The 70,865-nt window shown below is 52.3% G+C and overlaps 1 protein-coding gene across 3 annotated transcripts; it reads right to left on the bottom strand.

The window, feature by feature from the left end:
* Positions 1-20,792: 20,792 nt before the first annotated feature.
* On the bottom strand, positions 20,793-32,212 carry LOC125917065 (atypical chemokine receptor 3). 3 transcript variants are annotated; one of them, XM_049623323.1, is made up of 3 exons: positions 32,126-32,212; positions 31,785-31,866; positions 20,793-22,697 (listed from the first exon to the last, which is right to left on the bottom strand). In XM_049623323.1, exon 3 carries the CDS (start codon positions 22,669-22,671, stop codon positions 21,583-21,585), a length of 1,089 nt encoding a protein of 362 aa, XP_049479280.1. In that variant the 5' UTR covers positions 22,672-22,697; positions 31,785-31,866; positions 32,126-32,212; the 3' UTR covers positions 20,793-21,582. The 3 variants fall into 3 exon arrangements, with proteins under 3 accessions (XP_049479280.1, XP_049479279.1, XP_049479281.1); XM_049623322.1 differs by lacking the exon at positions 31,785-31,866; XM_049623324.1 differs by lacking the exon at positions 32,126-32,212 and having other exon boundaries at positions 31,785-32,119.
* Positions 32,213-70,865: the final 38,653 nt, after the last annotated feature.

The raw sequence follows: 70,865 nt of genomic DNA, 5'->3' as shown, positions 1-70,865 counted from the left end.
CCTCCAAGGAGGTACTTACAGTTGAATGAGGTTACAAGGCGGGGCCCTAATCTCATAGGGCTGTGGCCTTACAAGCAGAAGAGGCTCCAGAGATAATCTCTCTCCCTCTCTCTCTCTCTTTCTCTCTCTCTCTCCCTCAGCCCCCACCACCCCATGTGCACCAAAGAAGGGCCATGTGAGGAGACACAGAAAGCGGCTGTCCACAAGCCAGGCAGCGGGCTCTCACCAGAAACCACATTTGCCAATACCTTGATCCTGACTCCTGGCTTGAAAAAAATAACTATTGTTTTATCCTTAGAGTTCTTTTTCTTTTTTTTTTTTCATGAACTAGGCTCCACACCCAACGTGGGGCTTGAACTCAGGACCCTGAGATCAAGACTCGCATGTTCTACCAACCGAGCCAGCCAGGCGCCCCTAGAAAAATAACTATTGCTTAAGCCCCTGTGTCTGCCTGTTTTGCTATGACAGCCCAAGCTGACTTGGACGTAAAGGCCTTAGAAGGTCAAGGGCAGGTGTCCAGGAAGCAGGACGAGGGCCCTTTCTTAAGGAGAGCCCACAAGAGTGGAGGCGTGCATGTCACAGGCAGGGGTGGGGTTGTGCGGTCACTGCTCCGTGCAGGTGCCCGCTTTGGGGCCGGACAGCAAGGACATGTGGAAAGCCCGGGCCTGGCGCTCCCCATCTGGGACAGAGTCCACTGCCGGGCCACCCAGCCAGGCTGCAAGGCAGTGGGCCCCACTCCTGCCCAAGGAAAAGTGAGCTGGAGATCCGGACCCTACTCAGCGATGCCTCGAGAGTCTAGCCAGCCCTGCCAGGTCAGAGGCCATCCCAGAAGGGACCCAGAGTCAAGGGCAGAGCCGGCGTCCTAACAGCCTCCTTGGACAGTCAGGCCTGAAAGGTGCCTTTGGTGTCGCAGATGTTGTCCCTCCTCTTCCGGCCAGTGCCAGGAGAGGGCCAGGAGGTACATCTCAATTCCTCAGGCTGGGGGCAGGGGGAGGGAGGGGGTCGGCGTGGGCAGGCTGCTTTGCTTGAATTCCTGAGAAGGCACCATACGTAGTGGCCAGAGAGTGGGTAGGAACACAGCTGTTGGTGTCGGACAGCAGGTCTGGACCGGACACACAGAGCAAGGGGTCCATGGACCCACAGAAGGAACTTGGAACCAACACACGATACCATCACCTGTTACAGGTGAATTGTGCCTCCGCCCAAAGCCGTAAATTGAAGCCCCAGCCCCAGTGTCTCAGCATGTAGCCGTATTTGGGGACAGTTATGTGCCTTCAAAGAGGCATATAACTTAAAAGGGGGCCGTTAGAGTAGGCTCTGCTCCAGTCTGACCGGCATCCTTAGAAGAAGAAAGCTAGACATCCTGAAGGGCACCAGGGACACACAAGCACAGGGGAAAGGCCTGCTGAGGACAGGGCGGGAACACAGGCACCTGTAGGCCGAGGAGAAAGATCTCAGCAGAATCCAATCCAGGCAGCGCCCTGACCTTGGACTTCCAGCTTCCAGAACCAGGAAGTGAGTTTCTGTCAGTCAAGCCCAGTCTGCGGTACTTTGTCACGGGCGGCCCGGGCGGAGTGACACGTCCCCCACGGACGGCCAAGGGATTCTGCAGGAAAGCAGAACGCAGGTGGAGTGTAAATCGAAGCAACGGATGAGGGTCACGGTGAAGCACCACAGAAGCATCAGGAAACCTCCGTGAGGCACCTCGGCAAGCAGATTCTCCCTGGGGAGGCAGGACTGGGGGTGGCCATTCACGGGCAAGAAACAAGCGAGCCTCTGTGAGCTGTAGGGACGCAGCCTGGGTTGGACTGAATGGGGTCAGTGGGAGGGCGGCCCGTGGACACGACAGGAGGAAAAGCCCTACAAGTGGCTTCGGGTGAAGGGCAGAAATGATGGGGACAGCAGTGTCAGAGGGACCGGGTATCCAGGGAAGATTCTAAAATTTTCTTTTGTTTTGAGGTAAGGAGCATGTCTACTCTGTGAGATACTCAAGACTGCTTTGGTGGAAGAGGGGACACAGAGCGTGGCTGAAATATGACATCTCCTACAAGATCCACCTCACCCAGCTGGGACTGTAGACAGAACTTAAGGAGGGAATATACTGAGAGAACTCTGGGCGGCTTCAAGGGAACTAGAAGGGCCCCTGAGACACCCAAGGGCAAAGTCATTAAACACTCAGACCCGAAAGCAAGAGAGCAAGAAACCATGATATCCCCATTGGGCAAGGGTGGGAACCACGGAGGGGCGGGTGCCCAGCAGAAGTCGTGCATTAGGGGACATGGTTTTGCTTCCAGAACCACAGCATCGATGGAGGGAAGGACGGAAAGAAAGGCCTGATGCTGGTCTCCCTTCACTTCCCATCGCCTGGAGGCTCCTGTAGACAAACCCAGCCAAAGACGGAGGGCAAGAATGCGCAGCAAAGGACCCAGGCCACGGGGGTCATGGCCCGGGGCCCAGAGCAGAGGGGATCATGGCTTTGGAGGATGTTGTGGGTGGACTGTGTCTTCCCAAAAAAAGGTACGTTGAGGTCCTTACCCCTTACTTCAAAATGTGACTTTATCTAGAAATAGGGTCCTTGAAGATATAATTAATCGAGGTTGTGCTGGAGGAGGTGGGCCCTCACCTAGCATGACCTGTGTCCTTAGGAAAAAATAGCTGTGTGGAGCCAGAAGCACAGGGAGAACACGGGGGAAAGGCAGGATTAGAAGGATGCTTCCAGAAGCCCAGGAGCGCCAAGGATGGAAGCTAAGAGAAAAGCAGGGGCAGAATCTCCCCTAGAATCTCCAGGGGACGCACAGCACTCCTGGCACCTTGACTTTGGACTTCCAGAACTTTGACACATCAAGGTTCTGTGGTTTTAACGTGCACTTTGTGGTACTTTGTGACAGCAGCCCTGGGAAGCTGCTACAGGGTGATGGACAGGCTAACCAGCATCTTCAGGGAACGTGATGAGCAAAGCCCCTGATGGCACTGGAGGGTCAGGAGCACAGGCATTAAGTGAGCTTCCTGGGAAGAAGGGAGGGAGAGGGCAGAGTGTGGGGTGGATGCTGGGAAGGGAATTAAGGGCACTCCCTTCCTTCCACCCCTGCCTTCTCCAGGGTGTGGTGGGTGAGGTCATCTGCCCTGAGATAGGGGTGGGGGCTGGAGTAGGAGTTTGAGGAGCCAGGGGAGAGCCAGAGGCATCTATCTGGCAGGGAAGGGAGAGGGGGGTTTCTGGAAAAGGACATAATTTCAAGGGTCTGGAGAACCATCCATATGATTGACACCTGTCTATGTAGTCTAGGGATTTTTTTTTAATGTTTATTTATTGTGGAGAGAGAGAGAGAGAGACAGAGCATGAGAGCGGGAGGGGCAGAGAGAGGGAGACACAGAATCCAAAGCAGACTCCAGGCCCTGAGCTGTCAGCATAGAGCCCGATGTGGGGCTGGAACTCACGGACTGTGAGATCATGACCTGAGCCAGAGTCAGACACTGAACCGACTGAGCCACCCAGGCACCCCAGGAGGTTTCTCCACAGCAAATAGCCTGGTACAGGACAGGATGGGGGATGTGTGTACCAATCCCAGGCAGGGGACCTGCAGTGTGGACCCTGGGGGGCAGCACTGCCCAATAGGATTTTCTGTGATCAAGCAAATATTCTCTAAATCTCCACTGTCCAGTGAGAGAGACACCAGCCACAAATGCTTTCATTGGGGCCGGTGCAACCGACCAACCGAATTTGCTTTATTTTCATGAACGGAAATGGAAATAACCACAGGGGCTCTTGGCTACCATATTGGATTCAGCATGCTGCAGAGCAGGTGAGGGAAGGCAAGGTCGGTTTGAACCAACGAGTGCACTCAGGGCGCTGGGGCCACAGGGTCGGAGGCCAAGTTGGAGGCTCATCCAGGCAAAAGAACAGCCTAGAGCCATTCGAGTCTTTCTTTATTAAACTTCTCAAGGAGGAAATTGGCACTGGCCTCGAAGTTGGTGGGCAACCCCTTGGACATGTTTTAAGGGTGACAGTTGTATTGAGGTGTGAATCCTGGAAAGTATGGTTATTCCCTAAAGTCATAGTTCTTTTCTCAATTGACACAGGTCACTGTGCCCTCCAAGTATCCTGGGCTTCTGTTACGTGTGAGCAGCTCTCCAAAATGTTTAAAAGCTCCCCAGATGCGCCAAGGAGATGTGCCCCAGAGAAGTTGTAGGCACATTACTTTCATGGTGCTTTGTTTTATCATTGGATCCTTCTCCCCACGTTTTAAAGAAATCCCTTAGGGGGGATAAGATACCTATTGGTTAATTAAACTGTGTGATAAGTTATTTGCCTTCTCCTGGGCCTTATTAAGCTACAGATATTCCATAAAGGAGTCTCTACAGGAATTGCAAGGTCTGGAGAAACATACTTATCCACACTGTATCATCCACTAAACTTCTCACTGGTTTTCTAGACGCCAAAACGCATTTTTGGAGACGTGGCACTTTCCCTCCATACCTGGGCTCACTCCCCATAAATTCTTGGATCCTTAGTTGGGGGAGCCACGCTCCTCAGGCATATTCCAGAAAAGCAAGCTGGGACGTGGTCTCCGGGCGGAAAGGGCCCAACCCAGGCCTCCAAACTCGCAATTCAGACCCGTTCCACTACATGATGTCACCTCCTAGGCACTCCAATCAAAAGAAAAATACCTTTAATTCACCCCTTGTCTCAAAATTCCATAAAATTTCCACCACGGTATTTGCTCAGACGCAAGGGGGAAAAAAAGAACGTCTTAGAGACGCCACGCGAAAGAATTCTAGGTGCAGAAGAAAAACAAGTGTTGGGAAATCTATACGTGTACCGACAATGGAAATATGTCACACTGATTCGAATGAGAGTGGCTGATAAACGGCCCCTTTAGGAGAGCAGGAAGCGCGGCCACGGGCCCAGCTCCATGGCTCACATGCCCCCGGGGGATGTTCTGCTCCCCAGATGCCAGTGACCGGTCATCATAAATCTCCCCCGGGGCGGGCGGTGGGGGGGGGGGGGGGGGTGCCGGGGGTTTCCGAGGATAAAATTTTCAAGATTAATGAAAACTTCCCTTACCCGATATTTTTTCCGGGATTGAAAAAAAAAAAAAAAAAATACCAGCTGACCCTTTGTTTCGGCCGGCTGTGGACTCTGCCATCACGAGCCCCGGGGCTGCCCATCTCAGAGCCACACGGCTCCAGCAGCTCAGGGACCCCTCTGTGGCTCTTTCCATCCCTCGGTGCTCTAGTTTATTGTTTTTTCCCATTTATTCAAACATAAATGACAAAAAAATAAAATAAAACCCACTCAGAGAACCCTTATTAAGTACTGTCGTCGTTACTCTCATGCAGCGGTGATGAGGTCATTGGGGGACTTTCGGAAAACAGCCTCTTTTTCAAAAGCTGGCCTCACCTCTTGAAATTCGGGTGTTATCTCAGTAAAATGAGTCTCCCCGGGTGATGTTTTCAGAGGGAACGGTCTGGCCGACCGGTACACAGGTGACCAAAACGGCAATATTTCTCTTTAGCCAAACAGCACGTAGGGTGTCTCTTACTAAAGCAACATCCAAAGCTCGCCTTTGGCTCCTGCTGGTAAAAATCCATTTTAGCGCCAGCGTGGACAGCAGGGTTTAGTGATGAGTGGAGTCATTCTAGATAGAGCATTTGGTAGCACAGCTAACACCACCACGAGCTCCAGAGCTAAACAAAAGTCCGTAACTCGGGCTTGTGAGTTTCGCTCTCCGTAGGAAAGAGAAACCACTCAAAATCGTGTTCTGCGTGTCCCTCTCCTTCCGAAAGTTACCTGCCAGGGGCAGGGGTGGAGGTGGGAGTGGGGAACAGCCTGACGTTGGTTTCGAGGCTTCCCCATCATCCGCCTGGAGCAACGTCCCCATCACACGACCTTCCTGGGACGCGGGAGGGCACAGCATCGGCAACGCGGGGTCCGTCGCGATGACTGGTATTATTTACAGGTCTGGCCAACGCTCAGCCCCACCACCCGCCGAGGCTGCTCCCGGCAGAAACACTGCAGGTAATTAGAGAGGAGCCTGCTTCCCCGGGGCTGTCGCTGGTGAGTCCTGGCACGAGTTACGTTGTTTGGTCTTCATTAGGGAACCTACAGAGAGTTGCTTTCAAAACCTCCGCGCGCCCCGAGGACGGATGTGGTTAAGTCTTGGCCAAATTGACGAGATCTTCGTGAAAGCGCATGAATCAATCGGCTGGGGCTGAACGAGTGAAGTCTTTGTTCCCTCAAAGGGCACAGGTCTCATTCATTCATTCCTTGCCCCAGCAGGCATGCAGGGCTCCTCTGTGTTTGGGGCACGTTTGAGGACCCGAAGACACGAAGAGGAGCAGGACAGTGTCCCGTCTAACGGTTCTACCGCCCTCCTCCCCACGCCCTTCAGGGCAAAAAAATATAACAGACGCTGGAGAACGCGGAAGTGAAACGAAACCCAGACCCGTTCTCTTCTGTGTCACGTGCTCACAGGTGGACACAGGTGCCCGATCTTTGCTGTCCCTTCTCTGCCACCCCCGAGATTGCATCGAGACGGAGCATTGGATGTGCTGAGTGCCCGAGGACTCACAGTGTGGACAGCTGCCTCGAAAGAGCAGGTGCTGTAGATTCTGATTAAGGGCCCTCGAGGAATTCTGCCTCCTCCAGGAAGCCCTCGAGGGCCTATCGGGCAAGCTGGGGCCCCATCCCTTTGCCTCGCTGGTGGTGTTCCACAAACCGAACTAGCTGACCTCAGGGAGTTATGTCTGCTGACCATCAATTACTCAGGCCCTGGCTAAGACCGGGGTTTACATGAATTGAGTCATCCTAGGTGGGATCAAGAATTTGTTTTTTATTTTCCCCCATGGTTAGCAAATTTTGGAAATATGTGAATTCCTCAAGTATCATGCACATAACCACAGGGTGGGGTTTCAGAAACTAATCACTAAGGGCTATTAAAATGGAAAAGAACTTGACATTTGAAATGTTAGAACAAATAACCTCTAGTAAATCTATATAGAGTGACGGTATGAAAAGAATTATTCTTCGAGAGGACCAAGAAGACCGCGGTCAATCAGCAAGTTTGCTGATGGGGGAATCCAGCTAATGGATGGATCACCCGATAATCTCCGAGACCCGCCTGCAGGCACAGGTGTCCCCAACATGGTCCAAGCCTGCCTGTCACAGGCTCGCTCACACACTCTCTTAGCTATCCCCTCACGATCACGTTCAACATTGCAGCAAGAATGGAAGAAGAGGCAGAGAGGGGAGGGGAAGGGGAACCAGCGCTGACGGACGAGTGCGAGGGGTAGGGGCAGTCACAGAACGCTCTCTATTATTCTTACCACACACTGTGAATGGATACCAGTGTGGAGCCCATACTCTAGAGGACAGAGTCAAGGCTCAGAAGGACTGTGTCCCTTGTCCAGAGGGAGAATTTGAACCTACGTGTGTCTGATTCCCAAATTCTGATGGATGCCGTCTCTGAACCAGAACATGCCGGAGAGAAAGCAACAAATGCTTGGCGGGCAGAGGACGCCAGCTTTGGGTGATGCTTGCTTCCAGAGCCCAGCTGTGAGCTTGGTGGCCCATCCCAGGAAATCCGAAATGCAAGTCTGACTCGTTGAGTTCCTGGCTTCGAAGACTCGAGCTGGAGGAATCCAGTGAGGACTGGCCCCCGGGGGTCATTTGGCCCGCCCTAAAGCCAGGGACATTTGGAGAGACGCGACCCAAAGTGCCATGAAGCACGCTTCATCTGGCCCAAAGCCAGACCTGACTCCCAGCGATCATTATCTTCTCAATATTGGCCAACTTCTTGGAGCTTGCATTAAAATCCAAATGGGTCCACTCATTCTGCATGTGCCCTAATTGAAGGAAGAGTTGCCAGAAGGAGCAGTCACGCAACTGCCTGTTAAGTCAACGGAGCCTCCCCGAGACCCGCTATGTTGCCAGGCATCGTGTGAGACCCCAGAGCTACAAGGGTACCGAAGCCGCCTCCCCAGCAAGGCCGTCTCTTGGAATATAACCGAATGAGAAGCAGCTAACCACAGAGAAACACGGAAACCTTCTGTGTGCTGACCATTCAAATGTATGGATGTTTTCTAGATCAAGTAACCCAAAGAAGGCACTGCACAGAAGTGAATAGCTCATTAGAGAAATGACTCTCTGTTGAACTGTTGAAGCAAAGCCCTGCTTTAGGATCAAAGATGTGGCAGAAAGCTTGGCCTCCTCTCAATGAAGGATCTTCACAAAGTAGCACAGCCGCTGATTGGCCTCCCCTAAAAAACAATATCAAGTTTCAGACCTTTCAGGCTTTTTACGCCAAAAATACGCCACGCGGTTTGGGGTTTCTGCCTTCCTCGCCGGCCCTACCTTTATGGCAGCGATCCAGCTTCTAAGAATAAGCTTCCCACCCGTACGGCGATCGATATTATTTTTACACACTGTCCGGAAGAAGGATGCATCATCAGTTTTGGCAACCTTAGAGTAACCCTAGAAGACCAAGTCTAACAATCAAAAAGAAAGGAAGGGAAAGTGAGCCTCGAAGTAGAAACTGATGTACTTTGCTTTAGTTTTAAACCTACTTCATCTTTCCTTCCTTTCGAGGGGAACCCCAAAGGCCCAATTTACTATTTTCAAATACTACTCCTGAACTGCAGTCTGGTTCGGCCTTAGGATAACTACTGACTTCGGCCAATTCTGTAAACTAAACCTGGATGTCATCAGGGGATCTGCCCTTGGACACAAAGCATCAAGGACTTATGCTCGAATCCATCGCTCAGAGAGAAGGCAGGAAAAATGAAATTCTTTTGTCAACTGGGTTGGGGTCTCTGGCAGGGCCGGGGCTTGCTCTGGACCACTGGGCTGATGGTCTCGGAATGCCCCTGGGTCCCTGATACAGTCTGCTGGGACTCAGTCCTTCTTCTGGGTGCAGCCTGGTGGTGGGGGGTTGGGGGTGGGGGGCTCGGAGCCGGGCCAGTCTTAGGTTCAGATTCAGGCCTCCTCCATTTACTCTCCTTGTACCAGCGCCTTTGTGCGTGAAACAGGGGTGATAAGGACACCCCCCTCCAAGGCCGAGGTTGGGACCGAGTGAGAGGCTCAGCCCCGCGCTGAACACCTAGACTGGAGTTTGCACCTTTCACCTGCTGCTAAGAGCTCAGACCTCAGACTGTGCCCACCCCACCGCCTGCAGTGGCCGCTCCCGTGGCACTCACTGCCAGAGCCACCCAAACACCCGAAGCTTGAGCAGAACTGCCGGGAACCCCTGCTTTTGTACGCTAAGATCACAGTAGCTTTTTTGTTTTTGTTGTGTGTGTGTGTGGTTTTTTTTTGTTTGTTTTTAGTTGTGTGGGCTTTGTGCTACTGTGTAAGTCAAAACACGTAGAGAAACTTCTCGTGCTGTTGCACAGAGAAAAGGAAATCCAGATACAGCTCAGTATCTTAGGTTTCAGGTCTCTAAGCAGGAAACCATTTGACACTGTGGGAAGATCAAGTCTAAAGGCCCCTCCTGCTAAAACGAGCACCTGTGGACTCCGATGCCCTATCTGCTGTCCCTTCTGAATGTAGCCACGGGCCAGCGTGCGGGAGACCATCCGTTAATCTGTTTAAACCCATCATGTTCCTGCTTTCACTGCCTCTGGGTTTTTTTTAAGTTGACTTATTTATTTTGAGAAAGAGAGAGGGAGAGAGAGAAAGCTCGAGCAGGGGAGGAGCAGAGAGAGAGAGGGAGAGAGAGAACCCCAAGCCGACTCCACACTGCCAGCACAGAGTCGGACGTGGGGCTCGATCCCATGAACCGTGAGATCGTGACCTGAGCCGAGATCAAGACTGAGCCACCCAGGCGCCCCTCAGCGCATCTATCACCTCCCCCCTACAAGCAATACAATGGAGGGCAAAGCTCACAGCGTTGTTCTGCCATTTGGTCACGTGTCTGTTCCACAGCTGTGCACTGAGCAGGCAGCACCGAGCCAGGCCCAGCGAGCAGAGACGATTTCCCGGTCCAGGGCCCTCGCGTCTCGTCGGGGAGACAGGAAGCAAAGGCAGGCGGGTCAAAGCCCAAGGGAAGCACGAGGGACAAATAACTTGTGCTGGTTGCACGTGCCCGAAGGGCATCCAGTTATCAGGCACGGTGCATGCAGTTCATACGCTTTCTCTGATTTAACCCTCGAAACAAGCCCACGAAGAAAATACCTCCAGGATCCCCGTATTGTAGTCATAGAAACTGAAGCTCTGACAAGTTAGGTAACTTTCCCCAAGTCACACGGTGGTGAGTGGGGAGTAAAACCCGGATCAGACCTACTAGAGCAAAGTTCGAGTCTTTGACAATTCTTTCACATGCTATGGGTTTCGCCTCTGACCTCTGAGTTGCCATCCACACCTTTTTCTGGGTTGTCTGCTACCTCAAACCCCCGAGGTGCCTTGATAGTGGGGGGCAGGAGGTAAAAAAAAAAAAATACACACCTGTGAAATATTAGTATACTCCTGAGTTTTTGTGCAAGGCAGTGCTTGGTGAGCTGGGCACGAGCTTGATGCTTTAAGCAACGCTGAAACTTAATCTGAGAATGAGATACGGCCACTTGCTAAACATAACTTATTCAATTGATTTTCAGACTCTTTGGTGCAGCCACGCTTCGCCACATGAGGCTCGTCAGGGGGGGCACGGAGCCCCTCCCAGCCTGGCTCCTGCTCACCGCGGGGTCCCCCCAGTGCAAGGTGCTTGTCCCAGGGCCTTCTGGTTCTACTGAAATCACCGCTCACTGGAGCTCCATTCCATGAGGGTCGGACAGCCCCGATTTTTGCAGGCCGAATCCATCGATATTTGATTTGGCAGCCGGGCCTGGCGCTCAAGCTCCCCCACGCAGAGGGGTTGGCACGGCTAACTGCCTTCCCGCTACTAAGAGGGGGCGCCGGGTTGGGGCCTGGGTGGGGGCGCCTGGGTGGCTCAGTGTCCGACTCTTGATTTCAGCTCAGGTCATGATCTCACAGTTCCTGAGTTTGAGCCCCACGTTGGGCTCCACTCTGACAGTGCAGAGCCTGCTTGGGATTCTCTCTCTCCCTCTCGCTCTACCCCTCCCCACTCATCTCTTTCAATGAATAAGCTTAAAAAAAGGGGGGGGAGGGCGCCTGGGTAGCTCAGTCAGTTGAGCATCCGACTTTGGCTCAGATGATGATCTCACGGTTCATGGGTTCAAGCCCCGCATCTGGCTCTGTGCTGACAGCTCGGAGCCTGGAGCCTGCTTCGGATTCTGTGTCTCCGTCTCTCTCTGCCCCTCCCCCATTCGTGCTGTGTCTCTCTCTGCCTTTCAAAAATGAATAAATGTTAAAAAAAAAAAATTTTTTTTAAATAAATCAAACATTAAAAAAAAAAAGAGGTACTTCGCGGATCACTTGTAACCCATGGCCTTGGGCTCTTCCTAAAGTGGTTTCAAATGGGTCCACACACTACTCAGATGTCCCCATGACGTGATGCTTCCATGTCATGTTGAACACATAACACATTTCCCGGGATGGGTGGAAATGTGCGTGACGCATTTTCCTGGATGCCATACAAGCCGAGGATGAATCAACATTCACGGAGGAGATCGTCTCCTCCTGCTGCTTCCCAAAGGGAGAGCTGCTCATTTAGCAGGGCAGTGCCTCTGGGGGAGACGTTTTCCTGGCACCCTACATCAGGGCTAGCCCCTGGGGTAAAGGGAATCCCCCAGGGCCATCTTTCCCAGCCCTCGAAAGGCACGACTGCTCCACATAGATCTGTCCTGAGACGACATTTTCCAAGACTCACCCACACGATGAGTCTGAGGACGAATTTGTGCCACACTGACTCCTCTCCCCCGTTCGTCCCAGGGATGCTCAGCCTTCAATCAAAACAGAGGAAAAACTCAGCCGCTGGGCTCTGCGTGGCCACTAAAAGGCTTCCGTGGGCCTGCGAGGTCACTGATGATCAGAACCACCTGGAAACTTTTAAAGAGCGTGAATTGCGGGGTTCACCCTGGAGCTCCTAAAGCAAAACACCCACGGGTGGACCCCGGGAACCACTTTTGTTTCAAATCCTTCCCCGGGAGCATCCTTGCAGCCGGGCTTGGAAACACTGCCACGTTCCACATCAGCACTGCAGGCCAGAAGTCCAAGTTCTACAAGGAATGAGCTCCACGACCGACAAAGCCACGGAGATTTCTTCACGCCGGGACTTCTCGAGCCTCGGATTTGCCCAGGTGCAAAGGCAGCGCGTCCTCAACCTGTCTGCCCACAGAAACCTCGTTCTCAGGGAACACCCCGGGACTCCGGCAGGGCTGGGCACCCCTGGGGAAATGCCGCAGGGACACGAAGGAGCAGGCATCCCCTCCAGACATCATCCTCAGTGCTCGTATCTGCGTCCTCGGAGCCCGTGCTGCTCGGCGCAGAACCCGGATTGATCCGTTAGCCCCAAAACCAATCTCGACAATCCCTGGCCTCAACCAGGACACCTGCACTCGCTGTGTCTCTTTCTTCCCCATAAAACAGAGCTGCCTGAAGCCCACAGTCTCACATCTGAGATGGCAGAGCCTGTAACCTGTGAGCAGGGAGCCTGAATGCTCAGGGCTGGTTACGAAACAGGGCGACGACCAGGCAGGGCCCACGGAGCCTAGAGATCCAGAGTTGATGAACTGATTAAGTCAGCCTGGAGGCAGGCCACCGGTGGCCACACCTAATTACTCACTGGCCACTGGGGGCCTGCCTGGTGGGATTCTCCCTTCGTGAATCACTCACCCTGCTCCGGCAGCTGGGGCGTCCTTCCTCCCCCAGCACGCGTGCTAGGCAGCGGCCCCAGATGGCCGGGCCCCTTCTGTTAGCACCACTGCCTCTGGTCCCCACTGAGCAGATGTTAACCCCTGAGTGCTAACTGACAAGGAGGCGTTTGGGGTCGCAGGATTCTGCATGGGCAGCATGAGAAATAAAGTATTAAAAAGAAAACAGACAAGAAAAATACAGAGGGCAAAGGAGGCGGGGGTGCTCCCACACCCGCCCTGCCCTTGGCAGGAGACTTGGTCAGGTTGGAGGAGAGGACTCACTCACTCAGTCTCGCAGAGTTCAGCCAAGAACAAGGAGATCACGCCGGTCACTAAGGGAGAGAATTGAGCGCGTAGACCTTGGTAAAAGGTGCTGACAGCACTGCAAAGCCGTTCGAGGACAATGAGGCAACCCAGCGGTCACCATGAGGGAGGGGACACCGCCCCTAGGGCCCGCGGGACCCTGGTGGAGCAGGAGAAGCTCTGAGGCCAGGCACCACCGGTGAAAACCAGGACCACTGCAGAGATGCTGACCGAAGCAGAGGAAGAGGAGAAGATGCCCACTGTCCCGGGTGCTCGTATGAAGGACGAGTGGGTTGGCCAGAGACAAGGTAAGGGGCCAACCGACAAAGAAAGGAATCCCTAGGAAGGGATGAAACCGAGATGATGGCCCTCATGGGAGAGCGACTGATGGCTGTGTGGCTGCCGACGGGGTGGGGGGCGGCGGGGGGGGGGGCAAACCCAGAAGACGCTCGTCTGACCTCCCCGGTGGAACACAGCAGGCACCTAGACTGCCCTGCCCCCCAGCACTCCGGATCGGTCAAGGCCCCATCAGGAGAGGAAACCTGAACGGCGAAAAGTTTAATATCAAGGGTCATAAACCACAGCAAGCGCTAACCGGCGTAGCTCCCCAAACCCTCCCTACAAAGGCAGTAGAGAGAGTTAAAATAAAACATCGATACATGCACGTGCGTGCGTACTGTCTTTCACTTTCTATCTTCCCAAACCCGTAATGAAATCAGAAGAGAGAGACAGACCAGTAAGAAACAAATTTATTGGAGCCACGAACCCCAGAAAGCCTTAGGAATTTGAGCTACCAGGAGCCACAAGAAATTTGAGCTACCAGGTGCCAGGGAGAGGGCAGGACGTGACTCAGGGGCGCTGTGTGCCAGTCAGCTTATGCCGGTTCGCAAGGGCCGACTGTCACGTTCCAGAACTTCCCTGCGTCGGTTATCCAACACAACTGTGATCAAACCTAAATTATAGGAACTTCAGTTAAACACACTGTATGAAAAACGGAGGTACCGAGGACTCAGAACGCATCACTTCCTGAGTCTTCTGTTACATTTCGCCGCTCCCTGTGCTCTTGAGGTGACCAACGTGACTGTGTCTACCTGCTGGAGGTGCCACGTGAGGACGTGTGCCATGGAGCCTCTCTCCTCAACTCTGCATCCAGGGGCATCAACCCGACGAGCTTGGAACCAGCCACGGTGGGAATACTGACCCTACCAGAGTCAACAGGTTCTAGAAATCGGGACGTCTTTTCTTTCCTCCAGGGAGCCAGCTGCTGACCGTTTACCAAGACGGCAGTGGATGAATCTGAAAACACTGTGATCATCTTAGACCCTCAAACCTGACCCCTACTTCACAATCGGGAGACCACCCTTCCCTATCCAAAGAGGAAACTAGACACATCCCGCAGAGAAACTCCATCAGAGTCTGGGCCCTGGGGCCTCAGGCGTAGCAGCTGGTGGCGAAAGGTAAAGGCTGACTTTGGGGCAATTAAGCAAAAGTCACGTGACTGGGGGGCCCTATCCTCTTCTCTTTCTCCCCTTCCAGAATGCCATAAATCAGGGTCGCACCTCCCAGACAGATAGAAGGATCTGGGAAAAGATGTCACTGTGAACCGTGAGTAGATCGCCAAAGATCTGTAGCTGTTTGAGAAAAACCCCGATGTGAAAGATAGAATCCAAAACCTGCAAACAGGAAAACAGGAGGAGAAAGGCTTGGCTGGAGCCCAGTCGATGCAAGCCTTGTGCGTGCAGGGCTGGGTGGGGAACGACGAGCTGGGCTGACCCTGTGCACACCTGTCTGCCCACCCCGTTCGTGCAGGAACATCCCTGCAGGTGGCGGACAAGTGTCCCCTAAATAACACGTCCACCCAGCACGTGTTATTTGAGAAGGGTCTTTGCAGATATCATTAAGGGTCCTAAATCCAATGACAGGGGTCCTCGTAAGAACAGGAGGAGACCCAGAGTCGCAGAAGAAAGCCCTATGAAGCCAGAGGCCAAGACTGGAGCCATGCAGCCCCAAGCCAATGAAAGCCTGGAGTCCCCAGAAACCAGAAGGGCAGGAACTGATTGTCCTCAGATCCTTCAGGAGGAATGAGCCCTGTCAACAACTTGATTTCAGACTCCCGGCCTCCAGAAGTGTGGGACAGTCAATTTCTAGGGTCCTAATGTCCCCAGTGTGTGATGCTCTGTTACGGCAGCCCTAAGGGGGGACGTGTGCAGGGCTGCGGTGTGCTGAACTGTATTCAGATCCCAGATCCATTGCTGGAGGGCAGGTGGGCGGAGCCCGCACACGCCCCTGCAGCCCCCAGACCCCGGTTCCCTCTCTCCAGAAAGGGGGTGCACACACACCTGCAGGCCGGCCCCGCCTACCTGGGACAGGGCCTGGGGGCCCACGGAGGCGCCTTTCCACTTCTGCAGCTGAATTTTGAGAACGCCCATGAGGGGCCGGGCACACCGTAAGTGCTCAACAAGCATGGTGTTTCATTCATTACACCCTGTCCGTTACGGCCCGAATAATTATTTGTGCCCCTCCACGAAAATTCAGATACTGAAGCTCTGAGCCCCCTGCCCGGTGTAATCACACTGTGTTTGAAGGTGGGAAGTCTAAGGACGTAATTCAGGTTAAATGAGGTCCTGAAGGTGGAGCCCTGGTCTGATGGGATTGGTGTCCTTATAAGGAGAGATGCCAAGAGCTTGCTCCCCCCGCCCCGCCTTGTGCACAAAGAGAAGGTCGCGTGCACACACAGAGCTGGAGCACCCCACAAACCCAGAGAAGCCGGAGGACGAAGCCTCTCCGGCCGCTCCCCCGACTTTCTTGTCCTAAAGCCTCATTTCCTGTCCTCAGGGTGGGGATGGCCATTAAGACCTTCCATTCCCAATTTAGAAAAAATGCTCCTATCACACCGTGACGAGTGCTGTCGGTATTCATGAACGCGTGGCCACCTCTCAGACGCCTTCACTTTTCCTGAACACGTTTACTTTTAACAGTGACAGCGTCCTGAAGACTCTCTGTCCCACACCATGTGCTCTGGACCTGCCTCCTGGAGCCTGGCCGTCCTCAGGCTGGGAGAGGAGGATCCCTTCTTTGTAAGCCTTCCCCGATGCCTTCTCTAAGGGATCACTCCCTCCCATCGGCTCTGCATATTCCCAGAAAAGCCAACCGGGATCCTTCTCACCACGCAGCCTCGTAACCATTTCCCTATGTCTCCATTGTCCATCGATCTCCCCTTCCAGGCTGGGAGGCGATGAAAAGAAGAAACAAAGCCCTGGCCATCTCTGACATTTTTAAAGCCCAGCACAGTGCCCAGCACACAGTGGGCACTCAGCAAACCTCGGCCGAACAGGCGACTGAATGAACCAGTGCACGGCTGGATGAATACATTAACGGAAACAAGCGTGGAATAAATTGCAGAGAAAGACACCCATCGGTGGCACAGCTGGGCAACTGACGACTTTTCATTTACCCTTCAGGCGCCACACGGAATTCAAATTCTCATTACGGTCCCGCATAAAACACAATCCGCACTTTCAACAACGACCCTGAGAAATGCAGCGGTGGGGAAAGCTTTAATGCACTCTTCCCATTGATTACAACTCTGCAAAAAAAAAAAAAAGGGGGGGGGGATGAAAAGATTAGCTTCAAACACTTTCATGTGAACAGCTAAAAGGAAGCAAATCCGGCATGGTAGAGCAAAGCCCTGGGCTCTTTCAGACGTACCGCGGCCACCGACACGACGTGTTTGCGGCTCGCCCCACGACACGTTGCCCTGCCAACATACATTCTGAGTCACCCAAGCAGATGTAATGCCATTGCCACAATGACTCCCTCTTTGCTTTTCCTTCGAAAACTTGTTAAAGGGAAGATTCCGACCTACCTAGGAAATGCTTTTAATCAGTTTAGTTCCGGAAATAACTATGGAAATTCAGATTTTTCCATTCTGTTGCTTCTGAACATCATATTGTGACAAACGGCTGATGATCACCGCTCTTCCCCCAGAGCGTCGGGAGGAATGACGTGACTGGCAGCCGTTCTGAATCCCGCATGGAAAGGTCTGAGCGAATAAGCATATGAAAGGCCAGCAAAAAACGAAGCTTTTGAAAAAAAAAAAAGAAGAAGAAGAAAAATGTCAAAATTGCCCATCACTCTTCACATACCGATCCGATAGCCATCTCCTCCTTTGGCAAGAGCTGTGCGTGGCCTTTTGTCTCGGTCCTTGGAAAGCAGGGTCCCGGGGACTCTGGACGGAGGTCACGTGTACCGTGACATACGGCCATGCGCAGGTGAACAGAAGCCCACTCGTGGACGCCAAACGAGCTTGAGAAGTGTGACAGTCACGGAGGTCTGATACACGGGTCTTCCCCAGCTTACGATGGGGTGAATCCCGATCAACTGGAAACATCGCTGCAAATACAAACTGCCTACAGTAAGTGAGCTCCTTTCCTTTCATGCCTGACCCAAACTACTGTCGTTCCTTATCAAATGCTGCCAGTGTCCAAATTTGGGTCTGCATAGACGTGCACCATCCAGGATATTCCGGGACTAGGAGAAGAAGTGCTTTGTAACACTGGCACGGTTTTCCAAGCATGTGACCCTCCCGCTCCCCGGAAACCATCCCCCTGGGAGGAACGAAACCGTAGAGGCACACATCCACCGGAGACATCCCTGGGGTTTAGGAGCAGAGTCCAAACCTCCGGGAGGGGACTTTGGGGACCTACCTGCTCTCATCAGCCAATGCACTCGACCCCGTGCGGCACACATCCACAGCTCCTCGTGTGTCCCCGGGTCCTGAGATATGGGGCTTAGCATGGATGGGGAGTCGCTTGGACCCAGGGTGGAGAAGCCCAGCAAAGAAACAGACCACGTCCTCGAGCCGCGGCCTTCTGGGGAGACCTCCAGAAACAGCGAGCCTGGTGATTTTAAATGTCTTGTTACCCAGGAAGAGAGCTGAACACAAGCGTCCGTGGGGTCTCATCCCAGGTTGTCTGGAGTCTACCGGGAAGGCTGAAGTCCATTATCCAGAGGACATTATCCCGCTGTTTGTACGCTAACCTTCGGAGCAGGGTCACAGGGTGGGAGAGGTCCAGAAAAGCCTTCCCCTCTCTCCAGTGGGGGCGGGGGGGGGGGTGCTCCATCCACATCCCATCCTCTGCTGGAGCCCCAGTAACCCTTCCTGCGGTCCACATGCCATCATGCACTAAACAACGCATAGCTTCACTACCATCTGGCATTTTCAAAGATCTTTCCATCAGAAGGGCTGCCAAAGGAATGAACCTCAAAAGGTAGAAATCTCGGCGCCAGGCTCTCCACACTCTGAACTTGAGGAGAGTCAGGGGTTTTTGCCCCAAACCTTCTCCACCGCCCCCCCCCCGCCCCTCACCCCACAGTCAACCCCGTACCCAAAACCTGGCACACAACTTCTCCCAACTATACATCTACATCCACGTGGGTCGGACAGGGACAGAAGTTCTTTAATATTAGCTGATTAGCCCCACCCCACCCCCACGGAGTTCTGTACCCCTCGGCCTGTGCCTCCATCGCCCCACCCCAGAGCCACAGGCCAGCGTCACTGCTCCCGGGAACAGTGTTACAGCCACAGATCAAAGGACAGGCTCTGGGGTCTGGATAACCAGGGATGAATCAGGGCAAGTCTTCAAGCCCCAGGCAGGGCGAAGAAAGGGGATTTCTAGGAGCGGAAACAGTCTGGCCACTGGAGCATCCCTGAGATGGAGTTTGCACGCCAGAAACCCCACCGAGCTCTGAGGGCGCCGTGTCCTGGGGTCTGTGGGGAGATGGGGAATCCCCACAAAGCAGCAAGGGCCGCGTGGTAAGTCGAGAGTCGGTTCAGAGTCTGCCCGCCTTCCCACCGGCCCTCCGTGCCAGAGCAGCAGCTGGTGACTCTCGTGGGGCTAAGGGTGGCCAGAATACAGAAAAGGGTCGAGGCGGTGCACCGAGCACCCGAGCACCCCACGACCCAGTGTGGCGCCAAACAGCAGAAAGAGACCCTGAAATAGGGTGACACGCAGGAGACCTGCATAAGAACCTGGCAGGTGTCAGTGGACACTTCCGAAGATGCTGGCAGGAACTGATGGCCAGGACCGCCCCCCCACCCCACCCCCCCCGCACCTCCGTCACTATGTACCCCCCGGCAGAGCTCACCCAAGGTTTCGGAAAAATTAGGCACTTGCGGGGAGCATCTCTGAATTGACGGAGATGGGGACTCGAGACAGAAGAAATTAAGTTGAAATCATTTTCATGTTACACGTACTGCACGGCCGAGCTTGTGGCTACAGGTATGCCCCCGCCTTGAATGTGCTGCTCGGCGAGCGTGTTTCTATCTGCGCTTAGGCTGCTAGGAAGCTCAGCGCAAGTTGCAATCTACTGTCAGGAACACATATTCTGGTCATGATTTACTGACTTGTCTGTCATTGTGCTCGTCCTTGTCCTTGCTCTTGGGATCTCCGCCCATAGTTGGCCGTGGTCCCACTATCTATATTATTGCTACCCAATCAGAACCCTCAAGGCACATATGCACCTGAGAACATGTGTGTATGTGTCACATAGATATTTAGAGTGATTTATAACCCTGGTTTCAAAATTCTCAGCCATAAAGCCCTTTGAGGAACTAGGAGCCCTCCTGTGGCAGGCTGAGTCTATGGGACCTGGGGGGGGCTGCTGGGGGCAGTCCACCGTGAGCGTCTGGGTGAGCCGACATGCCCAGGGGGCTCTCCTCTATGGTAGCAGTCCCCAAACTCACAGGTGAGACAGGGGCTCGTGGCCCGGGTCCCTCCTTGTGTTGGCAAACAGCTCTCTGTGCAAATCAGCCTTAGCACAGCTGGAGGGGGAAAGGGCAGCTTTCGGGAGCCGGGTCCCCCTCTCAGGTCCTGCCCAGACGCACCTGCCTGCTGAGGTCCCCACCGTTCTTGTGGCCCCATAGAGAGCTGGTGAGGGCACAGCAGAACTGGCCATTCTGAAAGTGCTCTCTCAAGCCACCCGTAAAGCGAGTTTATTTGGTAACGCACAGGCCGACAATGCACTCATCGCGTGGTCTCAAGAGGGTCACAGATTGGTTTTGTCTTTTAAATGAAGAGTTTGCCCTGTACACAGGAAGAGAAAGCAGGGCCTAAAACCACAGAAAGCAGGGAGTCTGGGTGGTTCAGTGGGTTAAGCGTCCGACTTCGGCTCAGGTCGTGATCTCATGGTTGGTGGGGTTCGAGCCCCACGTCGGGCTCTGTGCTGACAGTTCAGAGCCTGGAGCCGGCTTCGGATTCTGTGTCTCCCTCTCTCTCTGCCCCTCCCCTGCTCATGCTCTGCCTCTCTTCCTCTCAAAAATAAATCAACATTAAAAAATTAAAAAAAAAAAAACTTCACAGGGAAGTGTCAACGGGCTATGTGACATGTGGCCCTGGGGGCACACACCAAGCCACACACAAAGTCCCGGGCCCTGGACAATTCTGGGCTGATGGCAGGTGAGAATCTTCCGGCACCACGTGGCCTCGAAGGCTACACTGACCCAGCATCTCCTTTCCCGCAAATATACCACATGACATTAAAAAAAAACTAATAACGACACATGAATAGAGAAAAACAGCATGAAATGTTTTTCCTTTTCTATCACCGCCTCCAAGCTGACCCCTTGGGTTTTGCTTTATGGTAGCGTTCTTGTTTTAAACACGTCAGGCCGACGTAACATGCAGCACAGATGTGTCGTTATTACCACACACACACGCCACTTAAATGTCACACATGCTTTTAAAACTGAGACTCAAATGCCTTCTTAGGAAAAAAAAAACTTTATTAAAAAAAAAAATAACTTACAAACGGAGAGAACTTTCTGGAATAAGACCGCTCGCTTTGTGCACAGCGTCGCAGCCCGGGGCAGCTGTGCTTTGTTTCGCCTTTTTCACGTATTTTTACAACACCCATAAGATCACAGACTGCATGACAGAGTCGTTTTGTCGTTCCATACCCCAAAGCACCACACAGATATAAAACTATCGTAAATAAAGCCTTTCCGCCAAGACTGGCGTATATTTATATACTTATATATTTATAGATATATCCTTTCAAACCAGCTAACAATTAATGTCATCCTTAGTCAACACGGAAGTCAAACTAGTCTTCAAACTACCACGCTCTGAATACAAGTCAGCGTTGTGCCTCCCGTACGACATTTAAAATATATTTAAACTTTCAAATACGTTTATCAGGTACACCGATAGTGAGAAAATAAAGTCTTAAGATTTAAATACAAATCGCCATAGAAAACCTTCGGGGAGCACGGAAAGTCCTATGTTACACAAGTGCAGGCAAGCCCATCCCCGCGGCAGGCTTGGGCCAACAGGCCGGTCACAGCTGCGTGAGGAGACACCGCCAGGACGCACGGCCGCGTGCCAGCCGCCACGGCGGCCCGTGGCACACGCTCCCCTCTTCCCGCCACTCGGGCGCCCGGCCCCGAAGCCCCCTGGCCGCGCGCTCGGGAAACGACGCATCCCGGTGCCGCGTGGAAAACGGGCACCTTCGGTCCCCGGGACCCCGCAGGGCGCGTCACTTGGTGTTCTGCTCCAAGGCCGAGTACTCCGTCTCAGACACTCTGGAGGCGTCGATGAGTTTGGTGAGGCCCGTTTTGGCCGAGTACTTAAAGATGAAGGCCTTCATCAGCTCGTACCTGTAGTTACGGTTGATGAAACTGTAGAGCACGGGGTTGACGCAGCAGTGCACCAGGGACAGGCACTGTGTGACGTGCAGGGCCGTGAACAGGAAGTTCTCCAGCTGGCAGGTGAAGGGCAGGTAGTGGAGGATGGAGAAGATGTCCAGGAGCACCACCACGTGGTAGGGGAGCCAGCACACGAGGAAGACCACCACGTAGGAGAAGATGATCTTGCGGCCCGTCTGCTTCTCCTGGTCGCCGGACGCCGAGATGGCTCGGGCCAGCAGGCAGTAGAAGACGGCGATGACGCAGGAGGGGACGGCGAAGCCCAGCACGACGGAGACCAGCTCCATGCTGATGAGCCACTCCTTGACGCTGTGCTCGGGGTAGAAGGAGCGGCAGTAGGTCTCGTTGTTGGACGCCGACGTGACGGTCTTCAGGTAGTAGGTGTCGGGCAGGGACACGCAGAAGGCCAGCAGCCACACCAGGGCGCAGACGGTGCGGCGCACCGCCTTCTTCCTGCGGCTCGACGTGCCGGCGAAGTAGGTGAGGGACAGGTAGCGGTCCACGCTCATGCACGTCAGGAAGAAGATGCTGCCGAACAGGTTGATGGAGAAGATGAGGTGCGTGATCTTGCACGTGAGCTCCCCCATGGGCCACTGGTTGTGCTGCACGAGGCTGACCACCCAGACGGGGATGGTGACCACCACCCACAGGTCGGCGACGGCCAGGTTGAGGACGTAGCAGTGCGTGTCGTAGCCGGTGGTCTTGGCCTGGATGGTGACCCAGACCACCACGGAGTTGGCGATCATGCCGATCACGAAGATGAAGATGTGGACGAAGGCCAGCGTGTACAGCAGAAGGCTTTTGTTGGGCATGTGGGGGCACAGCACCGTGTCCACGACGATGCAGTCGCTGCCGTTGCACGGCCAGCTGACGTCGGAGAAGTTCCCCGGTTCCGAGTAGTCGAAGAGGTGCAGATCCATGGTGCCGAGAGCAGGAAGCAGACGGCCTACACAAAAACCACACAAAGAGAGATGGAGCGGAAGAGCGGCTTCGTTAGGGAACGCCGGAGCGCCAGCCCACGTGCTTTTCCGGCGCTCCGTAAGCTCGGCTGTCCCGCTCGGGCTCGGTGGCGGCTTCCCAAAGAAAGGACAAAAGCCAGCCGCCGTGACGGAGCTCTGCACCACCGCCAAGAAAAACCTACCCGGAATCTTAAGCCCACGTGGTGCTAAAGACAGCAAGGGTGGCCGCTGTCTCTGTCTTTTCACGGCTGTGTTCTCAAGACGTCAGCAGCCCGGCCGACGAAATCAACACGGCCCAGGGGCCAGCGAAGCGTCTGACAGCCCAGGCGACGCTGACGGCTCGCTCATTCTCCGCGGAGGACAGCGGAGCCGTTTTCCCCACGTCCCAAAGAATGGCAGAGTCGATCAGTCCCTGGCAATGCTGCATGACCAGGGTCCTGTGCTGGGGTCTTAATGACAGCGCTGCGGATTCCCTCCCCAGTGTGCATCAGAAGTGTGACTGACTCGGTGCTTCTGACCTTCCTGCAGCACGCGTGTGTGTCGCCCCGGGTCTCAGGCCGCCTTCGCCCCGCGGTCCTGACGACCATTCGGTACGCAACGTCCTGCAGCTCGGGCGCCTGGGTGCACCCCAAACCCGCACCCCCCGTCCCCGGCTGGGCCGCGCGCTTTTCAACTAAGGGCAACCAACCGGCTGTGTTCCCTTCTTTTATTTATCCAACTGCTTCGGGAGCGGCTTGTGCCAAGACCCGGAGCACAAAAGTCACCACGTGCCACGCTTCTGGAGGGGCAGACACCTGTCTCCACCGTCTTCCCTGCTGACCTGGGGATCGTCACCATTTGCACATCCATAGAGGAATCCCGCTCCCAGGTACCACGGTGCCTAGACGTGATTTCTCCCGAAATGCACCCACCGTGAGAGCTGTCAAGGGCTGTCTTCTATGGGTGACCCCCCCCCCCGCAAACCTGAGGGTGCTGAGATCCCTCCAGGACCCAGCCCCGGGACGGCAGCCCCACTGTGTGACCGTGGGAACAAGGGCGACCTGCTGAGAGCTACCTTACAGAGGAAGGTGTTTGTGCTTCCTTCCCGCATGTCACGGGTAATGCCCCACCCCGAGTCGAGCCTCTGTGCCAAGTTCATTTACAGTGGACTCCAGGTCACCTAGGTGATCTCCCTGGAGGATGCACAGGTCAGTACTCAGGTGGCTACGCTCACGGTATGAGGACACACAGCCGGGAAAAGCACCCATCCCGAGACCAGACCTTCTTGGGTTGGAATCCTGACGCTCCCCTCATGGGCGGTTAACTTGAGACTAGTTAACCTGTCTTCCGCTGCACTGTCAGGGCACCAGAGCCATCGCAGAGTCACCCGGGCACCAAAGGGCCCAGTGCAGAGTCTAGCACATAGGGGACATGCTCTGCAAAAGTCCACCCCCGCCCCCTCCCAACCCTTTAGCAAAGGTCACAGCCTCCCTTAATTCTTGGTCCACGTTTGAAACTAACTCTTGCCGCCTAAGTAATTGCCTGTCCCTGCCTGGAAGGCAAAGGTACACAGAGATGGGCAGGGTGATAGGTTTACCTTCCAGATAAATGAACAGAGTCCCTGACAATGAGACATCCCACTGCCTCCCAGGACTGACTACTTCCTCAGCCTCGAACCCACAGCAGGTGGATCTCAGTTAGTGGAGATCACCAGCAGATTCCCGGGCACTTCTCCTCTGCGGGTTGAAAGTGCCCTTTGGTCCCCCCGTGTCCCTGCTGCTAAGGGGAGAAGGCTGGGCCCCCCGTGAAGTGCCCGCAGCCAGGAAGCCTGGTGGTCCTCGGAGCAGCCCACCAGGAGGGTCCCCGTGCCCTGCGACCACCAACTTGTGCAGGACCAGACCCACAGCAGAGGACGGCATCCCGGGAGACTCAGCACGACCAAGTTGCAGACAAAGAAACTCCTCGCGTGACCAGACTCCGGACCACCTTGTCTTAAGAGGCAGCTCGAGGACCCCCACGGGACACGGGGCAGCAGAAGAGACAGGGGTCCCTGACCCACTGGGTTGGCCTTAGGGTGGACAGCCAGCCCCAGACCGTGCCTTGAGGCCACTATTGCCACGTCCCCCTGGCCACTAACCTGCCCGGGACTGATCCTCTCCACCCTGACCCCTGAAGCCCCCGATTCCAGAACAGAACAAAGCAAGGATTTCAGCTTTGCTTCCTTCCTGGTTCCAAGGCGGTGACCCCTTCTCCCCCCATTTCCCTAAAATGAAACACATTCTGCAGCACGGCCTAGTTTATAAGGTGCTTTCGCCTCATGACCTCATCTGACCCCAGAGTCCCTGCAGAGCAGAGGACCCCTGCTGGAGGACAGAGGAGGGCGGGAGCCGGGTGGGGCTCCCTCCTCCACCTTCACCGCTACAGCCCTGCAGGGCCTCAGCAGACATGCCCCGGAGCCCCAGATCTGGACTGTCGGCGGGGGCCAGAAAGGAAGGGATGCGCCCCAGCCTTTGTCACCGTGACTGGGTCCAAGCCCCCCCACCTCTCTGCTCACCACAAGGAGACAGTGGGCTCCCGTGCCGTCCAGTGGTAAGGCGCTGGGCACTATTCAGCGTGCACAGCCATACCACACAGGGCGGGAGCGTATGAGAAGCCACCTGCCTCTCATGCCCTGCTCTTTTGGACCCTCTGGGGCTCCTGCCAACCGTCGCTGTTCCCAGAGCTTGAGTTGTGGCCAGAGAGAGTGCGGGCCCCATCCCGGGTTTTTCCTCCTCTGCCCTCTGAGCAATGAAAACCTGTTGTAGCGATCACGGGTCCTCCTAGGCCCTCGTGGGGTACACTACCCAATCCACGTGTCCTCTCCCTGTGGCTGAGGGGACACAGTAGGGCTCTTCCAGCAAGGGTTGATGGGCTGAAGGGCACAGCAGAGGCTTCGAGGCCCCTGGCTAGAGCGAGAAAGCCAGCTGGCCCGTCCATCACCGATCATCCACCACCACTCGGCCCAGGAGCTGAAGGCGGGGCCTGTGCCCTGACCACCCGCCTCCGGGGCACCCGCCTCCCAGGCACCCCCTCCCAGGGCAGGAGGCCCCAGCGGTCAAGAGAAGCAGGGAAGCACAGCAAGGAGATGAGACCAACTAGGAATCAAGCCTTCCACGAATCTAAACGGGGCCTAAGGAGAGTAAAAGGCCTCACCACAGCTTAGCCTCTGGTCATGCGGGTATCTTCCGTGCATTTGGCTTTGGAAACAATCAAGGGCCGTTTCCAGAAGAGAATATGATCTGACAAAGACAGTCTGCATTTTCTGTCAAATGCTGTCTGCCGCAAGGCCTGATGACAAAGCTCCCAGCAAAATCTGAGGGTGGAGAGGGCCGGGGAGGGGGGGTGCTGATGAACTACAGGGGCCACTTTAACGCCCAGCGTGTCCCACACCAGCTCCTCAGCTGCCCTCCAGCAAAAGCTGGAGGTCACCTCTGCCGGTACACAGACAGACAGACTGCATTCCGCATGAACCCCGGGGGATTTGCGCTCCCCGTCTAAGCATCAGGCCTCTGAGCCAGTCTCTGGTCTGTCTGTGCTGGGAGGCAGCGGAGGTCTGATGACACCCAGACCTGCAGGAAACCCCTCATCCCACCGGGACCAGTCACCTTCTGCTTTGCACAAACCAGCAAGTCCTTTCCCGCCAGCGTGGGGGCCAGAGCTTGGGAAAAACTCCCAGGGTCAGTCAAACCTGCACACTGCCCGCCTCCCTGCGGACTCAGAGCCCCGAGGCCGGAGGGTGAGACCCACTTTGACACCTAGGTTCACACGTTGCTCCTCTCGAAAGATTCAGGAGTCCCCAACTGCACAAGCAAGCATGTTTACTGAAGCACTATTTGTTAGCGAGAAAATTGGAGACAGCGTGGATGTCCATCAGCAGGGGCTGGTTTGTCAAAGCGTCCACCTTCTGAAATATAACATAGCTCTAAGAAAAACGAAAGGGACCCTCCTTTAGGAACACGGAAAGTTACAAGGTAGCCCAAGTGAAGGCAACGTGCCTGTGCCTACTCGTCGCATAATCTCACTTGCGTCCCATAATCTCATTTACGTAAAACAGGAGCAAAAGGTGGGTGTGTCTTTATATGCAAATACACGTGCACAAAGGCCACAGAAAAAAGATCTGGGATAAGTATAAAACTTTGGCAGGCAGCACAGGGGGAGGGGACGGAGGGGGGATTGTCGATTTGACTCTCTAAACTTCTGTGCCACTTGAAATTTGACCTCGAGAATTATGTACATTCAGAAATGTTCCACAGACCAGTAAAGGCTCCCTTTCCATTCTCCTGGACCACGGAGACCCCACTGACAACAAAAAGCCGGACTTTTCACTGTACGTCCCCTTGTCCCCAGCACTCACTGAGTCTTAACTGACCGCTCCTCTCCCCTGGGGTCACTTTCTATGGACCCTTGGGGGTCACCTGTCCCACACCTGTACTCAGGGACCATCACACTTCTGCCATTTCCCTATGGCTGCGGAGGACCTGGTGTCTGTCTGGGCCTCCCCACCGGCCTGGGGTCTGCAAAGGGCCTCATCCACCACTCCTCTTCGCTAGTGGTGGAAAGGTTCCTCTTTGTCGATCGGAGGACTTTTCTGGGAGATGAGCCTCTCCTATCTCAGGCTTATTATTCATCAACCAAGTATCCCAGACAACGAGTGAACTACAGCCAAGCGGCCCGAGGCATTCGTCTGGATCCAAATGGTCCTCCTGAGCTCACCCGGTGAGCTGGGGGGTCAAGCCAGAATTAGAAGTCCCCGGGGTTAGTAGGCAAGGGGTGGCGGTCAGCCTGCAGTAAACATGTCCTCTCCTTGGCCAAAAGTCAGTCCCTCCACGACGGAGACTGCCAAGTGTTCTGGCAACCGGCTGGCGTTCGCCAAAACTGCCTCCTGTGTGTTTGCAAATTCCCATCCCAGACCAGGAAGACTCTTCCCGACCCACCCCTTGGCTGCTCCTGTCCCAATGAACGCATCCCACTTCTCCCTCCTCGTCCGCCACCCAGGCCACAGGTCTCCGTTCTGTGTCACTGCGTTCACTTCTCTCCACATTCTTCCTGCCCAAGTCCCGCACCCCGACGACGTCTTCACCTTTTTCCACCACGGCCAGCACAATGCAGGGGCTCAACGCACTCACGGTCAGTAAGTCAGCGGGGTTCAGCAGGCTCCGCCACGCCCAGTGATGCGACGCCATCCCTGGGAATGGGAGTCCAGAAGATTCTGAGCCCCTCATCGAACTGAGACAAACATCAACGCTGTCCAGGCCCCCAAATCTTTGTGGAGCCTCCTCTGCGAGGGGCAGTGCTCTGGGGCATAACAGACCAGAATCACCACACCCCGCCCCCCAAGAACTTGCCAGTAACTGAGATGGGCAGCAAGGTGCGGGATTTCCCCTCAAGTGGCTTATGGGGGCCTTCAAGGAGAAGGGAAGGCGTGTACCAATGAGGCACCACGAAGAGCATCACTCAATTTGGCTGAGGCCACCCTCCCCGCACACGAAAGCTGGCGCAAGACTCCGTCTGGGGCAGGGGTGCAGGGAGTGAGGGGGTCAGGCTGGGCCAGTCCACCAGGAGCCACAGGGGTTTTGAGCAAGGGAGTGGCTTGGGGCAGAAAAGGCTTTGAGGGCAGGGGTGCCACAAAGCCGGGAGAAGGCGCACAGCCGGGTGCTCTGGTGGCCGGGGGCAAACAGGCGGGGAGGAAGGCGCTCCCCGAAGTCCCCAGTGGTGCAGGTACGATTTCACAGGCCAGGCCAGGGCTGGGAGGCAGCAGCTCGGACCCTAAGGGGGACCCTCCAGCCCTCGGGGCTCTTTGGGAGACCTCTGCCTACGGGTGACCATTTTTATTGGCTTTCTGCAATTTGGGATCTGTGTCCCCCCAGGACAGAATTTCACAGAGCAAGTCCGCGACGTCCAGATCCTATCACCCTGTTCAGCCTCCCTCTCTGCTGAACCTCCGCAAACCGAGGCCAGGCCAAGGGACCAGTTGATCTCGGTTTGTGGCTCAACATCAGCTCTCTTCCCTTTCGCAACTTTTCCAGAGACTTCATCCAGCGGGAGCTGTGCTCCGGCCTCCTTGCCAAAGCCCCCCCCCCACCCCACCTTCCCGCACAGCCGGCACGCGGTTCGCTAAGGAGAACCCGCACTACCTCTAAAAACGTGAGGCAACGGCCCAGCGCTGAGGTTTGGGTTTTGTTTGCCCCTTGGTTTTGGTGTTTTTACCGATGCTGCATTACATCCAACGGGGCAGTCCAGGAAAGCTCCGGCCCTGGCAGGCTCCCCGCGGCCATCTGCGAGGGCTGACAACAATTGGGGACTGGTGGGTCCCCCAGTGCCAGGCAAACAAAAATAATGCTGTCTTGACTGCCCATTCAGTCTCAGACGGATACTTACTTTACACAAGTAAGGGGCTGCTCTACGTCAGCAGGAAACTCAAAGGTCATAAAGAGAGAGTCAAGGAGAAAGAAAGCTTCCTACCCTGATTCAGATCTAGGCCACCTACCCCTGGCGGGGGGGGGGGGGGGGTCCTCACCATGCTTCCTGTTAACACGCGGGGTGGGGTATCTTCATCCACCTTTAAGCATTTGGGGGAGAAAATGAACCCCCACATCCAGAAAGCCCATCTGGTCTATTGTGCTCAGCTGCCCACAGGGAAACAGGGCTGTGCCCAGAAGGGCAGATCCAGAGAGCCCCACGTCACAAAGGCTGCCGTCTGGGTTGGCCGGGTGTAACCAGAGCCTTAGTTCCCACCCAGCTCAGGACCTGGACGAGGCAGTGGGAGGTCAGCCAGGCCCTCGGCCAGACACAATAGGGTTCCCAGGAGAAGGCGACTCAGTCTTAAGGCTCTGCTAATAAAACTCAGGGAAGATCCCCACAAAGGTATCTGTTACAGCAAGAAAATTGGAAGACGCTGTCTGTCTGGCCGACATGGTCCCCCACGCTGCCCACTGCCCTTTGATCTGTCCCTGGCCAACAGCTGTCCAAAGTCACCACTGAGATACTCAAGTCCCTCTACCCTTCAAGAAATCCATCAAGTGTTCGAAATCAGACAATCCCCTCTTTTGTTCCTTTCCTATTCTTCTCTCTCTCTCTCTCTCTCTCTTTATCTCTGCTTGCTTGTTTTTACTTTAATAGAAAATGTGTGTCCCAGGGCTCTGATTTTCCAGACGTGAGAAACACTGGACGTGACCCAGCCTCTGGGTTTCTTTCTACGCTCTACCCACGTGCAGGAAACTCAACGAGAAGGCGTTCTGACACCATTCTTGTTCCGAAAAGGAAAACTAAGTTCAAACGCTGTGCTTTCCAGTTCCAAATTCCATTTGTGCCCTGCAAAACCACGGAGAGAAAGCTAAAGTCCTCAAGTCCTGAAGGGTTTTTTTCCTCAGCTCGGTTTTACTCTTAGGGTTTCTAGAGTGTCCGTCCGCCAGCCTCAGGTCCGAGTAACCTCAGCCAGCTCCCACATGCCTCCCCGAAAACAGAAACCCCTCTGCCCCGATGATCACACAAAAAGCCACTGTTCCTGATGAAGTAGGTTTTTTTGTTTGGGTTTTTTTTTTTTTTTTTTTTTTTTTTTTTCCAATCCAGAAAGCCTATACTTTGCCTGTTCTGGGTCTGATTAGAAACCATAATACCTTCTCAACTCTCCCAGGACTCGCCGTTAATAAGGGAAAAACTCACCTCCAAAGTCCTGACTCAGTTAAGCACCGTCATGCTGCCTTGGCCACACTTTCTGGAACTTTTTTAAAACTATGACTGCAATGCATGCCCCTCTAAAAAACCAGACAGGCAGCAAAACACAGGCGTTTCTCAATTTTCTTTCGCCCTTCCACCCCACCCCCACGCCCACCCCCCCCAGCCCCAGGAGGCTGTGTGGCATCCAGCTCCCGCACATTCAAGTGTGCATGGCCAGAGACCCGGAGAAAAAGAGCAAATTGTTCCCAAGCTAGAGCGCCTATGTGCAACTTTGCTTTAGAGAAAGGCTCTGCATCTGGGGAAGCTTGCTCCTGACGAAAGGACAGGCAGTTTATCCATTTAAAAATCTATAGAAAGTTAAGCACAGACCCCAGCAGCCTGCCCTCTCTTTTCTAGGCAAGCCTATTCGACCTCCACATTTTCCTGGAATAAATAAAAGGACACAAAGGCAGCATCTGCGTTCAAAAAGAAAAGAAAAAGTTACCACATTGAGACTTTGCAGAATGAAGTTTCAGGGGATGTCAGCTCACCGAATCCCTTCAAAGAGCCATAAACCATGTCAGGGGGGCCCTCTGCCACTCCTGGAAAACCTAGTGATCCTGTTGTGAGCAAGTGAATTGGGGGGGGGGGGTGGAGAAAGAAGAAAAGAAAAAAGAAAAGAAAAAGGAAAGGAAAAGAAAAGGAAAGGAAAGGAAAGAAAGGAAAGGAAAAGAAAGGAAAAGAAAGGAAAGGAAGAAGAGAAGAGGAAAGAAAAAAGAGGAGGAGAGAAGAAAAAGAAAAGGAGGGGAGGGAGACAGCCAGTCTGACTTTTACAACTTCTCATTCTCTCTGGAAGTTACAAGTCTTGGCTAACCACCCACCCCTTGACCTCACTCCAAAGTTCTGCCTGCCAGTCACCCCTTGAATCTTTATGCAAGCTAACAATATAGAACAGCACGCATGTTCTACCCGAAGGGTACATTTAAACGACAAAATCCTAGACTTTTGTGTGTGTCTTTATTGTTCTCTAGTTGAAGTTGGACTTACCTTCCGAGAGCACGGTACCTACTCAGATTAGATCAGCGAGGATGCAATCAAGACACCAGAAGACCGGGCTGCATTTAACATTCACCCTCCCAGCTTCCCCGCTTACAGGATCTGGTAATCCCCCAAAGCACCGAACTCGAGCACGTTCTGGAATCCCACAGTTCAGTGCTTCACTTGAGGATGCCTCTTAATAAAGTGTACGTCTTTCTGGAACTACAGATTTCCTGCCAATTCTATTTCCCCACTGGTATCCCGGCACGAGAGAGGTTAAGCGATGGTGCCAGGCTGTTCCCTATGCCAACTCGGAGCCAGCCGAGCGGACGGTCTGCATTCTTGCTAAGCTCTCCACTTACCGGAGCTTCAACACCCACAGCAGCAAATCAACACCAGATTCCTAAAGCCAACACACCCACGGAGCGCGCCGTCCACCAGTGCCTGAGGGAAAACGGCCCTTTTTACTTTCTGCAGCCCAAAGGTGAAGCCCCACGTTAGCACCGCGCGTTGCAAAAAAAGCAGCCCGTGCAGCATGCAGCCCGTGCTTTCGGAGACCAGACCTGCACGCCCCGGGCAACCGTCAGTCACAGCGATGCAAAGAGAGTCCTCGGTAAAAAGACCGCTCGGCTGAAGAGCAGAAACCCTGCCCGCCTTGCTTCCCTTCCTCTCCCGGCAGGGCTGCCGCGAGGAGCTGCCTTACCTCCGGGCTGGGCTCCGGCTCACGGCTCCCCGCGCTCACCGCCTCCGGGCCGAGCAGTTTGCAGGACTGAGCTCGCCGGCTGCGGACCTGCATTATATACACTGCAGGAAGGCGCCTCTAGGTGGCAGCTTTGTAACCCGCATCTCCCTCCCTCCCGGCGCGCGCGCGCCGCCCCCTCCTGACACACACACGTGCAGGGACACACACACGCACGCCGACACGCACACACACGCGCATGCACGCAGGCACGCGCGCACACCCTTCTCGTAACCCGCCCCGCCCATCTCGGGCGCAGCTCTCCCACCCCCTCCGGCGCACTCCTGGGAAACCCCAGCCGTCCTTGACTTGCAAAGTCTAAGGAGGCCACAAGGTCCGGACCCCACGGGGAAACATATGTCAGCAAAAGGAAAACTGCAAAGACACCCCAGCGCTTTGCAAAATCGTCAAATATTTATCTGGTCTCAGGTATATCTTTAATAATCCCATTACCACCAAGAGTTCCTCTGAATGCCTCTTGGCCCTAGGGAAGACTTTGTTCCCAAGACAAATTGCTCTGACCTTCTGAACTTCGGTGTTGATTTATTTGGCCTGGGTTTTCTTTGTTAATTCCTCCAAAACAGAAGTAACAGTTTGGGTATGAGCAATTAATCAGCACCATTTTCTGTGCCCCGGGAGTGGGGGAAAGGGCTTTTGAAATAGATTTTAAGAATTTATTCGGATAGTTTTGTCTGTGAAGGATTTTAGGTCCAGAGTCCTTGAAACTCTAAGCAAAATGGTGTTCCCGAGTGCCTACCCAGTGCCAGGCACACATTAGGGGTATAATAAATGTCTTCTGATAAGGTCTTTTTCTGAAGTGAGTTTAGCAAGTGCTTTATTATGATTACTGAAATCCGCATTCTCATCAAAAAGCGTAGAGCTTAAGTTATGCCCATGGGGAATTCAACTGAAGAAAAACCAACCATTGAACAAGGACGTAAACTTTCACTTTTAAAACCATGCTCACTGAGCTTTTTTCCCCCTAATGTGCAACAGCGTGTGACTCTGGTTTGCTTTCTGCTTCTTGTGGGGTTCCCTAAGGGCACGTATGCGTGGAGGCACCCGCGTGTTCCCCCTTTCTCCCCAGCTAAAACTTTTTGCCATTCTTTTTATACTTCTCCCTAAAAATAACAGCAGACAGCCCAACGCTGCGCCTGGAGAATCGGAAAGGTCAAACTCTCCCGTGGCGACAAGGCCCTGGTGTGGAGAAAGCCCTTAACAAAAGAAATCCTCTTTTCAGATAAAAGCTTCCCATTTTCCTCCGGTGCCAGAACTCCAAACGCGAGGGCCAAGCGCACACCTGCTCCCCGCCGCCGGCCCCGCCTCCCCCAACCAGCGTCCCCACCCCCACCCCGGGATCGCGGAGGGCGTCGGCCCGCCCCTTCCCGCCCGTCCAGGCCGGGTCCCCCTGTCGCCTGGGGACCCAAACTCCACCTCCAGGCGCCTGGGGACAAAGCTGCGGTAAAGGCAACTGCGGGCAGCTCTGGGTGCGCACGCCCAGGATCGAGGGCAGACTGCAAGAATACTTTTTCCTAACTTTCCCATCCTGGTTTCTTCTTGTGCCTGACCCTGTGTCTGAGCCGCATGGGAATGTAAGCACCGGCCAGCGAGCAGAGGTCTCCTCTGTGACACTGACGCACACCGCTTCACTGTGTATCTCCGTGAACTTGAGATATCGACTTTGGAGGACGCCTTTCTCCTTAGGGAGGCTCCAGGGTCCTGGCGCAAGAGCTAAGCACAGGGTGGGCTGGAATCGGCTGTGAATTGCGCGTGCTGTCTCTAAAAGAAAATATGCACTGGTGAGAAACGTGCCGCAGGATGCAGTGGCTAACGTGAGGGGAGGAAAAAGCAAAGTCGTTGTTAAAATTAAAAAAAAAAAAAAAAAAGAACCCTCCTGGGTACAGAGGGTGGGGCCCCGCACTCCCCTCCCCACGGCGGGGTGGGGATGCAGGAACCTCGCCCCCACCTGCTGGGGTGCAGAGGGCGGCTGGGCCAGGGGTACCCGGGATCCCCCCCTCCACCCCCGCCACCGTGGCTCGGCTGCGTGGGCCCTGCCACCAATTCTGGAGGCACTGCCTTGAAAGGGAACCAGATTCCAGCGTCCCAGGCCCTCAAATGTCTCTGGGAACCCTCCCAAGGTCTGCCCCAGCTTTGTGGAAAGATCCCTTTGGAAGGGAGGGTCACACTTCATGGTTAACTTGGTAGCAATGGGTTTGGTTACCCCCAATGGGAGCGTCTGAGCAGGCAGGAATGGGCATCTGTCCTTAAAATTGTCCCAGCTGCCTCAGGACTCAGTTCTAGTTGGAAAGGGTGGTGAAGGGGTTTTCAGCCCAGCTCTGGGCTCTTTCCCTGTGTATAATATGAACCTGAGAAGTTAGACTCCACAGAGCAGACTCTCCCCTCTGACTTAATTTGCCTGCGGATAAAATAAATCTAATAGATCCTTCTACTCTCGCTGGGCTCTGGAAGCCTGAACCCGCTCGCTGCCTGAAACCCCATCTGAGCCTTGGTAGGCTGGGTCCGGGCTCCTCCTGAGCACAGTTACAATAGAATCAGCCTGGACTCTGGTGGCCCCAGAGACGCTCAACGGCATGGTGGGCCTGAAGACAAGGCTGACTTTGCCTAACGGCGGTCTACACTCCAGCCTGAAGACTGTCACACAAGGCATTGCAGATCCCTGGAGTCATGCCCCTGGAAGAAGCTTCATGCTCTAGTGCCTTGGCCTGGTGAGAGTCGTCTCAGCTGGCACTGGACGTGCCCCCTGAACATCGGACGCAAGGCCCTTCTGTGGGGGAAGGGCCTAGAAGCAAAGACAGAGCCCCACACCCAAGGAGGTAGGGTCCCCAGCCTGGGCTCTGTCCAGACAGGTCTGACTTGGAGCCCCGACTGACACACCGTGTCTCCTTAGGCAGCTTAGCCTTTTTGAACATGAGGTTCCTATCTTCCAAGTAAGTATAGCAGACCCTTCTTGTCAGGATTAAATGAAAGGACGCGTATTAGAGACATCGTGGCGATTTCTTTCCCTCCCCCCGTCCCCGTCCCCATCCCCGGCTGAGTCAAATTCCAGTGACACAGTGTGTTGCTTTTGTTTATTTGTTTGTTTGTTTTAAGAACTAACACAGATATGTAACCCAAGGCTTGCAGCGTTCTATGAACTTTGATAAGGTTTGGACAGGTTTCATGACAATAGCTGAGTCTGAACATTTGCTCTTGGCCCGTCTAAGTGTTTTGTCCCACTTTTGTAATTGAGGAAGATAAGACCCACAGAGAGGGGGTAACCCGGCCAAGCTCGTGAATGGAGGGGATTCGAACCCAGATGTGTCCGGCTTCCCCGCACTCGCCATCCCGTCTGGTGCCACAGGAAGACGTACTTTTCAAAGAAAAAAGGAAAAGCCATTGCAGAATATATGTCGGGCTGTCTTCAGCGGGGGTCCCTGAGAGCAGGGTCGTGGATGAGAATTCAGGGGCAACCCACGAATTAAAGAAGTGCTCCAGAGGAAACTAGCAAGCGAAGGGACGACACAAGCCGAGCTAGGATTCTGGCCAAGTCTCAGCGGCAGCCTGACCCCTCAGGAGCCTCCAAAGCCTGCGTCCTGATTTTGTCCCGACTGCAGGCAGGGATGCTGGCTTTCATACTCCTACACCTTTCAGAGCCTGGGTCAGGGTTGCTGGGTGGGAAGGTGGGGAACGTAACCTCCCCTTACTTCCCGCTCCCACCCCGTATGGGCAACGCAGCTCCAGTAGCCTGACGTCAGTCTCGCAGAGATGCGTTCCGGTCACAAGCCTGGACGGTCAACCCCCATTAGATAGACGCACGGACATACAAGGAAGTCAGCAGCCTGTGGGAACAATGCCACCAGTGCCCACAGTACTAGGCATCAGTGGTACCTCTTTGGGCAATTTTGACCCAAATAAGAGAATATCCGCTAATTAATACTCAGACCTACTTGTTTCTACCTCAGGACCTTTGTACCTGACATTTTCTCTTCCTGGAATGCTCTTCTCAATGACCGTTGTATGGTTATGTCCTCCTTCTTATTCAAATAGTGACTTAGGTATAATTTTCTTAGCAGAACCTTCTTTGACTGCTCTGGCCCATGCCAATTACTCTGTCCTTATCCTACTTCCTTCATGGCACTTTCCACCATCCAGAGTTTCCGGTTTCTTGTTTGTCTTTTCCCCACCACAGCATAAATTCGAGGGTAAGAGTGTTGCTGTTTTGTCTTGTGCTGTATCCCTGCTGTCACCCGGAGTGTTTGGCACATGGCAGTGCTCATAAATATTAATGGAACGAAGAAGCTCAGAAGAAGCTCACTCTTGAATCAGGTTCTTGACCCCTCCCCCCCATATTTCACTCACCTTCCGCCTCATAGAAATGATTTGGTGGGAGGAGTGCCAATTAGGACAGGGCTCAAGAAAATGTTTTAAGGAGTCTTAAAATATACACACTGAAAGTAGGCAAAACTATATAGGTACTTCCCACAACATTGTGACCCCTAAAAATGTGAAAAGGGAGCAACTTCCTTAGTCTGGCAACTACACGTTAAAACGACCGGATGCCTCCAGAAAGGCTAAAATGAAAATCAGTGAATGCTTGCAAGGATGCGGACCCTCCAAAAAGCTCGCGCACCTGTGCTTCGCAGACCGTGTGGCAAAGGACCAGTGTCCTCTCTTTTTTCCCCCAATGTATTGCACACCAAGCCGTGGTCCTACTGAGACTGACCGGTGAGGGGCTCCTGCCCCCGTGTGTCATCACACGTGTGCAACATACCGTGTCATACGAGGCTGCTGACCATGCGTTTGTGTGTCGCAGCAATGTCACATGTCTTTTAAAACTTTCTAAATGCTCACTGTCCATTTCTGACCTCACTTCTTTGCCAACTAGTGGTGGATCGCTCACAGCCCACACTTGGAGGGACACAGCTGTACCCCAATGGTGGAGGCGTAAATTGGCACAGCCATTTTGGCACTAAAGTATTTTTGGGCACAACATATTTGCTAAAGTTGAACCCACGCATACCTATGACCTAGCACTTCCATTGCAAGGCACAGCTTAAAGGTGAACCTACTGCACCAAATAAAACACACAAGAATGTCTACGTAGGACTCTGTGTAAGAACTCCAAACCGGAAATAACCTGACATTAGCAGAAAAGAGTATTACGGATCAATATCCGTCATGAACATAGGGACAAAAACTCCTTCAGTGAAAGCAAACCAAATGGAACAATGTATATCATGACGGAGTGGGGCTCATCCTGGAAATGCAAGGCAGGTTCAACATTTGAAAGTCAATATAATTCACTTAAGTTAACAAAATAAAGCATTTGAAAAATTCAAAATCGATTTGCAGTAACACCCTTCAGCAATCTAAAAATAGAATGACTTTGATTATATTTGGTTCTTCAGTTTGATACAGGGGCATGGATGAATTTGATACAGGGCATGTGTGAATCCTTAAAAATTTTTTAATGTTTATTTATTTTCGAGAGACAGAGCGTGAGCACGGGAGGGGCAGAGAGAGAGAGAGGGAGACACAGAATCCAAAGCAGGCTCCAGGCTCTGAGCTGTCAGCGCAGAGCCTGATGTGGGGCTCGAACCCGTGAACCATGAGATCATGACCTGAGCCAAAGTCAGATGCTTAACTGACTGAGCCACCCAGGTGCCCTGGTGTGTGTAAATCCTTAAATCTAATGTCACTTAATGGTGAAAATTGAATGCTTCCAAAACTGAAAAAAAAGGAAAAGATATCAATTTTCACCACTTCCTCTCCAGCATGGTGGTCCTAGCTATTGCCAATAAGGGAGATGTAAAAAAATAAAGACATTTGGCTTCTGCACCTTCTTTGAGAGACGTGGGGAGTATGGATCCACCTACTTCTCGGCCATGTTGCCCCCCCCCACCCCGAGATACCGCCTCACGCCGGTCAGAGTGGCCAAAATGAACAAATCAGGAGACGAGGGATGCTGGAGACGATGTGGAGAAACGGGAACCCTCTGGCACCGTTGGTGGCAATGCAAACTGGTGCAGCCGCTCTGGAGAACAGTGTGGAGGTTCCTCAAAAAATTAAAAATAGACCTACCCTATGACCCAGCAGTAGCACTGCTAGGAATTTCCCCAAGGGATCCGGGAGTGCTGACGCAGAGGGGCACTCGTACCCCAATGTTTACAGCAGCACTCTCAACAATAGCCAAATTGTGGAAAGAGCCTACATGTCCATCCACTGACGAATGGATAAAGAAATTGTGGTTTATATACACAATGGAATACTACGTGGCAACGAGAAAGAATGAAATCTGGCCCTTTGTAGCAACGTGGATGGAACTGGAGAGTGTGATGCTAAGTGAAATAAGTCATACAGAGAAAGACAGATACCGTATGTTTTCACTCTTATGTGGATCCCGAGAAACTTAACAGAAGATCATGGGGGAGGGGAAGGGCGAAAAAAAGTTACAGAGGGGGAAGGAGGCAAACCATAAGAGACTCTCAAATACTGAGAACAAACTGAGGGTGGATGGGGGTGGGAGGGAAGGGAAAGTGGGTGATGGGCAGTGAGGAGGGCATGTGTTGGGATGAGCGCTGGGTGTTGTATGGAAACCAATTTGACAATAAATTATATGTAATATAAAAAAATAAAAATAAAAAAACAAAGATACGGATTAGAAAGAAACATGTAAAATCACCTGTATTAACAGTTGATATGAGGGGCGCCTGGGTGGCTCAGTCAGTTGAGCGTCCGACTTCGGCTCAGGTCACGATCTCGCGGTCTTCGGCTCAGGTCACGATCTCGCGGTCCGTGAGTTCGAGCCCCGCGTCGGGCTCTGGGCTGATGGCTCAGAGCCTGGAGCCTGCTTCCGATTCTGTGTCTCCCTCTCTCTCTGCCCCTCCCCCGTTCATGCTCTGTCTCTCTCTGTCTCAAAAATAAATAAATGTTAAAAAAAAAAATTAAAAAAAAAAAAAAACAGTTGATATGATTATTTCCATAGAAAGTCCAGATGAATATACAAAACAACTTCTAGAACTAGCTGGTGAACTCAGGCCCCAGATGGGGCACCTAGATTGTTCAGTCAGTTAAGCGTCTGCCTTCGACTCAGGTCATAATCTTATGGTTTGTGAGTTCGAGCACACATCCGGCTGTCAATGCAAAGCCCGCTTCAGATCCTATCTCCCTCTCTCTCTGCCCCTCCCCCACATGCTTCCTCTCTCCCTCCCTCTCCCTCTCTCTCTCTCTCAAAAAAAGTCAATTGTATTTCCATGTATCAGCAGCAAACAATTAGAAATAAAACTGCAAGATGCCTTTATAATAGCACCAAAACCCATAAAACACCTTGGAATAAATTTAACAAAAAAAACACATGAGACCTCTACAACAACGGCTCTGAGGGAAGGAAGACCACAATAAATGAAGAAATACACCACGTTCGTGGATTGGGGGATGCAACAGCGTTAATATGCCAATTCTCCCCACATTGGTCTGTCCAGTCAATGCCACTCTGATCAAAATCCCAGACGTTTCTTTTGGAGGCGTTGGCAAGTTGATTTTTAAATTTTTATGAAAATTCACACGACTTCAAAATAGCTAAAACTGTCCTGAAATGGAAGAATGTTGGAGCAATCAGTTCGTGATTCCATGGCTTACTATAAAGTTAGGGCAAGCAATCTAGTGTGGTATTGGCGTATTAGGCAAACAGAGCAAGGGAGTAAGATAGTTCAAAAGTAGACTCAACTGCACAGTTGACTGATACTCAACGATGGGACTATATCAATTAGCAAAAGTTAAGAGCAATTATATTACTGTATCATAGTAGAAATCAAATAATCGTTGTCTGTAAGGGTGGGGAATAACGGGGAGGGAATTTTCTGGGGTGATGACAGTGTTCTAGATATCGATTGGGCCGGGGGTTACAGGGGGTGTATGTATTTATCATATGTCATTACCTGTTCACTTAAGATCTGTGCTTTTCATTACATTTTACCTCAATTTAAAAAAAAAAGTAAGTTGTAGGGGCGCCTGGGAGGCTCAGTCGGTTAAGCATTTGACTTGGGCTCAGGTCACGATCTCGCGGTCTGTGAGTTCGAGCCCCGCGTCGGGCTCCGTGCTGACAGCTCGGACCTGGAGCCTGCTTCCGATTCTGTGTCTCCCTCTCTCTCTGCCCCCCTCTGTCTCTCTCTCAAAAATAAACATTAAAAAAAAAAAAGTAAGTTGCAGACTGTACATATCAAGTGACGCCATTTATTTAAAGTTTTAAAGCACTCAAAGTCCTTATTATTTATGGAAATATACAAAAAGCCCACCTAGAGGTAAGAAAGGCTATAAACCAACTTGAAGACAGGGGTTACCTCTGAGGAGGGAGAGGAGACAGGGGATGGACGGGACACACAGAAGTATCTACACAGTCTCTGCAGGATTTTTAGTCCTTTAGGCAAAATATTCACATTTGTTGGATGTTATCGGTTGAGCACAAGGAGATATTTTACAGTACTTGCTGTTCTCTGTGTTTGAAATGTTTCATTTCAGCTTGTACGTTTGAGGAAAAGGGGGAAAAATGGAAAGTTCTGAGCGAAGCATCGCTTTCTCTCCGCTTCATTGTGAAGTCTGACACCGAGAAGAATGTTTGTCTGATGTCTGAGTGAGTCCAGGCAACTTCTTCGACGAGAGTGTATCAAAGCACGGAGGGGCCTAATGAGACACCAAGCGTGTCGGGTCAACCCTAAGTCTCCTTTTCCCGAAACTTTGGCAACATTCTAAAGCACTGTGATTTCACACTCCTCGAACTTCAATATATAGATCGTAGCTTCAAAGCCTAAACATGATTTCAGCCCCCAAAATATCTAACCTGAAGATCGTGAAGAAATATCTGCACACAGCTAATAAAATTCCTTCAGCAGATATGGGTTTTGAAAGTACAAATTTCATATATGCTAATAGAGTCACACATTTCCGTTTCCACCAATGCTTGAAAATGTATGTAGAGACTTTAAAACACCACGTAAGGTCAAGCTAGTAAGGGAGACTCTTCCTACTTTCTTTCTTCCTTTCCTTCCTTCTTCCTTCCTTCTTTTTATTTTTAAATAATTGTAACATCTTCGAGCGAAGCACAAAACCTCTTTTTTTCCCCTCTGAACTGAGAGTAAATTGTTGACATGATGCCCTCTCACCCCCTAAATACTCAATGTGTGTTGCTCACAAACAGGCATATTCTCTTTCTTTACCCAAATGCAGCCACCAAAATCAGAAAGCTAACGTTGAGACATTCCTACCTCCAAGCCACAGATCCCATTCAAGTCTTGCCAATTATCCCAAGAACACCTTTTGCAGAGAAAGGATCCTCTGAATCGTGGGTTGCCTTGAGCTGCTGGGTCTTTTCCGTTTCTTTCAGTCCGGCACACTCTCTCAGCCTTTCCTTGACATTTATGACCTGGCACTGTTTGAAAATAACAGGCTGGTTATTTTATAGATTGTCCTTCCATTTGAGTCTGTCCGATGGTTCCTTCTGATTAGACTCCAGTTATGTGGTTTTGGTGAGAATTTCCAGGAGTGAGGGTGTTTTTTCATTGCGACCCATCAGATGGTGAACAATGTCAGTCTGTTCCACAGTGTTCTCTCTGATCTCTTGATTAGGGACTGTCTGCCAGATTATTCCACTACAGTTACTCTTTTCTCCTATGTGATTTCGAGAGGAGATAGTTTGAATCTGTGCAAATATTTAATTCTTAAAAAAAAAAAAATTTAATTCTTCCTCAAACTTTCCGTTTCTTCATTTATTTATAGCTGCCTGAACTTGTGGTTCCCTGTCTTATCTAGTGAGTTATAATCCCTTACTCTTGAGTATTTATTTTGCAGCTCAGATTTCCCCTGATTTGGCCGGCGGTAGTTGGCTTTTGTATCCTTTTAAAACACCCTCATCATTTTTTGAAGCTTCCATTGTTTCCTGGCACAAGAATATGGTCCAGGCTCATCTCGTACTTCCTCTACCCCAGCTCAGAATCACCCTTCCAAGGAGCATTACTAAACTGTGATATTTAGAAGCCAAGATCTTGGTGCAAAGTGTGCTCGCAGTTAATGTGTATTGCAACTCCGAGGCTCGCTCGGTGGTCAGAGCCAAGACGTGTATGCATGCACGTGCACACACGTGTGTAACAGTGGGTTCACACCAGCACCTCTGATTCCAGTCCAAGAGACAGATTTCATCCACATGTTCTCGCTTTCCATATTTGTAACTCTCTTCTCCTTAGTGACAATCTTAGCCTCCATTATCCTTATTATAGCAGTGTATTTGACCGTTCCTCTTAGCTTCCTGTTGCTGCTGTAACAAATAACCTTTTCTTACCTTTTTAGAGATCGTAAGTCTAAAAGCATTGTGCCAGCGGACGTAAGAATCCCCTTAGGAAGGCTTCAGGGGAGACATGTTCTTGCTGTTTCCAGCTTCTAAGAGGACACCTGCAGGCCTTGACTTGGCCCCTTTCTCACGTGCTCCGTAATCGTGTTCTGTCCTCACATCTTCTACTCTTGGCTCTGATCCGCCCCCCATATAAGGACCTCGTGGTGACATTGGACCCACGTGGATAGTCCAGATAATCTCCCCATCTCAAGATCCTTACCTCAATCACATCTTGCCATAGAGGTAACCCTCCTAGGTTTGCAGCAACAAAAGATGTGTTTGGGGATCAAAGATGTGGACATCTTTGGGGCGCCTTGTTGTCCCTCTTCCCCCTGTGTGGATGTCGTCCTCGTTCTTTCTGGTCCCTGACACCCGCCACAGGACTGACCTGTGAGAATGCCCTCCTTATCCCAACCTGAGCCTCCCTGGCTTCCCACCGTGGGCCACACACAATTGCTTTAGGACCGAATTGCTCAGGAAGAAAAAGGAAGAAGCAGGGAGCAGCAAGATCTTACTTCCGAAACATACTTTTTCTAAAACTCACTAACAACAAATTCCCAAAGTGACCATTTCAAATTATATTCGCTTTCTACAGAAACCCTGTATCAAAGACGTGAGAGAATGGTACCCTTGCCTCTTTATTTTTCTCTTTTCATGTTGGGAAAGCTGGAGTTGGCGTTCTTTGTTGATGATCGCCAGAAACCCATCTTGAGCTAGTTTCAGCAAAGAAGATGCACTTATTGGCTTCTATAACCAAACCAAGGCAAAGAGGTACCAGGACTGGCCTCAGGGATGGTGGGCACCAGGGACTCCGATGGCATCAGGCGCTTTCTCTCTGCCGTCTCTGCGTCCGTCTCATCTTAGATGCCTTCTCTCTAGCTAGAGTCAGGGTCGCAGACAGCCCTTTGCGTTCATAAGGTCTTAGCTTCTCTGTGAACAGAGACTTCTCTTTCCTGCCACCATTTTTGAAAAGTCCCATTTCTGACATTGATCAGGAGTCACCCCGTAGATCAATCACTGTGGCCAAGACAAGGTCAGTTACAAGCGCTCCTATTTTGCCCTATCGGAGCACACTTGGAACGTGTCTGGGGACAGATATTGCCAAGTCTTGCAAAGAGACCCACACACATGGACGTGCATTCATCGCCCTGCTTGGTAGAGTGAAAAGGCTCTGAGCTGTCAGAGAGGTCATCGGGTGTCTGGTTTACAAGAGACAGAAGCGTTGGGGGAAGAAGCAGAGCCGAAGGGCCGAGTTCGTGTATCTGAAGAGCTCCCCTCAAGACAGGTGGCGGGTGTAAGGTAGACGGAAGAGGGCTCGTCCTTCTGGCCGCCGCAGGTCGCGGCTCGCGCCCTGCTGCGGATGCCCCGCAAGTAGGACTAGGATGCAGCAGGGCTTTTAAAGTCCCTTCCGAACTCGACATTCAGCGAAACCCTGCTGTACGCTTACTGACATACTGCCTCTCGGCTACAAATTCACCCTTTTTTTACTGTCTTGTGACAAGGGGCGTGAGCCCCTTGCATGTTTTTACCGGGCCAGTTGGCGTGATGTTTAGTTGTGTCAGTGGAGGGGCCGGAGGGGCATGGCAGAAGGAAGCCTTTCGCTTCCCAGTTTGGCTGTGCCACTTACGGAGTTCCCTGTGTACGTGGAAGCCCACAGCAGCCACCAGCTTCCCCCCGGCCCCCTACCTGGTTTTGTGGCAGAAACTTGGGTGGTTTTTGCGCAAAATCCATGTTGCCTCTGATGACACGTTTCACGAACACCTTTCCCCAGTGCTCTAGAGGACGGAGTTCCGGTTAAGTCCTGACCATGAGTCACCATAGCAACATCCCTGGCATCCAGGAAGCCGTGGCCATGCCCTCTGCCACGAGGCCTGGGTCTCGGCCTGGTGGTGATGTCTGCCTCTCTATCTCCCAATCCTCTCTTCCTTAGAGCCCCCTTACTTCTTGCTGGCCATTCCCTCCTTACTCTAACCCGTTGTTAGAGTTAATAATGTTTTACATTAGAACCTCCCTATTCAGGTTACTGTGTGGTTTCTCTCCTGTTAGCCCCTGATGGATGCATCTGCCTTGCTCCTCCCGGTGTCTTCTCCCTCCCTCCCATTCAGAGTGTATCAGACCCTCACGGATCCAGAGACCTTTTCTATAGATCTGTGGGCACAGATTGTAACTCACATTATTTATGTAAAACGCACAAAGGATTAATAACCCCTCAAGGGCAAGGGAAGGTTTCTTAATCACCTATTTTCCCAGAATGGAAGAGAGGAGAAGGGGCAGGTATCAGAATCACCTGGAAGTTTCTCCCAACTGCGCTTTCCTCCTGGAGCGTAAGAACCACTAAAGATTAAGTCCGTCTCATAGGGCGCCTGGGTGGCTCGGTCGGTGGAGCGTCCGACTTCAGCTCAGGTCATGATCTCATGGCTTGTGGGTTCGAGCCCCATGTCCGGCTCTGGGCCGACAGCTCAGAGCCCGCTTCGGATTCTGTGTCTCTCTCTGCCCCTAAGCCACTCGTAGGCTGCCTCTGTCTCTCTCAAAAAGAAATAAAAAGTTTTTAAAAAAACACTCATTTAAAAAGAAAAAAAAAGATGAAGTCCATCTCGGACTCCCAGCCGTGGCTCCGAGTTGCTCTTTTAGGGCATGGCGTCCTGCCCTTCAGAAACAAAGACACCTTGTGAGCCTCTGTCCTGGACCCTGTCTGGCAACGGGGCAGAGAGCGGGCATGAAGGAATTTTCTGACCAAAGACCTGCGCAAACGGAATAGCGATGCAGGACAAATCTCCCGCAATGGCTGGAACAAGTCGAGATGAAATAATTAAAACATCACCAAAGGAAACACTTTCCTTTTCCGCAGGTCGTATTTTTTTGAGACCCTTCCCACCCCTGTGACCGTCACAGGTGCTTACAAACCCGCTGTGAACACAGGCCTCCCGGGGTCCCCACCGTGAGCGACCTGTCCCTCAGCCCTCCGACCATCGTGCCTCACGCACTGGCCACATAAGTACTCACAACCATGCGCACGGGTGAGGGGTCTCCCTATGTCTATCTGGGCCTTAGTTTACTGAACTTACAACTCTGTTCCCAGCAACTGAGCCATATGCCGGCTCAGCCAGCGTGGCCTCCTTGATGGAGACCCTCTGGAAGCCGTCTTCTCTGTTGTGGCTCATCTTCGTCGGCGTCTCGAGGTCTTGGTCTTTTCCACCTCCACAGAGCTCTCTGTAAAGGATCGAAAGCATAAATACGCCCAAATGTCGTCAGCGGCTGTCTTTACGTTGGGGGGGGCAAGTGGGGTGCCAAAGACCTTCACCTGCCCTTTAGCTCCAGGCCCCGCCCTCCTCTACCTGCTCCCCACCCGGGATGCCGAGCCACTGGACGCGTCCACAGGCTCTGGGCACTCTGGTTTCCGGTGGGATTTTGCAGCAAATAGGAGGGGAATGTCACCCTGTTCTCCACCCTCACCCCGGGGTGCCTCACAGAGCCATGAACTCCACGCAACTCTGTCTCCTCTGTAATGGTGGATCCAGGGGCTGTGGGGTTGACACAATTTTGGAGGGGGTCCCCTTTCAGAAAGAGAATACGAGGGGCACCTGCGGGGCTCAGTCGGTTGAGCGTCGGGCTCTCGATTTTGGCTCAGGTCATGATTTCATGGTCTGCGGGCTCAAGCCCCACATCGGCTCGGCACTGACAGCACGGAGGCTGCTTGGGATTCTCTCTCTCCCGCTCTCTGCCCCTCCCCTGCTCACACTCAAGCGCTCACTCTCTCTCTTTCTCAAAAGTAAATAAACATTTTCTTTAAAATTTTTTTTAATGTTTATTTCTGAGACAGAGAGAGAGTGTGGGTGAGGGAGGGGCAGAGAGAGAGGAAGACACAGAGTCCGAAGCAGGCTCTGGGCTCCAAGCTGTCAGCACAGAGCCCGACGCGAGGCTCGAACTCACAGACCGTGAGATCACGACCTGAACCGAAGTCGGTCGCTCAACCGACTGAGCCCCCCATGTGCCCCTAAATAAACATTTTTTAAGAAGAAAAGGAATAGAACGTTATGAATAGGAAACACTGTGCCCCTGCATCACCCCGCGTGGGGTGGGGGATGGAACGTACCAAAGGGAACTTGAAATCGTAGTGGAAAGAGAAAAGTGTTAATCTGATGGTGCTTAAAATGTGTTACTTCTACAAACGTTCTAAGCAGTGGGGTGCTGTGACCACACCCTGAGAGCCTCTCCTCTCCCCTGGCCTGGGAACGGTCCATGCAGTCTCACTGACTTTATCGTGACCCCCTGCTTCGGGCTCTGGGGGCCACTCAGGCTGCCTGGCCCGTGTCACCCACTACCTTGCTATGTACCCCCTTTGTGGGGACACATACTTCAGATCTCCCCGTTCTGATAGTGTCGTCACAGTATCCATCTTCTTCTTTTTTTTTTTTCATGTTTATTTATTTATTTTGAGGGAGCGTGAGCATGAGCAGGGGAGGGGCAGACGGAGAGGAAGCGAGAGAATCCCAGGCAGGCTCCCGGCCGTCAGCACAGAGCCCGATGCGGGGCTCGATCCCATGAACCGTGAGGTCATGACCTGAGCAGAAACCAAGAGTCGGTCACCTAACTGACTGAGCCACCCAGATGCCCCTCACAGTATAGGTTTTCTTTTCTTTTCTTTTTTTTTTTTTTTGACAAGAGCCGACATCTGCAATTTTTTTCCAAATAAAATCACCCCTCCACCACCAGAACACAAGTCTTGGGTCACGGCAACTCCCAGCGGTCACCACTGTGTACAGAATAAAACAGAGGAGGAAAAGTCTGGGGAAACACCCCAAAACTCTCAAGGTGGTTTTCTTTGGGGGGGGGTGGGGCCAATGTTGATGTTCCCTTAGGTCTGATTTTACTAATTTCCCCAATTGTTCACCGTGTAAAACAGAAACAATGTCAATGAACAAGATGGCCAACAGACAGGTGGAGACAGACCCTCCCTCTCCCTGCATTTGCCCCCGTCACCTTCCCCGCACACACTCAAGGACACGGTCGGTGTCACCTACCAGGAAGCTGTCCCCCCTCCTCCCCCCTCCCCCCGCGGGGTTTCTCTTGCTCTGGGAAATCCCCCTGACTTCCCTACAAAAATGTAAATACTCTGAATCAGGGTATCGGCCAGGAAACCCAGCAGAAAGTCCCACCAGGGGAAAAGACCAGGTTCAGTTACTAACATGGGGATAGAAAGAGGTGCTTGATAACAAGAATCAAGGCCAGAGTCCAAATACTGGTACCCGAGTCCCAGGGCAGGCGGGACCCTCGGCCTCCCAGTTACCGGCCTGGGGGCCCTGCGATGTCAGGACAGGGCTGGCCCAGAGACAGGTGGGAGCCAGCCGGCCTTGGGGCCTCAGCTGCAAGAATCAGAGGGCCTGGGCCACAGGATCCAAGCAGACGGTCTTGAAGGTCTGTGCTCAAATACACTTCAGCGCTCGTGAACTCTGAAAATGAAGGGAAAATAATTTCCGACAGCCCAAAGCGCATTTTCTTGTTTGCAAATATCCCATTTTGCCTTTCAGAAGCCATCATTCTGTGGATTGGGGCCGGGGCGGGGGGGGGGGGGGGGGAGGGAGAGCAGGTGAACAGTCCCAATGCAACCTGTTTCGATGTTGGGGTCAGTTAGGACCTGAATCGGCGGGGGCCTGGATCCCGTTGTCCCACAGAGACAGTGCACTTCGGGAGGTAAGCTCACGGGACAGCCCCCTACGATCAGCTCACAACGGGGCACCCTGGCTCCGCGCGCCTCAGAGTTTCACGGGGAAATGCTTTCTGAGTTCCTCCTGGGGTTGGGGCGGGTGCAGAAGCACACTTTCCATCCTGCAACCATGAGGCTGGCCTCAGGGGCAGCCAGCTTCAGCTCAAACGTCACCAGCAAGGTCCCCAGATACCTGAGCAAGGGACTTCACCTGGCCAGGCAGGAAGGGCACTAGGGCGCTGGGGCACAAGGGGTCAGCATCCTGGCCGGGGCCCCAGGAGGAGGCCTGAGTGCCGCAAAGACGAAGGAGAAGCAGGGAGCTGGTCATCAACTGTTAGGCGTCATTCAGGCCACAGCCTGGTTAGGGAGGCTGGGTCTCTTGTTGTGGGAGGACCGGCCTCTCCTGGAGCTGGTCTAGGGCTGCGGGCTCCCCCTCAGTCTCCCCCTTAGCAGGTTGCACTCGCCTGAGACATAGCAAAGCAGTCAAACTGGCCCGGATTCCCTCAAAAGGTAATGCCATCAGGCAACGCATATTTCACTGCCCGATGACACGGAGAGTGTTGACTCGCCCCTGGAAACTGAGATGCTGTTAACCCGGCTCAGTCGGATGGCTCCCTGGCCGGGCAGGTGCAGGGGCGGCAGGGTGCCCACCCCCGACCCCACCCCCAACGTCTCCTGCCAGGAGCTTGTCTGGCAAAGATGCGTCCTGGCGTTCCGGGGCCACGAGGAGGATGTTATGGATATCTCCCCTCACCCCTCCATCGCTGGGGGAAGGCCAGCCCCTCCGTGACCATGGGGGTGAGAAAAAAATGGGGTATGAAGGAAGAATCCACACCGCTGCGGGTTGGCTCCCTACTGCAAAGCTGGGGCCCTCGTTAGCCACCTTCAAGGAGCACTTGTCGAAAGGCCAGTAAGCATCCCCGGTAGCTAGCACTTGGCCTCCAACAGCCAGTCCCCGCCGGCATAGTCACACCTGCAGGAAGGCTAGAGAGGAGGGAGTGTCTCAGTCCCACTGGAGAAATCGGCGATTCACGAACACTACTGACCCACCGATCCTCTGGAAATAAGTGCGTTGAGACCTGCCCCACGGCCCATTTTCTTCGACCGAACACAAGACACGATGTCCATATTCCCGAAGGAAGTCCTGGGGACTATAGTAATTGTACCCGCCATTACATGAGGGCCCCTGAGAGGCGGCCCCCTTGCAGACACAGCAAACATCGGGGGACCATGAACCATGCACCAATCTCCCGGCCCCAGCTTCCACCCTGCTCCTGCTCTCACGTCCAGAAATGCCACCAAGCAGAAGAATGCTACCATGTTGTACATATTCGTTCCGTTATAATCTACCTAAACATTACGACACCTGTTGGGGCGCCTGGGTGGCCCAGTTGGTTAAGCATCCAACTTCGGCTCAGGTCATGATCTCACGGTTCGTGGGTTCAAACCCCGTGTCTGGCTCTGTGCTGACAGCTTGGAGCCTGGAGCCTGCTTCGGATTCTGTGCCTCCCTCTCTCTCTGCCCCTCCCCCACTCATGCTCTGTCTCTCTCTCTCTCTCTCTCTGTCAAAAATAAATAAACATAAAAAAATTAAAAAAATAAAAGAACTTGGACCTTACACAATAGACGCAAGAAAGAGTACAGAGAACACCTGTATGTTCTGGACTCAGATCCACCTGTTTCTTGTTAGCATTGCTTCATCTGGGCCTCTCTCTGCCCTCCCCACCTCCCCTCTGTACTCATAATATTATTTTTGCCATGAATCATCTGAGACTTGTTGCCTGTATCACCAGCATGTTCCTCCTTCTCACTGAGGAGGAGCACAGGGTACCTGGAGTCATCACCCTCCTGACGAGCACAGGGGACACACTCAGAAGGGTGGCCGAGCGGGGACCCACAAAAAATCAAGGGCAGCCTTCCAGAGACCAAGCAGGGACCGCAAAGCAGGCTGGGGCCAGCAATCGTGGAAGCACCCCCTTTCGTGCAGCCCCTCGAGCCTGAAGAGTCAGGGCAGGGCTGAGAGGAGACCCCGAGCCCAGCAGAGCTAGACCCACAGGAGAAACTTCCTCCATGGAAGCTGTGGGCTCAGACAAAGCCCCGTCAGACAGGGAGAGAAGGGGGGCAGAAATGCCTCACCCTCTGAAAACATCTCAGCTCAATCTTGCTGGAAAAGCAAAGAGCTTATCTCATTTTATAGAAACAAAATCTGTCAGTTTGCCGTGGGTTCCTAGTGACTCCCGACAGCAATCTCAAATTCCCCTCAAAGTAGAACTGAGACAACCAAGGCTCTATATTTAAACGACTCTAATTTTTCACCAAGAGATGTTCAACTTGAAGCTTTAAGAATGGCATAAATGTGTGTGCCCTGGTGGTTTGGAAATCTATTTCCAAGCTGCGCAATCACTCCCGTCCAGAGGTTGGCAATGTCCACTCACATCTGTCCTCTCGCTGGGTTGGCTTGCTCGTGAAAGGTGGGACAAGGGCCAGAGCCGAGAGGTCAGAGCGGAGACCTCCACGCACGATGCCACAGCCTCCACGGGAAGGTTGAGAAGGATGGTGAAGGCTCTCGGTCCTGGTTAAAGGGAGAAAAAAATATTCCCTGACAGTTTATAATAACGGGCCAGACCTTATGCAGGTTTGGGGACTGATTTCGATCCACCTGTGCGGTCCAAAGACATCTTGGTGGAGAATTTGGTAGAAAGTAGACCTTCCTGCAGCAGGCCGACTGAAGCATGTACAAATGCCCAGAAGAATGCACTCCTGACCCAGGGGCTTCCTGAGATGAAGATCGCCATCATGAGTTCACTATCAAAATAAACTTAGAAAAATCACCAAGCTCATGAGGAAACAAGACATCGTGAACATTGAGTCAGCAGAAACAACCAATGGCAGATCCAAACCCACAAAGACACAGATATTGGAGCTATTGGATATGGACTAGAAAATCGGGGGTAGAAAACCCCAGACATGGAAAACAGAAATGACAGAGGCACCTGGGTGGCTCAGTCAGTTAAGCGTCCAACTTTGGCTCAGGTTATGATCTCGCGGTTCATGAGTTCAAGCCCCACGTCAGGCTGTGTGCTGACAGCTTGGAGCCTGGAGCCTGCTTCGAATTCTGTGTCTCCCTCTGTCTCTGTCCCTCCCCAACTCATGCTCTCTCTCTCTCTCAAAAATAAAAAAAAACATTTAAAAATTAAAAAAAAAAAGAAAAGAAGAATGACAGATGAAAAGATAGGAGGGCCAGGGGAAGTGTCTGCCATCTAATGGAAAATCCAGGAGAGACAGAGGAAAATAGGGGTGACACGATAATGGAGGGAAACAGTACTGAATTTTCCAGAGCTGATGAAAGACACGAATCCTCAAGGTCAGGAAGCACAACGAACCTCAAGCAGAACACACATTACAAAGCTCAGCACCCGGGTACATTACAAAGAAATTTCAGAGCATGGAAGTCAAAAGTGAGCATGTTCAAGGCAGTCCTAGAGATAAGACAGGTTGCACAAAGAAATGGCAGTCAGACTGAAATCTGACTTTTCAGACACCAGAAGAATGGCCTCCAGAAGTCAGGGGAATAATATCTTCAACATGATGAAAGAAAATAGCTCTGAATCTGGAATTGTAAACTCCGGATAATTATCTATTAAGAACGTGTGCAAAATTGGGGCATCTGGGTGGCTCAGTTGGTTGAGCATCTGACTTCAGCTCAGGTCCTGATCTTGTGGTTCGTGAGTTCGAGCCCCACATCAGGCTCACCACTGTCGGTACGGAGCCCACTCAGGATCCTCTGTCCCTCTCTCTCTTAGCCCTTTTCCCACTTGTGCTCTTTCTCTCAAAAATAAATAAAACATTAAAACATTTTTTTAAGAATGAGTATAAAATAAAGCTTTCTTGAATTACATAAAGTTCATCTATTTACATATACGGTTCAGTGATCTCTAATGCATTTCTAAAGCTTCAAAACCATCACCAAAATCCAATTTCAGAACATTCCCATCATCCCAAAAGATGCATTGAATTTTAAAAATTGGTTTCAAGTACTCATTTTCCAAAGAGCACTTTGACAATAACATATCACATATACAAACCATCAGAAGAGTCTTTGGAGGGGCGCCTGGGTGGCTCAGTTGGTTAAGCGACCAACTTCAGTTCAGGTCATGATCTCGCGCTTTGTGGGTTCAAGCCCCACGTTGGGCTCTGTGCTGTCAGCTCAGAGCCTGGAGCCTGTTTCAGATTCAATGTCTCCCTCTCTCTCTGCCCCTCCCCCACTTGAGCTCTGTCTCTTTCTGTCTCTCAAAAATAAATAAAAACTTCAAAAAGAAAAGAGTCTTTGGAGCCATCAAAAACTGAGTTTCTTTTAAACCAACAAAGCCTTCTTAAAAGACAAAATAAAATTATCCCAGAAAAAAACAAAACAAAACAAAAAGATCTGACCTACAAGAAGAAAGGATGAACAAAGAAAATAATAAATCTGTGGGTAAATCTATTCAAATTCTGATCATGTATTTGTGGAACGTATTCTTCATGCATGAGGAATAGATATTCTTTTGTAGATAAACACAGGGACAAAATGGCTCTCTTCAGAGCACCAGTCATTGAAGGCCAAAACTTTAGTAACTGTGTTTATAGTTTGATAGCCTATGATTTGAAATGTAGTAGAGAGGGAAAAAAAAATAGTATATTGTTAAAGAGTCATTATCTCACTGTGGAGATGCTCTGAGCAATTTTTACTTCCTTATTTACACTTTAATAGTTTTCCCATGTTTTCTAGACTCATCATTGCTGGGGGGTGAAATGATGAAAGGAGACATCCTTGTCAATGACAGCGCATGTCTGCAGCCGGGGGCAAGGGATTCTCCCCGAGGGAGGGACATCAACATGTCTCTACCAACCGCAGCTTTCAGGCTGCAGAAGCTGCACCCCCAGAACCACCGCAATGGTGGGGGGGGGGCAGGCTTCTACCTGAAAAGCCAGGGAACTGATGCGGTATTAATTTACAGTGAGAATAACCATTTCCAGGGCCAGAGTGTTTTCTCTCCCTAGAAGCAACTCATGGAGAGAAGCCAAAACATAACGAGGAGGTCTCCTTACTTGGTGGGGGGGGGGGGGGGGGATCCAAAAAAAAGGGGGGTCAGGCGAGCACACTGCTTTCTTGCTGAAGGCCAACATAGCCTAGGAATCCTGCTCGCCCCGGGACCAGGCGACCCACAGTGTCCCATCCCAGGCTCCCTATCCCCAGCACAGCGGCTGCACGGCCACTGCAGTTCTGCCCCTGGACCCCCATGCCCCCAGGCTGACCAATGCCTCCCCTCCCTTGAGTGTGGGTCATCCTGACTCAGGAGGGTGGCCGTGCTGGCGGGCCTGGGCGCCCTCTCCAGTGTCAAGGGCGTCTGCCCAGCCTTGCCCGTTACAGCTTAGATCTCAAGACACCCTTACTCCCTTAAACCTAGGCTCTCACTGTGACCACCCAGGACTGACCCATTTTATTACATTTGTAGTGGAAAAGTAACTGTGAATTAAAGTCACACGTAGAATAGCCCCACCCGGGCGCACAGAGACTAAGAGACACAGAGGAGATCACTGGCCCCTGAAGCCAAGGGCCTCGGCAGGTGGGCCCTGAGGGGCCATCCTTCCAGAATGAGCCACAGGTGGAGTCCCCTTGTGGGCACATGCCAGTTACCAAAGCGCCCACTTTACCTGCGGCTCAGCAGGAATCGGTCTGCACGTCACCAGTTACCCAGTGTCTCCCGAGACCAGCAAAAATTCTTCTGTGCCAACAAAACGTTTCTGTCGCCTGGTGCTTCACAATTCACAAAGGCCCGCCACCGAATTTTCTCGCGTTTCCTCCAGCCACACACACAGTGCGCCTCTGAAAAGGAAGCAACACTCTTGTGGTCAAAGTACAGCTCCCCGCTTTGTAGTCGGGCTGAAAAATAACCCAGAGAACAGCTGTTCCAGAACTTCATTTCCTTTCTCATATGCTCTCAACTTGGGGCTTTTCGGTTCTCCTCACACTGTGAGTTTTAAGGCATGTGAAATTCAACAATGAGAGACTACACCATGCAAATGGCTTCATAAATAAACATGACTTCTCTTTCTAGTAATCTAAAAGTATTTGGCTCGGAAAACACCGTGAACTTATAAAAATACATTCCCAGGGGTTTTAGTTTCCATCCCCCGAGAGAGAGGAGATCCCGGATTACATGCCGTGAAATCTCCCGGTTGTATAACCGAGTTGCAAAGCGGAGCATTAAAAGCTTGCCGTCCTGAGACGCGAGTCCATAGGGAATTTCCCCCGTCCCCTGCTCACCGGTGCAGACAAGCACCAAGGAGGAAAGGGAAGTAGGAGACCAGGCCCCGCCAAACTTCCTGACCTTGAATGGTGTTGAACCACACTCCGAAGAGAAATGGATTGTTTCGGTTGGCCAAGTTCTCTCTTATGGACAGACAGCTTGCACGGATTCCACGCATTCTGTCCACCCCTACTACCGTATCTTGAACATCGTTCTCAAAGTATTTAGTATATGCCCACAGCACCCCGGCTTCATGATCGTGGGGGGTCAGAGGTATTACGTAGCCTCTTCCTCTTTAATTACAGCACTGATGGAAGCTTCCAGGGAGCTACAGACATGCACGAATTGTTAAGGAAATACGACATAGAAACACGGAGTGTCGGCAGGACCTCGAGATGGTCTGTAAAGCGGAAAACGTGGGGTGGCTGTGTCTCCGGGCAGGGGGACGAAGCGGGGGGCCGTGAACAGCCAGCATGGTGGGCATTCTGGAGCTGGGCGTGATGCTACACAGGAATCCCCAGCATGTGGGGTGGGGGGCAGAGCCCCCGCAGATCAGGGTCTTTCTCTTACATCCTTCAGTTGCAAGAAATGAAGGTGCTCTCCGCCTCGCTTAAGCTCCCATCAATGAAGAACGTATGGAAAAGACCCAGGGCGTCCCGTGGAACTCACAGGAAGCAAAGACGCATCCTGAAGGACGGCAGCGAATAAGGAACGTGGCCCCCCGAGGTGCTGGGCTTCCCAGAGGTCACATGTGTCCCCTCCTCTCAGCTCTGGTGGCCTGCCACCATCTGCACGCCAGACTCCTCTTCTTTGGGGTGAAGACCAGTGGCCCCATTCCCCTGTAAATATGTCCAAATGTCTCCAATTAAAATAAAACAAGATCCACATTGTGTCTCGTAGATGTCTGCCTTGATTCCTAAGGGCCTTAAAACAATGGTCTACGCTCCATGTGCCTTTGCTTGCTCCCAAATCCAGCCCCGGTCTCTCTCTCTCCTGAGCATCAAGCCCACGTTTACCCCTTCCTTGATGTACCTCAGATGCCTGGGTTGAGACAATCATCCTCCACCTAAAATCTGCTCCTCCCCTCTGCTCCTCCCGCTCAGTCGTAAGCCCGTAATTCAGCTATCCTGGTGCACGACCCACATGCTGGGACCACCTTCACCCCATCTTGTTCACATTCAACGTCTGCACTGACCCTCTTCCCATCCAGCCTTCCCTACGTCTCTCTTATCTACCCTCAGGTCTACACCCCCAGTGGTAAGTCTTCCCCACTCGGGGCCCTGAAGTTGCCTCCTCACTGGTCTGCCTGCCTCCAGACTTGGCATCCATCGGACAGCCGCCCTGGCAACAAAGGAAGCCATCGAAATGACAGAGCTCCCCTGTGATGGCCCATAGCACACCCGAGGGGCCTCCGTACCCACAGTGAAAACCTCTCTGAATCCTGGGCCCCTCCGTGTCTACATGACGCTATAGACCTTTCCCCCAGGAGACCGAAAAATCACACGCAGTCTGTAACCACTGAGTCGAACAAGCACAATTCATGGATAGAGTCACACAGCAATTTTATTTTGGGTGCCACTGTCCCTTCAAATCTACCCTGCCCTTGGATGGAATTCAGGTCATAAAACTTTAGAACAATCACTATTCTGGTCACTTCCAACCAATGAACGTGGCCATACCAGTCCGTAATTAAAATGCCCAGTGCGGCGATCTAACCAAACGTGGGGTTTCGTTGAAAGTTACTCCTTGCCAACCTGCACCTACTACTGGCTGGGCACCTACCCCCCTGGGAGGCTGGGGGCTTCATCGCTTTTTCTACACAGCGTGTATTTACCCACGCAGCCCCCAGTGGTGCGGTTACGACACAACACGTGAATAACCCCAAAGTCGTCTCTCCGTCTCCAACTCCTTTGCTGTAACCTCAGTGCGGCTGCAGAGTTAAGAGAAGCAAGGCAGCTTTCGTCTTCACCCCCCCCCCCCCCTGCACGCAGGCCTCAAACACCCCTCTCCAAATAAGCCACCCGGGTCATTGTTGAAACTGAAACAAAGTGGTTCCATCCGTCTCTGAGGGTCCGCACCGCAGGAGCCCTGTCTTCCAGATGGGCGCCTGCCCCTGCTCCACGTCTGGAGCCCTGGCAAGATCCCCGAAGGCACGAGGCTCTCCCTGCACACTTTCTTTCCCTCTACCAGAGCTATTCCCTTTCCCGTCCGCCAGGATAACTGCCACCCACCGTTTTGTACGCCCAACAGCAGCTCATGCAGAAAAACATTCTTTCTCTGTTGCTTCGGTAAAGCATTGCTCACACTAGACTGTCTAATTTCTGTCTCTTCCCCAAAAGTCTTGGACCCCGGAGGCCTAGAACCATCTTCTTCGTAGCCTCCATGGTCATCACCGGGTATTAGACAAGCGGGCCCTCGTGGATAACTCGGAAACAGAAACCGTGGCCAAGAGTGCGAAGCGTCACAGCCTGCTCTGAGTTTTTACAGGACTCTCTCAAGATGCGGGGGAAGAAATTCCACGCCGGATTCTCATCCACGAGTGCTGTCCCAGATCAATGCTGGCTTCCTCTCGGGTCTGCACTGTGTCCAGGAAACGTCGCGTACTTGCTCCCTTACACCTAAACTTGACCCAAGCTGAATGCTACTTCTCTTAAACCACCGCAATGCTGCTCGGGATGGAACCCGGACCACTCCCTCCTGACCCGAACTCGTGTAAATAGGACTACAAGTCTCTCACCGTCGATTTGCTTCCATGGCATCGGAGACCCGAGGGATGGTCCAAACGCTGGGAGGTAATTATTGAACTACAACAGGACGGGGAGTTTTCCAACACTTTTTTTACAGTGTGCCTCTGCGTAAACAGACTTCGTAATGTTGAAAGTAGGGGGTCCTTACCTTTTGCAATTGCTGGAGTAAATGAATGGCGTGAAGGCGGGCGTGGACGGGGACACACAGCCCGAGGGTGGCCCTGCTGGTCACGCCCACTGATTAGACACCATCTCCAGGGGAGCCCCCTCTGCAGACTGGCTCCAAGATTGTTCTGGGGCTAGTGTAAATTAACCCGGTGCACTCCATGAACACAGTGTGCGCGGGTGACTCTGTAAAGCAGGAAGATCCCCATCCCTGAGACAACTGCCAGAGGCCATGCGCGCCTCCTCTCACCCCACACGACAGCACGTATGACAACTCAGTCGCTGCCTTGTCTCCCCACCAGCAGGAAGGTTGAACCCAACGATGTGCTCGTCAACGTTCAACAACGTTAGGAAAAGAGTCCTGATTTGTAGCGCTTGCCTGTTTCCAGGGTGCAAATGCCCCCGTCCCTTCCGGACCGCAAGCCACCAACCCGAGGTCACCGACAGCTGAAAAAAAAAAAAAAAAAAAAAAAAAAAGGCTGAAAACTGCTGGGATTGACACATAACACCGGCATTTGTCTGTTGTGGTGATGTTTCTGCAGCAAAAGTTAGAGAAGACTGGAAGATAGGAAGTTAAAAATGCCAAGTAAATTTTGCTGGTAAGAACCTTCAACAACTTGTATTTTTGGATCATGTAAAGAGGAAAAGAAAAATTATTGCAGGGAGTAAGGGTAAAGAAGCAAGCATGCTGGAGCGACCCTCCTAAAGACAGACAAAGCCAGCGCTTGGTACGCTACCAGTCCGAGATAAACTCAGGAGACGATGCAGGTTTCGATAAAGGTGTAGACGAAACCACAGATAGACGCCAATAGAGCACTGGGCGAGAGGTTTCTTCCAACCATCCCGCCTTGGCTTCCCCCAGAAGGCGGAGCCATCCGTGATCAGAACTCAGGCACCGGCGCTCCTAGGACTTACCGTAAAGCTACGGTAATCAGGACAGTGTGGCGTCTGCAAAGACGCAGAATGTGCTAGAAACACACACATGCTCAATTGATTTTCAACCAAGACACCAATGGGATCCACTGGGGAAAGGCAAGTCTTAGTAAAGCATTGGAGAAGAATGGATAATCACACAAGACAGAAGGAGGCTCCCCCCTTACGTTAGACCAGAACACAAAAATTAATTTGAAGCAGGGCATGGGCCTAAACATAAAACCTTTTATTTTATATTATATATTATATATTGTTTTATATATGCCAAGTGTTACAAGAAAATAAGAAGAAAATTGTGTGACTCTGAATCAGGCACAGATTTCTGAGAACATAAAAACACCATACGTGAAAATAGTCGATAACGTGGACTTAATCGGAAATAGAGCCTCCTGTTTTTCCAGCGACGTCATTGAGGGAATGAAAAGGCGAGCCCTAGATGGGGAGCAAGTACCTGAAAAGGACTTGTGTCCAGAATGTATACATAACAAATAACGCAGTAAGAAGACAAATGTGGGCGAAAGACTCGGACAATTCTTTTAGAGACAGGAATGGCCGGTAAGCACCCGAGAAGATTCTCGACCAAATTATCATCAGAGAATTAGGCACCAGAACCACAATAAAATAGCATCTTACAATTACTAGAAAAACTGACGTTTTAAAAAGACAGTCCCGAGTGTTGGCAAGGATGTGGAACAGGTGCACTTTTCACACGCTGCTGGTGCTGTGGGCTGAGTGTTTGCATCCACCCTGGGATTCATATGCTCAAGTCCTAACGCCCCACGTGACGGTGCTGGGAGGTGGGGCCTTTGGGAGGTGAGCAGGTCATGAGGGCACAGCCGATGGGGGGTGAGGGAGAGAGGAAAGTGGGTGATGGGCATTGAGGAGGGCACTTGTTGGGATGAGCACTGGGTGTTGTATGGAAACCAATTTGGCCATAAATTTCATATAAAAAAGAAGAGTGCTCACAGGGGCGTCTGGGTGGCTCAGTCGGTTAAGCGTCTGACTCTTGATTTCAGCTCAGGTCATAATCTCACGGTCGTGAGATCCAGCCCTGTGTCAGACTCCACACTGGGCTTGGAGCCTCCTTAAGATTCTCTCCCTCTCAGAGGGGCACCTGGGTGGCTTAGTTGGTTAAGCTTCAGGTCATGATCTCATGGTTTGTGGGTTCGAGCCCCGCGTCAGTCTCTGTGCTGACAGCTCAGAACCTGGAGCCTGCTTGGGATCCTGTGTCTCCCTCTCTCTCTGCCCCTCCCCCACTCATTCTCCATTTCTCTCTCTCAAAAATAAATAAACATTTTTAAAAATTAAAAAAAAGATTCTGGGGTGTGGGAGGGAAGAGTGGGTGGGTGACAGGCATTGAGGAAGGCACTTGTTGGGATGAGCACTGGGTGTTGTATGGAAACCAACTTGGCAAAAAATTTCATTTAAAAAAAAAAAAAAAAAAAGAGTGCTCACAGGGGCTCCTGGGTGGCTCAGTCTGTTAAGCGTCCAACCTCAGCTCGGGTCACGATCTCGCAGTCCATGAGTTCGAGCCCTGTGTCGGGTTCTGCTGACGGCTCGGAGCCTGGAGCCTGCTTTAGATTCTGTGTCTCCTCTCTCTGCCCCTCCCTCGCTCATTCTCACTCTCTCTCTCTCTAAAGTAAATAAGCATTTAAAAAAATTGTTTTAACAAAAAATAATATAAATAAATAAATAAAGAGACTTCCCAGAGTTTGGTAGCCCTTTCTGTTCCTTGAGGACACAGAGAAGGACCCGGCTATGAACCGTTACGAGAACGCTCGCCAGCATGGACCCATGTTGCTGCCTTCATCTTGGCCTCCCAGCCCCCAGAACTTGGGGGAGGGGAAAAAAATCTGTTGTGTATCAACCACCCAGTCTTGAGATCTTGTTACAGAGGCTGAACGGACCAAGGCAGCTGGTCAGAGAATAAAATGGCACAACCATTCTGGACAACGATTTGGCATCTTCTTACACAGTTAAACATACACTTCGCAGAAGGTCCAGCTTTTCCGCTCCCGGGGTTCTGCCCAAGAGAAATGAGAGTGCGTGTGTCCACAAAAAAAAATGTTGCACACCAAAACACACAGGAGCAGCTTTACTCATGATAGATGAAACATGGAAACAAGTCAAGGGTCCTTCTCTCGGAGGGAGAGAAGACATAAAAGAAGAAATACCGCCCAATTCCATCTACGTGAGGTTCTAAAACCCGAAAGCTTGCTAAAGATTCTTAGAGGCTTGATCAGTCGGGAAAGGCGGCACAGCCTGTCTGGGCCTCCCTGGCCCTGAGCGAGGGTTGCCTGTTCAGCAAGTAAGAATACAGGCCTTAGTCAACCTTCAACTTCAGATAGACCGCAGGTAATTGTTTTAGTATAAGTATGTCCCATGCACTGTGTGGGATATACATGGCACACACAGGCCCTGGACATACTTTTTCTAAAAAAGCATGCATTGTTCATCTGCAAAATCCAAATTAGCTAGACATCCTGTTTTATTTGGCAGCTCAACGCTGTCGTTTCCTGTGGCCTTTCTAAGGGCAAGGCCTCTGCTGACCAGAAGGTCCGCAAGGCCTGGTCTTACCCCCAGTCACTTCTCAGAGAAAGGGACAGAAAATGAGTCTGCCCCAGGCCCCTTCCGGCACGCAGGCCCCTGTCACGCTGTACGGGTTTTGACCTTCACTTCTCAAAGGTGCAGGAGTCCGAGCCTTGCAGGGGCTACAAGGTGGGGGGCCCACACCCCAGGGAGGGCACCAAGCTTCTCCCGCGGGGCGGGGCGGGGCCGAGCCCAATCTCCGGCTTGAATGACTCCTTCGGACCACATTTTCATTACTTCAAATTGTGAAAATGTGTCATTACTGTGTGGCCGTTTTATTTCGGTTCTTTGTGTCTTGCTTTTTCCTTTCCGGCCGTGTCTGCAGCTCCTGTTACGTTGCAGAACACGCTCCGTCGCAGCTAATCAAAGAGGGGATTACAGCACACGGGATTTTTAGCCCTTTTCCAAGAAGTCAAATACCAGATGTGACAGCCTGATATTAACAAGCAAAGGGAAGCCCCATCTGTTTACACTGCTTTTCACACCGGTTACAGAAAGAGCTTTTTGAAGGAGAACCTGTTAAGAGTTGTTCGGGGAATTATTTTTTTTAAAGAACGCCCTCCCCTTTTTTTAGAAAGCCTACTTTGAACATAAACACTTTCTCAATAGGGATTTTTTTTTTCCTAGCCTGGCAACAAAAAAGGGTGTTAATCTGCAAGAGGTGATTCCCTAAAAGACGCACATTCACTTGCTTGAAAGAACATGAATATATACCAGCGAGAGAAAGTAAATTTGACAAGAAAATTACACCTTTTAGGGAAAGTGCAAAAAACAGTAAAGGTGGTGGAAGGGAACACTTTGATCGAAAAATTAATATGCATTTGCCCTCCCTGCACCTCTCTGTGAAAAATGGCTAACCCTGGCTCATAAATAGTAGCAGGCAAAAAAGAGGAAAACCTGGAATTTGAAAGTAGAACACGTATGCATTAAGAAAGCAAAAGGAGGAATTTAAACTGTCATAAAGGACGGGTCGGACGAGCCTCGCCGCGTCCGGGGGTGCTCTGGGGGCCCGGCACCTTCAGAATTTATATCGGGATGGTCCGGCTGAAGTGGTTTTAGGACATTTGGGTCGTGGACCATTAAGATCCTCATAAAAATTACGAACCCGCTCCCTGCGACATGCACACACCCCCGTGTGCGCACAGCTTTGCAGACCACTGCAAGGGGTTCAGACACCGCCCCCGGATTGCCTCGCAGAGCCCAGGTCAGGAGGCCTTGAGTGAAGCCCCACCAGCGTCCTTCACGCTGCCTGCCTCCTGGGACGGGCCTCTCCGGCCCCGCTCTTGGAGCCGAGGCGGGCTGCCGGCCCTGGACCACCGTCGCCTCTGGCCTCCCACGCAGCAGCCAGCAGCTTGGACAGCCCACGGGTTGCTTCTCGTCTGATCACGAACCCTAGGATGCTTGTCACGGTGTCCCATGACACCATGCGGTGAGAGACTGGGGGCAGGAGGCAGAGACTGGAGCGGGGAGGGCCTGGCTGTGCTCTCTGAGCTTCCGGGCCCTCACCCAGAGAGTAGCCACGGCCTCAGGGGCTGCAGTGAGGACTCCATATCACCACGCCTATGAAGTGCCTGGCGTGCGGCAGGCATTCTGGAAAACGGAAGAATGCGTCTATTCCAACGGTCAGTCCAGACGCATTGACGCTGGCCGGTGACTCTCAGTGTTATCTCACACGCGGACGGTGGTTTGTGAAGGGCAAAGCACCTCCACGGGAAACTCATTATTGCGAACTTAGTATTAGCCCACGACGCCCACGAGGTGGTTCGATCAAAGTTATGGTTCCCGTTTCACAGGTGAGAAAACTAAGTCTCAGGTTAAGAGGGCTGTTTTTCTTCATTCCCAAGGCTGGGACGTGCCTCCAGAGCCAGACCAGCGAGCAAACACCCGGGACTGAAGGTCACCACGTTCCCCTAGATAAAAAGGCACAGGCCACTCACATGCTACCAATGAACTTCACAGCAGCCCAGGAGGCTTCTCTGTCCTGATAGCAAAGGCCTGGCTTGGGGTCAGGCCCTGGAGCTGCATCAAAGTTCCCCCCGGAGCCCTTCTCACATCCTCCTCACCCACCTTCTACTGGAGCCGTTCTGGCGACAACTGGCCTCCTGCAGGTGCTAGCCGTCAGCGCTTGGCCTCCACGGCCCCAGGCCGCCCTGTGCCGGTGACACCTGCCCGTCACCCATACATAAGGGCTGGAGCGTACAAGGCAGGGACGCCCACACAGTGGCCCCTGACAGTGGAGAACAGGAGCCCCCGGATAACTCCTCCTTCTCCCGTCCTCGGGCAGACCATCCTTGAAGGCAGACTCTATGTGGCTCCCGAGAGGGTCCAGTGAATGGAATCCCACAGCCCACGGTGGCGGCCAGCGTGAGCAAGCACCTTCCGTAACCTTGCCCCCCTTCCCCGTGTTGGTCCCCAGCCCCCAACACTGACCTTGCTTCTGTTCTGTGCCCACCTCCTTCCGGCAGCCCAGCCTGGGGAGCGTCCTGGCCACCAAGCACACCTGCTCTCACAGAGGCTGCCGTGACTCAGGACTTAGAAGATTTCCCTCCAAAGGGCCTGGATTCCAACACGGAGACCCCAAGACCCCCGACTGCCGGAGATGGCACCCTCAGCCTCCCCTTCCCCCAGATGTCCCAGCTGAGGCCGGGCTTTCCTCGGCCATGGCCAATCCAACGCTGGGGGACAAAAGCACCGCCTCTCAGCCGCATCCCAAGAGCACGCAAGGAGGGGTGCCGGAGAAGCCAGCAGCCTCCGTCAGCTTCTACTGGTGTCCATCTTTCCGTGCCTTGACCATCGGTTGGTCCCCTGACGCTGGTTTGGACTCTGGTCCCCAGCCGGGACTGGAGTCGGGTCTGAGATGGCTGGGTCCTTGGCGACATTGACATTGGCGACATGGTGCTTCTACGTGCATGGTCCCAGTCACTTTCCCACACCAAGGCTTGCCCGTCCCGGCCGACTGTCCTAACGCCTGGCCTGTCTCTGCACGGACACCTGCTTCACACCCTGTGCCACGTGTGGTCCATGGAACCCCAGCAGTGTGATGAATGAGAACTATGGCGGCCTGGCATAGCTCCCAACGTACTGTATCACTTTTAACCTCCCCGTTCTGGACACCAACCCAAGTCCCTGCTGAGGCTCTCTTTCCAGCTCCTCCGAGAAGACGTCCAGTCATCAGGAGGACTCGGTGCCATGGAGACGAGGGGCAGGCAAAGGCAGCCATGTCCCTTAGGGTCGTAAGTTCCTGAATACCTTGTGTCTGCTCTGCCATGGTTAGGATGAGGCTCAGCATCACCTCCAAGTGCTCCGGGACTGGAAGAGCCTCCAGGCTTTCCCTGCCAGGTTTTCTGGGAAGGCAGTTTCTATTTGGAAGAAGCAGCTGACTGAGGAAAATGAATTAAGGAAACAGGATATTTTTTTCCAAATTTTTTAATGTTTATTTATTTTTGAGAGAGAGAGAGAGAGAGAGAGAGAGAGAATGAGTGGGGGAAGGAGCAGAGAGACAGGAAGACACAGAATCCAGAGCAGGCTCCAAACTCCGAGCTGTCAGCACAGAGCCTGATGTGGGACTTGAACCCATGAATGGGGAGATCGTGACCCGAGCCGAAGTCCGACACTCAACCGACTGAACCATCCAGGTGCCCCTGAAAATGGAATCTTTCTGTGGATGAGGGTTGGGGCTCACAGCATGGTTGTCTGGTGAGTTGATAGGTGTAAGGGGCCCCGGGGGTGTCCCCAAGACATCCTGCCAAGAACCCTACTAGACTGGGTGAATGGGTCAATGCCCCAAACCTATAGGTGGCCTTACTTTGCTTTACCGAAGCCAAACCCCGACCTGCCCACAGTCTCCTCGTCTCCCTAGAGCAAGGTCAGCAAAGATGTGCTCAACCACCGATTCGTATACTCACTCACTGATGCAACCTGCTTTCACTGGGCTCCGCTGGGCACAGGTTAGGCACTCATACACAAGACAAGTGATGCCGTCATGAAGCTTATGTGATCTCAAGGAAGTAGACACTAAACCGGTTGAAAACTACACGTGACATCATTTCAGTGGGTGATAATGGCAAAAACGATGAGTTAGGGCAGGTTGGTGGGGATACAGGATAAGTGTCAGTCCCCGATTAGTTTTTAATGGCTCTTCACCTCTCCTGAAGAATACAGCAAAATAGTTCTAAGTATCTTCTCTACCCCAGACCGTTTACATGAGGCAAGAAGAGACATGCCCATGTTACTTTCGCTAAAGAGAATCACTTAAAAGTACACGTCGCCAACGTGTCTTTCAAATTTTATACGGATTTATACTCTGACCACCGAAGTATAACAGAGCTGGTTCTCGAGAATCCTCGCTAGTTCCTGAGTGTTATGTCCTTGCCCTTCACTGAGACTTTGCCGTTGAGAATATTTTTGAAAACAGTAACAGCGGTTTTAATTTGCCTTTCTTCAAAGATGTGCTCCTGCTGGCCCATTGCCCTTTGCAAAGGGGTGTACGCCTTTGTCTTTCTCCCGAGACTCACGCTGGTGCTCAAGGAGGCACCCAGGGCTGGGATCATCTCCGAGGAGCCCAGGGGTGTCCCTACCACAGAGGCCTGTCCCCCCGCCCGAGAGATCTCTCTGGGCTCCCAGATTGGGGCAGGCAGTGCCTCGAAGCACGGCCACCGGGAAGAGTACTGGCTTCCCACCCCATGAGCAGGTGGCTCTGGGGTCTTCTGGTGCCCCTCAACCGTAGGGAGACCCCATCGCCACAGTGGAAACCGCTGGAAAATGCGCCTCTGTTGGTTTCTTTCTCTTCTCCATCTCACTTCCAGACGCCCTTATTGGCGCTTTCTGGGATCACCACCCAAATCATCTACTTGTCTCACAGTTGACTTCAGGAACCCAGGCTGAGGCAGAGCATACCAGGAACATCTACTAAATGGACCGTGGGCCCATGTTCCTTCCTAGCGGAGAGAGAAGGGGTAGCACAGAACAGGTGCAGCTCACATAACACCCGTGGCTGGCCACGGAAGAGGAACGAATAGATTCACGTTCAAAAGGAACCTCAGCGATGGGCGGGTCGACCAGCAGACCCAATACATGGGCTCTGGTCACCTGGGCTACGACCCCCTGCCCTGGGAGCTGCCTCGGGTCGGATCTGTCTTTGCACAGCCCTACCTATCGGCGCAGCCGCGGACATCTGCTGACCTCAGATGCGATGCCTCTGGGGGCTCGGCCTGGGAGGGTGTCGAGTGGGGACGGTGCAAGGCAAGAGCATCGCAACACCGTCAGGAGATGATTTTCCACGTTATCATCTCCTCTGGTTCCAAGAGAACTGTAGCGGCTGCCACAGCCCCTGTCCACAGCTGGAGTCTGGACATCTGGATGAGGCTCTGTAGGGCTTCGGAAGGGGATAGGGAAGTGGGGGACAACTCTGTGACCTCCAAGCAGGGAGATAGCAGCCGTAAAGAAGTGGTTAAGAAGCCACGTGTGATCTGGGAGTGGGGACGGGTGACTTGCGATCTCAGCCGGGGACAGCAGCTGCCCCTGCCTTTTGGCTAACGCTCCTCAAGCAGCCGGAGCTGAGGCACAGACACCTGGCCCGAGCAGACGAGAGAGGGGCACATCGGATTGCCCACGAAACCTTTGTTCCCGGCTCCACCCTTCTAAAATGTATGCGAAATTAAAAAAAAAAAAAAAAAAAAAAAGGTGGGGGGGATGCCTGGGTAGCCCAGTTGGTTGAGTGTCTGACTTCAGCTCAGGTCACCATCTCATGGTCTGTGAGTTCAAGCCCTGCGTGGGGCTCTGTGCTGACAGCTCAGAGCCTGGAGCCTGCTTCCGATTCCGTGCCTCCCTCTCTCTCTGCCCCTCCCCCCACTTGTGCTCTGTCTCTGTCTCTCAAAAATGAATAAACATTAAAAAAAATTTTTTTAAGAAAAATTTTGAGTAACGCAGATGGCAATGTATAAATGCAATTTGGTATAAAGCACTATGTGAAAAATAATTTCGCCTTGTTGAAAAATGGTTAATAATTTCAACTTAACATATAATAATTTCCCTTTCATCAGGTAACGTCGTGTTTTTCTTTAGCGCACAATGTGTTAGAACGTGTACCGTATTTTATCTCGCGCAGATTCACTGGTGGAAAGACTCGAAGTGTGAGAAAAGAACAGAGGGAGGGACAGAACAGATCGGCAGAGGGAAGCATGTCCATGGAGAAACCGAGCTTGATGGGGAATCCAGCGGTCCTTGTTGCTGGCAGTTTTTCTGGAACTCTGGCCCTCATAAGGCCCAGCTAACTTTGGATTCTGGGGACGTCCCTGAATCTTCTCGACAAATTCCTCTTTCTGTGGAACTCAATTTGAGGGGGATTCTTTTGCTTCTACCGCGGGAAGAAGTGGAAACTGTACAAGGCTTTCTTGACAGATTCAGCGTCTTGACAAAGTTACATGACTTTCATTTTCCTTATTTACACAATAGCAACAATAAAGCTTGCTTCATTATGAGGCCTAAAGTGCGAGTGTGTGTGCACGCGTATGAGTGTAGAACGCTTACCAAGTGTAAAATACTACCAATAGGGGCACCCGGGTGGCTCAGTTGGTTAAGCATCCGACTTCGGGTCATGATCTCGAGGTTCAGGGGTTCGAGGCCCGCATCGGGTTCTGTGCCGTCAGCTCGGAGCCTGGAGCCTGCTTCGGATTCCCTCTTTCTCTGCCCCTCCCCCGCATGTGCATTCACACGCGCACTCTCTCTCTGTCTCTCTCAAAAATAAACATTTAAAAAAATTTTAATAAAAAAATAAATAAAGTACTACAAATAGTGTTTTGATGTTATTTTGTCGTCAAAACAACTCTGAATGTTTTGTAAGGGAAATACCCCCACAGCTTTTTCCTGGATGAGGACCCGAGTGTCGTGAAGGAGGGAGGCACAGAGCCCAGGCCTCGCTCAGAGCTTGGTCCACTAAAGGGTGGCCGGGCCCAGGTGCAGGCTATTTCTACAAATCCACCCTGGTGGCATTAGAAGGGAAATGGAGACAGTGAGGATGACTGAAGTCATTTGGGGCTTTCTTTTCTGGACAAAATACAAACACAACAGTCGTTCGTAGGCATGGCCCAGGGTCCCTCGTCAGACCCTTCCAGGCAGAGATTCAAGGCACTTCTAGCCTACCTCTGGCCGGGACGTTTAGAACGTTTGCATCTAGTGCAATTATCAGTATGGTTGGGTTGGCGTCCGCCATCTTGTTCTGCGTTTTCTACGTTCTCCACTTTGTCTCTTTCCCCTTCTCTTCTTGGAGAAACCTGAACACCAAAAGCAGAATCGCCTCCGATACAGAGGTGCCCCACGAAGAGTCCTCAGAAACTCAGGACTCAAACAAAACACAGAACGCCCACACTTTGCCCTTTGCCGCCCCAACGGAGTTTATCTGATAAAGCTGAAATGAGATACGTTTCACATTAGTAAAAAAGAAAGGTCTCAATTATTCGACTCGTGGCTGTCAGTTCTGTTTTTCTGGTTACATGGGAAACATGTGATTTCGGCAAAGGCTCTGAACGCGTGTCAGCAAACTAAATATTTATAAAAAGTCAACAAAGTGAATTATTTCTTCCTTGTAAACTGGGAAAAGGCGGGCTGTCCTCACCACGGATCAGGGGCTATCCTGCAAATACGCGAAAACACCACACTTCGCGGGGTTTGAACGGACCCGGCGCCTGGGAATTTGAAAACTCCAGCCCAGCTCGTGTGTGCGCATTTCAGAGGGTGTATCGTGGTGAGGTCGTCACACTCACGTGCGTTAAGGACACTGTGCATGTGAACCGGCCGGGAAGGCTCACGGGCAAGAGGTACAAAGCACACGCATTCCCAGTGCGGTTGAGTCAGCTCAGTAAGAGGCTGGAGCCTCTCAACGAAACGTGACAGCACCTTTAAAGTACGGCATGTCCATTAGCCATAAGTTCTAAGGGAAACCAGGGTCACTGTCAGCCACAAGTCCCTGGCGCGCGTCCCGGGGCCCGGAGAAACAGGAAAGATTCTCTGGCACCCACACCTTGCACTCACACGCAGGGCAAGATGGGTTCATTTGCGCACAGACCCAGACGAGCAAGAAGAAAGTGGTCCAAAGGAAAATAATGTGGGTCTTAGAACCCTCTGAATTATCTGAGTTGGGCAGAAACGTGGCTAAGGAAGAGTCTTTCGCTGCTCACCACCACGCAGGGACTGAGGACTCGGTCACAGAGGCTGAGGCACCGAGCACGTGGGACGAGAGCAGGAGCACAAACCTGGCGTTGCGCGGCTCTGCGTGAAGTCACCGCTGACCCCGACCTCTCCGGTGTGGGGGCCGATGCGCGTCCCTTTCCGCAAAGCCCATGTGAGTTGGTTTTCGGCCATTCACAACCAAAAACTAAATAAATAAACAGCAGTCCTGCAGGGGGTCGGATGAGGGAGGGGTGGCTGTGATGGGGGCCGGGCGGAGTGGAGGTCTGGGACACCTGTGGGATCCATAGGGTCCGCTATGGAGGAGGTGGATGGAGGGAGGGAGCAGAGAGGGGACAGCAGCTCTCAGCTGTGACGTTACCAGCCACCCAAATGTGCAGTTATAAAATAAGTAAGCCATGGGGATGATGAACTGCAAAGAGAAGATAGCGGCTAACGTCACGATAACGTCAGATGGGGACAGAAGGGACCACGCTCACCCTGGGGAGCCCTGAGGAATGTGCAGGGCACGGTCGAACCAACGCATTGTGCTCCCAGAACTAATCTAAGATTGTACGTCCACTATACTTCGATGAAAAATTTGAAAAGATAATAAAATAAACCACGAGAAATCATTTAGGACGCTGGTCAGTCCTGTGTCCCTTAGGAAAAGGCAGTTTGCTGAAGAAGAGACAGAACAGGAAATTTTATTTTCTGGGAAGGAGGCGTCAGTGTTGAGAAAGAAAACGTGGTCGTCTTGGTGCATGCACTGGCTAAGCTTTCACGGAGGAGATTCCAGAAAGTCCCAGTCTGATAAACAGCTGGAGGTTCCAAGCCATCCTGCAGGAATTCGTGGTATAAATTGAGTCTTAATCGTTGCATCCAACAAGCCAACCAAGCGGGAATTTTGAGCCTCGGCTGAGACATGGTTGGCGATTGTTATTAGAAGTGCTCCTAGAATGTTTACATTTCAGTAAAAGGTGACTCTCTCTGAGCCTGGAGAATGAGGAAAACTATCAATCACGCCTCTTAACTTGTTACAAGTTCATACCAGGTCAACGTGCCAGTAATAATTCCTTCTTCTCCTGATTTATGTTTGCTCCGCCATTCGTGTTTATCGTATGCCGCGAACCGCAAGCCTTCCCGCCACCTCGCTGGGCCAGGGGAGCGACCCCTGGCTCTGCTGATGGGTCTCTGTACCCCACGCCACTTGCTTCTGCCAAAGGATCATTGCACCCCTGGATTTACCGGCAAGCCAGACGCACCTCCGCTTGTGAAGTCAGCAGCTAAGGACCCGTGCGGCTCCCCCTAAAGGTCACTGGTTACTACTGTGAACTTTGAAAGTGTGTCTGATCTCAGCACCTTCCTTTCTTCTGGTAAAGCAAACGTAGTTCAAAGCGGTATTTTGTGCCATTATGAAAACCTCACACACCGCTGCTCAGCACACGTTTGTCTTGTTTTGTTTTAACACAGAAGTGTCTCTGGGAAGGCAGAAACCCCGGAGGGCAGCCCCACTTGAAGGACAGTTTTCCTGGTAGACTGCAGGCACTCAGTCGATGCTCGATCAGGGAATCTGGCCCCATCTGCTTAGGAGGGCTCCCGCCGCACGAAGGCCGCGCTCAGCCTTATGCTGGGTTGCGTTCGTGATGGGTCGTTTTCACTCTATTTTTTGGTGACCCGGAAGTTGAACGCAGAAGTGAGCAAAGGGCAAACAAACTGTCTAGCAGGACGG

The sequence above is a fragment of the Panthera uncia genome, unplaced genomic scaffold (genome assembly GCF_023721935.1).
Source record: "Panthera uncia isolate 11264 unplaced genomic scaffold, Puncia_PCG_1.0 HiC_scaffold_1448, whole genome shotgun sequence".
In the NCBI taxonomy this organism is placed as follows: Eukaryota; Metazoa; Chordata; class Mammalia; order Carnivora; family Felidae; genus Panthera; species Panthera uncia.
This window is presented reverse-complemented; position numbering and strand designations above follow the sequence as displayed.

What these genes read in the sequence shown, in the direction of transcription:
- LOC125917065 (XM_049623323.1), bottom strand. Translation starts at nt 22,671, where the DNA reads ATGGATCTGCACCTCTTCGACTACTCGGAACCGGGGAACTTCTCCGAC.